Here is a 72089-nt window from a genome sequence, read left to right on the forward strand (position 1 = left end):
AGTGATCTTGCTTATGAGGAAGAGAACCAAATAGAACTTCTAGAATTGCAAAATGTGATAACCAAAATTAAGAACTCAGTAGATAAGCTAACAACACATCAGGCACATTTATGAATAGCGATTAAAATTAAAAAAAAAAAAAAAAAGAAAGAAAAAACGAGTTATACAGGATGTAGCCCAGAGAGAACAACAGAAAATACAGAAGAGCTGGTTAAGAAGAAGGAGGTACAGACAAAAAGTCAAAAGTATTCAGATAGGGTCCCCGAAGAAGACAGTGGGACACAAACCACACTTGGAGAGATAATGGCTGAGAATTTTCCTCAACCAATCCAGATTCAAGAAGCTCAATGAATTCCAGAATTCAGAATAAATAAAACAGAAGTCCGTACCTAGACACATCATAGTAAAATGGCTGAAAACCAAAGACAAGAAAGATACTCCTAAATGAAGTCTTTAAAGAAAATCTGTTGGCTTTTCTCAGAAGTGTCGGACTGACAGCAAGACAGAAACAGTAGAGTGATCTTGTCTTTTCGTGGGTTAAAGATCTTTGTCCACCTAGAATTCCATTACCAATGAAAGTATTTCTAGAACCAAGGTGAAATACATTTTCAGAAAACAAAAAGGAGTTTGCCACCCAAATACAGGAAAATCTAACAGATGTCCTTCAGGTAGAAGCAAATATGATAAAAAGTTGAAGATCAGAGAAGTGAGAAGGACTTGTGAGTTCATCTAAGTAAACACTGAACACATAAGTCTTGTAGGTTTAAATATAGAAAGGTCATTGTATTTTCCAGAAGGAGGGTAAAGTTAACTTTAGACTGTGATAAATGTTGTAATTTTTAGGATAACATCTAAAAAGGAACAGAAAAAGAATGTATGATGTCTAAACTCGTAGAGGAAAAAAATGGAGTTAAAAAAATTTTTTGAAGATGCAAAAAAGGCAAGAGTGAAACAAAACAGGATAAATACAAAACACAAAATAAGATGTTAGATTTAAGCCCAAATAAAAGTGATCACACTTAATGTAATTGAAATGTATAAAAGAATAAAGAAAAATATCCATGAGCTGATACAGGGTAATTTTCAGGGTATATTTTTAAGTGAAAAAGCAAGATACAAAAAATTGTATGTCATCTTTTGAGTAAGAAAAGAAAAATTGGAATGCATACATTTATATTTGTAAAATTAAAAAGGATAAATGAGAAATAAAATCAGTGGCCTATGGGGGTAGAGGGGATTGGTATCTATGGAGTGGAAGGGATAAAGAAGGGAATGAGATTACTAAATGCATCTTTTTATACTGTTTTCACTTTTGAACCATGTTAATGTTTTATGCATACAAAAAATAAATTGAAACAAGAATGGGGAAAACTCTAAACTGAATGCAAATAGGAACAAAAGAATCCAACCATAGCTTCATTCACATTGATACATAATTACACAAAAGGAAACATTAATCTAAATTTCTGAACACAGTTCTCTGACACTGCACCCTCAATGGAATACAGTCTAGTCTAAGGACAAAAAGAAAAATGCAAAGAAACCTTAAACTTGACTTAGTAAGTTTATTGTTGATGAAGAAATTATGAAATATTCTGAATTTATCGTAGGACTGAGCAAATATATTGTTGGGAACCCAGGTTCTCATTATGGGAGAAGAGAGGTACAAATACCGAATGTGGGCAGGAGAGAAAAAACCCTGTGTTGTTAGAATAGATTTAGAGACACCATCAGCATAAACTCAAGATTTCTTAGCTCTTTTGAAAAAAAAAAAAAGGGCCTAGAAGCAATTACATTTCTGTGCCAAGGTGTTCAGCTAGCATTCAGGTCTTAGTTTTGAATACTATTATTCTCCACTATACAGGAACATTATAATGTCTTGGAGAAATGACTTATTTCATGGCTGAGAGGGGGAAAGTAAAAAGGAAGCCTGGGAGGTTTTTTTTTGTACCAGAGAGTAAAAATATACTCAAAAACTGACTGGTACTATCAAAGGACACAGGATCCCTTGACATGGAAGCATGAAAGAGCTTGCAATGGCCAAATCTGAGATAATTTAAACTTCAAAATAAATAACAACAGGAATAGATTATAACACTGAATAAACAAAATAATCCATGAATCCACCCTGATCCTAAAACTTTATTTTAAAAGGGATGGGGCAAGAGAGAAGGAAAAGCTTTTCCTTAGAGTAAGAATGCCTAGCGATTAGTGTAGAAGGAATGAGAGAAATTGAAAAATCATTATTTTTACAACAGGAAAGATCACCAATGGATGGTAAAATATTGGGTAAGAGATTGTTGGGGTGCATGTAAAGAAATCTGACAGACACTCACTTTAACTAAGTGATCAAACTTATCAGTAATAATGGGACAAACTGTATCATGCACCCCTAATACACCACCCTAACGAGAACACAACATTGTCCATCATATTTCAGAGAGAATGTTTACCTGGACCGAATCATGAACAAGGAAAGAGTCAGACAAATACAAATAGGAGGAGGTCCTGCAAAACAACTGAGTTGGATTCCGAAAAAGAGAAAAAGAAGAAGAGAAAAAAAAAGAGGCCAGGCACCTGTCCTATATTACACTGAGAACTAAATGCAGTTCATGACCCTTGGGTGGATCTGGCATAGGGGAAACAAATGTAAAGACCTTATTGGAACAATTGGGACTATCTGAAAGTGGCCTACTTATTAGATGGTAATATTGTATCAGTGCCAAAATTCCAGAGAGCATAATTATATTATATATTATATATATTATATATTATTATATATTATAAATATATATATTATATATTATATATTTTTATTATATATATTATATATTATATATTATATATTTTTATATATAATATATTTTTATATTATACATATTTTATATATATAATATGTTTTTATATTTTATATATATAATATTTTATATATATTATATATTTTTATTATATATATATTATATATTATATGTTTTTATAATATATAATATATGTACATATATATGCATTTGTATATACACATATTCATAGAGAGAAGGTAGCAGAGTGTTAACGGTTGGTGAGTCTAACTGGTGTTTATTATTCTTGCAAATTTTCTGGAGATTTGAAAGTTTTCAAAACAAAAAGGAGGGGAAAATTTAACTGAAATGCTGATTCATTTAAAAGATAAACATTATTATAATGGATTAAAAAAAAGGAAGTCCAACTATATGCAGTACATTAGAGAGCCACATTTAAACCTAAGGATAATGAAAGATTGAAAATAAAGATTAAAAAGAAGAAAGCTCAGGTGGCTCTATGAGTATTAGACAGTACAAATCTTAAATAAAAGCTTTATCAGAAAGAGTTATCTCAATAATTTTTCAGAAAATTCAATTCACAAAGAAGATACTTTAAAATTCCAAAATGGGGTATGTCTATTAAAATAGCTTCAATATATAAACCAAAACTGACACAACTACTAGGAGAAATAGAAAAATCCGCGCATAGTGAGAGATTTTAACCTAAATCTCAGTTATCAATAGACCAAGGAGCTAAAGTAGCTTTCAGATGAGAGGAGGAAAAATCACGCGCAGGACCTGAAATTTAGCACCATGAACACCTTCCAAAACACTATAGGATGTTCTCTTGCCAAAGAAAAAAATGAATCCAAAAGGAAGACATAAAATACGAAAAACAATGGGAACCAAGAAAACAAAACTAAACAAAAAGCATCTGTAATCATTATTTATGACAGAAAAAAATAATAACGCTAGAACTAATAATATCTGAGATTATCTTAATGTGAGAGGTGGATGGAACAGAGGAAGAAGGAACTGCAAACATGATTATTTTGTACAAGAAGAAGCTATAGATTCTGATTAACTCTAAAGGATAGAAAAATATTAACTCTAGAGGATAGACACAAGTCAAAAATTTAAGGTTAACTACTAAAAGAATACAGTGTACTGTTTCTTAACCACTAGGGTAAAAAAAAAACAGGAAGAACAAAAGCAAACAAAAAATTGATCAAAGACAGGAAGGGAACAAAACAAGCAAGAAAACAAGAAGCATGGTAAAATATGGCATGTCAACCCAAACGTGTCAGTGATAATAACAGATGGTTTGTGTGAGAGAAAGCAAAGCTCTGGGCTATTTACAAGAGATACCCCTAAAATAAAATGAGACCAAAAATTGAAAATAAAGGGATGAAATCAATATACACCAGAAAAATGTTAACTAAAAGGAGATGACTAGAATAATATTTTAAGATTTTTATTAAAATATAGCTAAGATGCAATATTTTCAGGTGCCCACCATAGTTATTTAACATTTATAGACGTAAAGAAGTGATCGTGATAAATCCAGCAACTGTCTGACTCCATACGATACCCTCACAATATTACTGACACAAAACCATCACAAAATTATTGGCACATTATTTCCTATGCTGTACATTACTTCCCCATGACTTATTTGTTTTATACCTGGAAATTCGAACTTCTTACTCTACTTCTTCACCTCCCCCCACTTGTTGAATTTTTCAATTACAGTTGACATTCAATATTTATATTAGTTTTAGGTGTACAGTAGAGTGGTTAGACATTTATATAATTTAAGAAGTGATCCCCCTGAGTAGTCTAGTACCCACCTAACACTATACATAGTTATTACCACATTATTGGCTGTATTCGCTATGCTTTTCTTTACACCCCATGACTATTTCATAAGAATAGAACAATATTAACCTCAGACAAAACAGAGCTCAAGGTAACAATCACTAAGAGGAAACAAAGAGGGCTATTATTACTTTTGAAAAATTACAGTCCACAAAAATCATTATCATCACAGAGAGTTGTGCATTATCCCCAGAATTTCAAAGAGCATAAAGGGAAAGCCCTTGTAAAAATGTAAGAGAAAAATTCATAATTCCAATAGGTCTAATACCTTTGGAATTTACTCCCATACATATTCTTCAGGTTTCTCCTGATATATTAGCAAAGTCTTACAATGAGTTTAGTGTGTAAGTTATTTCTTCCCAGGTCATAGTAGATTCCTGACCCTAAGGCCTGCTGAAAATTGACCCTACTTAAAGGGCTAATTACTGGTTGTGGGTCTTAAGAATGAACCCCTTTTAAGGAATGTACTCCCACATGAGGTTATCGTGGGGTTTTCAAGCAAAGGAAGGTGTGTCTCTTCCAATATCAGAAGGCACGATACTTCCACTGTCCAGAGAAGCTCGGAGTGAGTTGGGGGTCTCAAGATTGTTAGTTTCATCAAAATCTAAGCAGACGTTCCCATTCCAAGTTTCAGAATATCATTTTTTCCCAGTCAATGCCCTCAACTTTAACCTAATAAACTTGGCAACACTGTGAATTTAGCAGTCATAATTCAACAACCAACACAAGTAAATTTTGTATATGATTTTAGCAATATCAGTCCTGTAACTACAGTCATTCTATAGTCAGACCATGACTTGAACTGCATTAAAGGGCCTGAGCTTGTCATTTTCTTCTGTAAATACTCTAGTATATGCAGGAGAACCCACTCCACGTCTGCCTTTGTAGTTTTCATTATCACCATAGTCAAGTCCAACAGTTGCTTGGGATTCCGAGGCATTTGTTTCCATTGACATTGCACCACAGGTGATAGCCTGATTAATTGTGATGCTACTGCATGTCATAGATTACTGGCATCCTGTTTCCCATTGGCAAGAAGTTGATCCCTGCACATAAGCCCAGACAATTCCCAAAACATCATTTGCGGGTGTGTGTTTTGTGTGTGTTTGGGGGTAGGGGGAGGAATCCATCTTCTGGGGCCGCTTCTGGTACCAATTCTATATCAGTCAGAGTCCAGATGGGAGACAGTAACTACATAAGAATTTCAAGATAGAAGGTTAATATGAAAAACTATTTACAGCGGATCTATACGAATAGATAAAGAATACCCTGGGGCTGAGAAAGAGTAGCCAAAGAAGGAACCACCTTAGAAGGGGGTCCTTTTCCTCAGGCTGAGATTCACATCTCCTTCCAGAAGATGAGACTGCGGCCTGCTGGATGGTGGAGAAACACTCTAGGTGCCCAGGGCCAGTGGATGAGCGGAGGCTGATGGTGAGCAAGCCTCCTGCTGGGTGCCACAAGCAGAGCGCATGGGCTGGGACTGGCAATAAAACTTGCATGAGAGTAAGGCCACTCAAGTGTCCTATCCATATCTGCAGGTGACGGTAGGGTAAGCAGAATAGAAGCACACTGCACACAGGAAGGCTCCCCTTTCCTCCTGCAATGTCCCTCCAGCAACCTCTACTGACAAAGCATAGTGTGTGCCAGCTGGCAAAGGAGGAATGTTTACAGTGTCTACCTCTGTTATCATGGCAATGGAGAGCAGAGTTGGAGCTGAGAGGCACTACATTATTAATTGTCTAACTTGTTTGGTCTCTATTGCAACCCCTTTTCCTTCAGCCAGCTCCACAGAGGCTCTTTATCTGGAACAGTACCCTAAACTCTCATTCTCAACAGAGATGAACACTGGGCAGCGCTGCATGGGGAGTGCTGCTAGAGCTGCCCTGTTGTGTTTATTCCGGGCACAGTAGTCCAAGGACACCAAGGACAGACTCCAGGGGAAGCCCTGATATTCTCTATCCATCTTTCTCTGAATCCTCCTTGGGCAGCATTGACACAAACTCTCCCTTGCCAGTTTCAGCAATGACTCCAGTCTGCACTGGGCTGTATTGTTGTCATTCATTTTTGCCCATCTACTCGGTAGTGACTCCTGAAGCCACAAAAGACCAGGCAACTCTCTCAACACAGTGCCTCTCGGAGGAAGCATCTGTCCCATGGGCCCTAAAACCTCTAAGCTAGCAGAGCCCAGATCCAAGCAGACAAGAAATGCTGTGTAAGTAGATTAATCATTAGAAGGAGTGGAGGCAAGGTTACAGAGGAGGAAACTGAGGCACAGATAGCTTACAGAGGTTACACAGTTAGAAACAACTGAACTGAAATTCAAAACCAGGCCTGACTCCAAAGTCCACGTTATTTCCAGTATACCATGTCACCTCCTTCCCACCTGCGAGAGACTATGAAGCATTGGTCATGAATAGTGTCATACCCCAAGCAACCAGTGCTTTGTCAGCATCTCAGAGAACCACCTCCATCTCACAGACACACAACATCCAGAGCCGTTCTTAGCTGCTCGAAACATGTCCTGCCTGTTTGTGTTGTTTATCAGCCCCAAAAGCAGCACCATTTACCCAAGAGCATCCAAACAAAGTGTCTCACCTGTGTAGCAGGAGTTCCCTGCCGTTATCTCAGAGTTGCACCTTTTCCAAGCTTGAAAATACTACAGCAAGACCTAGCTCATGGGTCCAGACCTTCAGCAGGGTACGACCACACTTTCTCCCCTGTGGGCAGGGGACATAATCTGGCTCAAGTGTGGAGAGAGTTGTCTTGCAGGAAAAAGACCTAACTGGTGATGAGTGTGGGGAGGAGTGTAAGCTTCTGGAGGAGGAACAGCTGGTCTTTAAGGACACCTCCAAGCCCGACCTTGGCTGTTTAGAAAAAGGAGCCACAGCGGGAAGGGGCTCAGCCCTTACAGGTGGTTAAGTGTCACTCAGGCCTCTCCTTCAAAGATGGTGGGGCGCGGTTAACACAGCCTTGAAACGTCTCTATTTTATGATGATCTCTTCCTCCATGGCACACTAATGGGAGCAGGAGAAACCCATGGCTGGGACTTGGGGAAAATGATAACTAGTACCTACAGTAAAGGCAGAGTACTTTTTTCCTATGAAGCAGCTGGTTATAATCTAATAGGGAAAGAAATGGCCATGATGTAATTATTCTCCTTGAAGATGAAACTTCATAATAATATTACTTTGATTTGTATAGGTCACTCCCAAACCCACGCTCTGATAGGGGTTTTAGAGACATTATCTAATTTGTACAGCTCAGAGTGCTCAGTCCAGTCAGGCATTATTCATTGCATTTTACCAATGAGTCAAGTGAGGTACCAGGCCCACCTGGGGAAATATGCAGAAATGAGAAAAAGTGCCTTCAGCTGTTGCCACCCAGCAGGGTGCCACCCCTCCATCCCTCTCTCTAAGCTCCCTAAGGAGCTCTGCTTTCTCCTGATTGAAACTTACTTCCTGCATCTCATGTTCTCAGAACCAGGATGTCACACAGTGAATCTGATTCACAAATCAGTGCACATGTGAAGAAGCAAATGCGCAGCCTACCACTATTTAAGTATAGTATTTTTTTAGTAAAACCTAGCTTTCATCTCTTGTTTAAGTGAGATGAATTGCAATTATTTCACTTCTGCTTTTAACAGAGACCAAAAGAGTGAATGTGACCCTGTGTGACTTGGAGGGGCCTGCCCTGCCCACACCCCCTTCTGAGAGAAACAGCCCTAAACAGCCCTATAGGGAACTATGACGCTCCCCCTCCCCGCCATCTACAACAGTGGTGAACACCTGACCACAGGGCTGTCAGCCCAGACCTCTGGTCTACACCAGAAGGATAAACTTTGCAAATCATATTCTAAGGAATTGGACAGCTAAAAGCAGCTGGCATGTCACATAACTGGAAAGTCACAGGAAACTCTTCAACTGAGAGAAGGAGCAGGGCAGGAGAGAGAGGTGGATGGCTGTCCTGAGGGTTTCCTCAGTCCCGGATGCTCTCTCGGCTTCCATGGCTAGTCCAGTGAAGCATCCACAGCCTTTTGACTGTTCTTGGAAGTCCATGCCATTTCCTCTTGAATCCGGACACCATGAGAGCGCTACCGAGTTAGCAGCAGAACTTGGTACAAAATCTTGTCCTCCAAACCAAAAGTGATGTGTCTGTCCTCAAAAGCAGCGATGAAAATACTTGACAATTGTATGGCAGAGGTCCCACTCATCAGAATGGAGGTCTGCCCTGTCAGATGCCAGCAGGTGTGTCCTGGCTGCCAGCTTAAGTCAAGAAAGTCATGGCAGTTGGATGAAGGCCATCAAGAAGGTCTTTACGCCCTTCCCTAAATAAGATAATGCCCCAAAAGCTCACTAGACATTATCAAGTGAGATACAGTCTTCAAATAGCTCTGACCCAGACTTGGCTCCTCAAGCCTCACTCTCTGGTCAGCGGTGCCTATGGGGGCGTGGGGTGGGGGTGGAGCCCTTCTGAAAGACAAGGGAAACCCCTCTGGTCTGGCACACCAACCAAATCCTTGGGTGGAACTAAAGTAGTCATTTCAAAAGTTTGGTTGCTCTGCATCCACAGGAGTTAGAATGGGTCAGGGTGTAGCCATCAGAGCAGGGAGAAAATCTCTCTGCAGCTCCTGGGTGAGATTTGGTAGCTCCTTGTAGACAAAGGAACACGGTGCTGGTGGCCATGACAAACAACACAGGCATACCACCGTGCCAGTAGAGTAGGAGGCCCACTCACTCACTCCTTCAAACAACCCCTGTTGAGCACTTAGGCTCTACATGTGATGTCCAAACATTTTTGCACACCCCAAACGAAATTTGTAAAAATAGGTCCCCCTTGCATATCTTTTCAGCTGACATCTAGATTTTTCATCTTAAGCTTAAACATTTGCAAAGAACACAACTTCCAGTTATAGATCAACATTTTAAAATAAAACTTTTCCATTACTCTCTTAAATACAAAAACAAAACTGGATAGTGAGATAGAATATGAGTGGAGGGTGAGATGGGAGGAACCTTAGAAGTAGAAATCCCCTTGAAGGAGCTGAGATCTAAATGACCCATTATGATCCATGCAAAGCAGTAGGGGAAAAATATTTAGGCAGAGGGAGTAAGTACAATGGCCCTGGGCAGAAACAAGCCTGCCTTGTTTGCAGAACAGAAAAATGCTAGTGTATTGGGAACATAGCAAACAAGGGAGAGAGCAGTAAGAGATAAGCCGTGAGGAGTAGGTGAGGCTGAATCATGTACAACTGGGGAGGCCATTTGTATTGATTCTTTTTTTTTGTGTGTGTGTGTTTTTTGCCCCTCCACACTCTCCACTCCACCCTTAAGCCCCTGCTCTGAGCCATGGGAACCTGATCTGTCTGCCTGTGGACTCAGTTGACTGGTGACTTCTAGATGTGCTTAGCCAAGAGTACACTCCGGCAGGTCTGAAGACGGAAAAGCAGGAAGGCGGGGTATTTATTCCCTGGCTCCCTTCTTGTTGGGTCCCATAGGCCAGCTGGGTTCCTCCAGCAAAGGTCCCACCTCCTGTCACAGAGCCTCTCCATCCAGCCTCTGTTTCTGTTTACACTTCTTTTCCCTCCGTTCCTGTACCCCGTCATGCCTGGGTTGGTACCACCAGCTGCTATGGCCTTGGGTACTGCACAATCTCTTATGGTTTCTGTTACAGGAGTCTCGATTCTTCTTGCCAACACAGTGAAGAATCAAAGATCAGCAAGTTGATTAATACGCAAGCAGCATTTATTAGTGATACGTTCTCAGGGAAGGGAAGAGAATGGGCACAGCAGAGGTTGGGGAGAGGGGGAGAGAGAGAAACCTAGGTCCCCAGTATTAGTGATACGTTCTCAGGGAAGAGAACAGGCCTAGCCAAGGTTGGAGAGAGAGGCCTAAGCCTCTGGTATTAGTGATACATTTAGAATGGGCCTAGCTGAGGTGGGGGAGAGAGAGAGGGAGGGGAAGAGGGAGGGAGAAGAGGAGGAGGAGGGAGAGAGCGTGTGGGCAAGAGAGCTGGTGCAAAAAAGGGCGAGAGAGCTCTTGTCTTGAGGACTTATAGTTTGCTGGGTGGGGAGATGGAGTTACATATTGATTAGGTGGGAAAAGTGGTGCATGCTTTTCCACAGGAGGGCCGGACCTCCTCAGATGGGTGGAGGTCTGTTGACTCAGATCCTTATCTTGCTCCAGACCACCTCTCATCTTCTGTTGTTGCAGAAACCAATATAAGGCTGGAAGCAGTTAATCAAAGCTATTTATGAGCATTTTCTATAGGCACTATGGCACCTCCCACCCCTCCTCCTTCGCCTACATTTTCTAACTTCTCCCTAACAGTTTCCCTTTTCCCTCCGACTGGTAAAAAGACCCTTTATTTAACTCTCCTCTACTTATCCTGATTTGTATGTGTCATCTACTTCTTCCTGGGACCCTGGCTGGTACATGATAAAGTGCTTACATTTAATAGTATTCTTAGACTCTTTGCTGCTAGGCTTCCCTCCTGTGAAGCTACATCATGGATCTTTTTGTTTTTTAGCTTTTGTTTCCAAGCGCCTGTTACAGTGTTATAGGAAATGCACAGTGACTATATACGTGACACATGACAGTGAAGTGATACTTGAGAGACAACTGGTCCACTGAGAACAAAATGCAGTTGGAGGCCATGAAGTTCAAGTCTCAAACACATTCTCATGTACAACCCTCTCTGGGGAATGCAGCCAGTCCCTGCAAACTCCATTCCCCTCTCAGGTTAAAAACTTTCTCTTCAGCCTAGTGTTAGTTGGAAAACTTGCAGCCATAGCCATATTTAATCATATTTGGGGAGGGGGGAGTGACAGAGCAAAGGTTAAAAAGAAAAAAAAAAAGAATGTATATGGACTTCCATAGCTGCGATCAGTTTTCTCTTAACATACTTGTCTGGGAAACAGTCGTTGCTCACATGACAAACAAAGCCAAACAAAGCCCTTTTCCTTCACTTGGGTGGACACTGGCTGCTTTCATTAATCTCAATCCAAGAATCACCCTGTCAAGTCATAGCTTTGTCACAGGGTGGGAGCCCTAAGTGGCTGCAAGGCCACCGGAGATGGTAGACTCAGTCCATGCTAATCACTGCAAGCCACAGTTGTCTTGTGTGTTTTTTTGTTTTGTTGGTTTTTTTGTTTTGTTTTTTTAAGTGTGTTTCCTTCATCGACATAAGATAAATTTACTGGCAGAAGGAAATTTACAGACAGCCCAGAGGGGAAGGAGAAGAGCAAATAGCCCAATTTAACGCTGGAAGGAACCTGGGCAGAGGAGAAAGTTTCCCTGACCTCAAAAGCTGAGCCAGGTTCCCAGCACCCTGAGCTGCTGCTCTGGGACCAAAAAACCCTGGTGTGATATGTTGTAACCAGACATTCTCCTCACACCTTCTGAGGAAGCCAGAGACAGAAAGGTAAAAAGGCAGAGAAGGTTCGTGAAAATAAGAAGCAGGGACGAAAGGATATAGAGGCTGGTTAAAAGTAAAATGTATCAGATGAGAACTAAGTCCTGAGAATGTTATCTCTCCCCACAGGAGGGTGGAAAAAAATAGGCATGTCAAGGAGAACACAGGCCACAGGATGAATAAGCATAAAAACAGAAGGAAATGACCAAGCAAATGTGCCAACCACGCAGGGGTAAGGTCGCTCTAGAGGTGCTGACTTTCCAGGATAAGCAGATAACCCTGGAGGGATACAGAAGAAAATGCCCAAAGGGCTATTTCCCGTGGAGACATCTTTCCCTCTGTATGTTTTTCAAACTGTTTGCTTTTTGTTTTCCATGCGCATTTACTACTTTTCAGAACAATAAAGGTCTTTGGAAAAGGTTCTTGGGGAATTCCTACCTCCCAGCATTTTTATAGCAGGTCACCTGGTCTCCAATGAATTTTCCAAAATCCAGATGGTTGACAAATATGAATACTTAAGCCCTTCTTGGCTGCCATCTCCTGCTTCCTTCATCCTCGCCCAGCCCTCTGCCCCTAGAAACAGCTACACCCACCGCCCCAAAGCTTTTGAGATCTGACCTGAGTTTGGGCTGCTCCCAAAACTCTCTTCCACACAGACCCACCACCCCCAGACCCAGTTCTTTTAACTCCCATTTCTCACTACTGATAAATGAAATGTTCCTTCCATTCTTCAGTCCCAGGTTACCTTCTACGTCTACCTCTGCTGTGCATCCATCATAAGGGATATGCTGTTTTCCCCCAAAGAAATAGGCACAAAACAAAGACTACTGTTAAATTAATTTTGAATAACCCAGTGGTTATCTGCTCCTAAAATAATGAATTTCTCTCCAGAACGGCTCTTAAATCAGTATGCACAATTGGGACAATAAAACACAACAACCCTTCTGTGAGATGTGCCTCTAACCTTAAAAAGTGAATCACAAAAAGTTTATAATTTTTCTAAAAAAATCTCAGCACTCGGGAGCGTGAGCACCAATGATTTCAACAAGAACAAAAAAGGCTAAAAAGCTAACTTTTCTAAGTGCCAGATTTATCAAAGGTCAAACAAACAGGATTCAAGAAAGCACTCTGGTGCTTTTTTTACCCCTCATAGTCTTTCACAGCATTTAAGAAAGCAAACGCACTGTGTGTTTTAAAGTGATTAAAATGACATCCTACAAGCCGTCTTAAAAATATTAGGTAGAGATCACCCAAGTGCCTCTGAGAATTACAAATGTTTGTAAATCTCCACTCAATGTCATTCAGAGGTGATAAAAGTATTCCAAGGTGACAGGGCCTTGCTCGGTATCTTCCCTTAGTTTCCATTTATCAGATGTAAGTAACAGAACTCCACTAACACCTCAGTTCTACCTCAAGCCTAAACTGGGAAGTTGACTATATCAAGAAGAAAAAGAACTGTTTCCTTTCCTCCCCTCAGATTGCACTGACAGAGGGACGTGAGGGTGGCAGCTTGCACACTGTCTGAATGTCCCAATGCACTGTGGCCTGCTGGGAGGCCTCCAAATTGCACCTAGGAAATCCAAATGTTTTCACTTCCAGCTGTCCCACGCTGCTTAACTCTGCCACAGGGGTGACAGCACACCCCACACAACTCATGCCCAGCTAGGGTTTCCAGGTGGGAATTCCCTCCCATTCTCAGGAATTTTTTTCGCTGTCTCATTCCCGAATCCCAAGATATAAACTGTTTTCTGTTCTCCATGATGAATTGTTTCCACAAAGTGACAGCCGATACCACCAACCATCTGGGTTCAAGAAGCCGATTTTCCCGATTTCCCAGACATCTTTTCTCGGAATTCGGGAATGAGAAAGCGAAAAAAATTCCCATTCCCAAGATTGGGTGGAAATTCCCGCCTGGAAACCCTATGTCCAGCATTAGCCCCAGAGGCCAACTTTGGACATGGGAGAATTCAACTATGAAGTTGGTGTTTTCTGTTTATGTGGTTTATATTGAAAAACTGACATTCCTTTAGGGTGCTGGGCATGAGAACCTTGTTGATAACCAAAACATATAAAAATACCAAGCAGCAAGCAGTTAAAGTTCCCTTCTCCCAACTCCACTCCCACTCGTTTGGCATCTCCTCTGCAGGAAGGAGATACCCAAGAACAAATGCGAAGGAGCTAGAAGTCTTGATTCTGTTACCCCATCACCATGCAACCTTTGCCAAGCCAACGAACTACTCACTCTGAGTACAGTTCCTCATCTGTAAAGAGGAAGAGCTATCTCAGAGGCTGCAAAGAATAAACACGTGAGAGTGCATAGCACAGACATGGCATATAGATATTCTCTGAGTATTTAAGACTCATCAATTGTTTTATATCATGATTCTTTAACCACTGAACTTGGTCTTGCAAACACAAAGGAGATGGGCCACAGTAAATCCAGCCTCTTCAAGGGCCTAACCTATCAGCATGGTGAGACAGCAGCATATTAAAAATCACATTTGGATAGTAGATCGGGTCTGAAAGTAGATTGGGTCTTTAATATAAACCAGCATATATTATCCAATGCAGTTCAACTAGAGCCAGCTTCATTTTGAAAAGAATTATTTCTACTCTGTTTTGACAAGTCTAACCATCTCGCTAATCAGTATTCTTGTCATGCCATTCAAGAGTCAAGACTGGAGCTAAGTAATTTTGTGTTACTTTCATTTGAAATAACTTTACCAAGAACATCCCTTGTGCTTGTCCTCATGGTTATCAAATATAAAAGTATCTGACATGTCCAAACTCCTATTTTATACAAACTGCTGACCCAGCATGGCACTTCCCATCATTGCTTTCTAAAACACAGGAAATTTCAAGACTGAACGGCCAAAGAAATTAGGATGACCCAGCCTCTAAAAAACCTGAGTTATTTAACGAAGGAAAAACAAAATCATATCTGAATGGATAATTCGTGATTCAGACAGCCTAGCATTTAATTGGTATTAACTACTCTACCAAAGATCTATTTAATGCACTTAGGTAAGACTTTTTATTTCCATGAAATTGGATCTTTGGTTCAAAACTTAATCTCCTGCCAAGGACTCTGTACTATATAGGTGACGTAACACTGAGTTAGGCTCTTATTATTTCATTGCCAGGAATATAAAGAAAATTGATCAGATTATTTGCCAAATAATATTGCTTCAGCCAGGCTAAGTCCTTCCTTAAGTGGGCTGTCAAAGAGAGAAGCGAAATAGCAGACACTATTAGGGTTGTATTTTCCAGGTTAATCTTCCAGGACTTAAATTCAGCCCTGAAAAAATCCGTGCATTAAGCTGATTTGAGGGGCGGCTGGATGGCTCAGTGGTTGGAGCACAGTGCTCATAATACCAAGGTCGCCGGTTCTATTCCCACATGGGCCAGTGAGCTGCGCCATCGGATTGAAAAACGACTTGATTTGGAGCTGAGCTATGTCCCCCACAACTAGACTGAAAACAACTTGACATGGAGTTGATGGGTCCTAGAAAAACACACTGTCCCCCAATAAAAATTATTTTTAAAAAAAGTTGATTTGATATAGAGTTTATTATTTTATAGGACCTTTGTCTGCAAGAAATAAGCAAGGTCTACGAGGTCTGACCTTTGGCAAATCAAAATATTGACTGAAATGAAAGATACAAAACACTCTTGGAACGACATGATATTCCTTGAGAATATTGTTAGTCATTCTCATGACACTAGTAATCATGGAAAAAAACTTAGTTACAATTTTATAGAATATAAAATTCCTAATAAACAACCTTCTTTCTTTTTCTCTTAATGAAGTTTTTCAAAATTGTTCCAAAGGTGGAATGTACTCTATCTATCCCATTTGAAGCTGTTCATATGAGTTACTCCTGTAGTCCCAGTATACCAAAGGGCAGCATTCTTCTTTGTTCAGTTTTCATATTTATAGTGGTCAATGACCTATTCAAACAGGTAAACAAATATGAAATGACACAATGATCAAAGCTTTCAAAAACTATTGGCCTAAATTTATAAATCAACAACACAAGATGTGTGTGCAAAACTTCTAGTGAACCCTTCTGGCCTGAGATGAAGGAAATTAATCAAACCATTGAAATGCTACGGTAGGAGAGTGAGTTTATTCAATAAGTATTTACTGAGCCGTTACTGTGTGCCAGGCACTATTTTAGGTGCTGGGAATACATTCTATTGATTACAAACATACAAAAATCCCTGTCTTCTTTGTGCTTACACTCTAGAGGAAGGATACAAGATAATAAACATAATAAATAATTACATAGTAAGTTAGAAGTTGATAAGTACTATGGGAAAAAGAGAGCAGTTATGAGAATGAAGACACATCTTATTTCAAAATTTTCTAAAACCAGGAGAAGAAAAAATAAGCTTCTTTCTTAGAAAGTCTATGTATCAGTAAATGACAAAATATTTCTGGCTCTCTGATGTTCAAGCAGGAAATTAAAAGGATTTTAAAACTATGAAAATGGAACTGAAAACCAGGAAGAGTAACATTCATAAAATAGGCACTCGATAGAGTTTTTGAGGCAGCGGATTCTGTGCTCTGCAGTGACAGGACCCTCCAGAGTTACAGCAAACTCCATGATTCTGGCCACACTGGATCTCGACAGGCAAGTCTGTTGAAAAAGGCAACTAAGGGGAGAAAATGGGAAAGAACTCAAACAGCTTTTCAGGATTTTTTGTTTTATTTCCACTTCCTTCTTAAAATACAGCACCCTATTTTTTGTTATTTTCTTATTTTGCTGAAGAAGAAGGGTGAGCTCATTAAAAAGGGAAACTGAAAAATGAGAATGCCCAGATTTCCAACTCCACCTCCACTCTCAGACTGTTCAAGATGCGCACATTTGTCATATGTCGGAAGACCCAGGTCTTTCGACACCATTATCAGAGGTTGCTGACTAAACTACCAGGTAGATTTTTTTTCCCCTTTGATATAAACTCAAAGTCCATTTCAACAAAGCAGCTAAAACAATTAATGTTTAGTTTTTGCCTCTGAGGAATTAGTTTCTCCAAGTAAGAAGTGAAAATAGAAAATAAATGGTGTTGTCATCTTTGATCAGAAGGTCATATTTTCAGCAAAATGGGGCGGAGGCAGAAGGTCCAGGTTGCAGGACCAGGAAAAAGGAGTGTCTACTCTCAGGACACTTATAAATTGATGATAATGACAGCAGCCCTTTCTAGAGGTAATAATGTCATTAGGTTGTGATAACTCTCCAGAAACCCCAACAGCCCTGGATTAAGAACATCTGGAAATTGTTCAGATGACACAAATTTCTGTTTCTTACTGTTAAGGCTTCAATGACACTTCTCTGTGGCATCTATCATCCTTTTTTTTTTTTTTTTGGTCTTTGCAAACCTCCTCCTTTCAAATCAGGAAGTGTACATAAAGTGCAAGTAAGATTCATTCCCTCACCCATGTTTCTGGACTCTCATTTTGCTAGACAGTGTTACTAAATCTATCAGCTAAACCGCTGGCCAGCGAGGTCGTCTGCAGGTATTTTTGGAGTTAGCAAATGAGTTCATCTGGCAAAGAGAGTGTCTGAAGGTGGACGCAGTCTTGGCAAGAAAACAAAAAGTACCACTCGCAAGACAGGGATGTGAAAAATGTAAGCCATATGGGGGTTTTCTCATCACAGAATCACTGAAGAGGCCTTCTTTTTCTTTGGGTATCAACTCTTAGGATTCAGGAACCATTACTAAACTGAATGAGGCCAGCAGATTTCAGAGCACACTCGGTCAGTCTTCAGTGAGGGCAGATTCTGTTTTCCCTGGATTGGGGACAGAAAATAAAATGAAATGGGTAAGGAGCCAGATCTGATGAATTTAATGTCACAACTATCATCCCAAAAGCCTCCAGTAAATATTTCCCGTCTTACAGAGCAAAGCTGAGCAGCGTGCCTCCCACTAGGGCTTAGCAATATGTGTTTTTGTAGGTGTTTGATAGGTATAGAGTCCAAATGAGTCATGCATGAATTAGGCAATGTTACGTATGTCTTTACTGCAGGATTTCTTGAACTGATATTTCTTGATTGATATGCCAATGAGCACTGTGGCCCTTCGGGAGAGAGACATAGTATGTAACCTTTCCCCCATTTTAGGGGCCAAGAATTTTCACAAACCACCTTGGCAGGAAGAGCAGGACTTGTGCTTCAGTGCAACATTATTTTGGGAAATACTGCCTTACAATACTGGTTGGAGGAAACAGTAATAATGTTAAGTCACATTCACTTTCTATGACATGAGCCCAGTTTTTATATTGAGAGTAACAGTCCCACACCAATATAATAAATTAACTGTTATAGCTGGGTTCTACTGTATTTCCTTTGCAATGTGCCAAAATCATGGGCAAAATTTAATGTTATGTTTGATGGGTGAACATTAATGATCAAAAGTTACCAATTTCCCATCTATTATAGACTGTCATGCAATTTGTGGGCATTCACAAAGGATGTCCTTTGCCTTTTTCCTGATTTTTCCAGCACAGCTAAGGCCAGGGTTTCAGGATTAAGCCCATCAAGATGTCATTATATGTGAAGCTAAGCCACAACTAAGAATGAACAGAATAGGTTAGAATACATATAAAAATCTTGAATGGAAGTCATGGATTGACTTGATCAAAAGTAACAGAAAATTATCAAACACATACTAGTTAAATTCCTGAATTTCTTTTTGGCTTCTGCCCTTTCATCAGCATCAAAGTACCAAACAGTCATAGCATATCTGTAAAAGATAAGCAGATATAAGAAAAGAGGTTTAAAAATACTACCAAAAAATAAGAAATACTTAACTACAAATCTCACTTCAGAGTCCTTTGTAAAGCCAACATTTAAAGTTTTCCCTATTATTAGAAGTCCATCCCAATTTTAATTTAAATTAAACTTCTCTGGTTTCAACTCTATTTAAATGTAATAAAATATGCAAGGAATTCCAACTATGCACCAGGCATCACAGTGGGCAGTGGGAATTCAAGTGGTCATGTGACTACCTCTGCCTCTTCCTCAAGGAGCTCCTGCTCTAGCTGGGGAGACAGGCGATTTAACAAATAATATAACAGGCCAAGATGATCGACACGGAAAGGACTGGAAGAGAATTATTCTACTAAGACTGGCCAGACCCAAGTTGGTGGGGAGAACACAGTCAGAGGAGGTGACATCTGAGTGAAGCTTCGAAGAAAAACGTAAATGACAAGACACTTAAAAAACTCTTGGTTTTCTTTCTTTAGTTTTGGACACGGAGGCAAAGATGCAAGGGAATAATGATGCCCTCAAGCTTTCTACTGAATTCTCATTAATTTGCTTTATCCCATCTACAGGCTAGACTGAACAGAAATCCTTTCATGCCTGAGTTTCTAAAAAGTTTCATTTTATAATTATTATTAGCTACTGGAATTTCTATAGCACTTAATTTTTTTTCAAGGGCTTCCCATCAACGTTTGTTTTATTTCCCGTGACACGGGTCATCATGGGACTAGGGAATAACAAGGGAATTCTGGCACAAATGACAGTGTCCAATCATTGAACCCCATTAAACAAGCCACAAGCAGGCTTTGGTGGTAGAATTAGTTACCTGGTCACCTAGGGCACATTCCAGTGTGACATTTAATATGCAACTCTGTGTGGGGTTCAGATCTGTGATATCTGGAGGGGGACACTTACAAATCTTAAGCACTTCACACACGTGATTTTAATTTAATTAGGCTTGTTAAGGTTTAGTCATTATCCTCCTACCCAAGTTCTTACCCCCCGCCCCCAACTGCTATTCCCCATTCAAGCTGCACGCACTCCACAGCACTCTAGTACTGCCTGGTTTACAGCTTTGGCCATAAAACAGAGGCTAATGAGAGGCAGAATCTGAAATTAAGATTATACGAAGAGTTTCTAGATTAATACTAAACAACACTAAGTTGTTCAGTTGCTCTGAGAATCTCCCCATGCATGATCTAAAGAAAGGATTTTTAAAAATCCGATTGTTGGAATATGACCAGTACAGGGAACCCAGACCAATTTGATGCTAAGGAAAAGGTAAAAAGGACTAGAAGTCAGAACAAATTCCCCTCTCTTTTCTCAAGGTTCTTTCTCTGCTTGCAACTGGCCACTCATAAACTCATCCAGAATTAACCAGATAGAATTCCTGATATGTGGTAGCCAACATTCTCTAGGATTAGTTCCACGTTAGGTTTTTTTAAAGGAGGGATGCGGACAAACGGAGAGAAGAGACAATCACTCTGGCAAATTGGGGATCCACTATGCTCCCCTAATGGAAAACAATGTGTGAATAGTTCAAAACGACATTAGGTTTTACATACTAAAGAATGCAAAGCTTCCCCTTTAATTTTTGACTCCAAACAGGTCTGCTATCAGCTTTGGGGTGTGGTGGCTCCCTCATATGCACCGGACACAAGTTTAGAGAATTCTCTGGGAACGGGGGTTTGTACAAGAAGCTTCTCAAGAGGAATTGTGGCCTTGGCTATTACCTGGTCGCATAGGAAGGCTGGACTTCATGTGGGTTCCTGCGATCTGACCAGAAGAACAAGAGTCTGTCAAAAATGGGCTCCACATCTGCTACAAATGATTTCCCTTCTGGAAATATCCGCAGGACCCCGCCGTGTAGCTAAGGGCCACAAAGAAGGGAGATTATTTCCTGGCCTCACACATAGTTAATTCACAATGATATTTCAGACTTGTCTAAAAACAAAGCCATCTTCCAACCTCCACTCCAAGGATATATTGCTCCCAATTGTTTACTTCAGCCTCATCCTTTATATTAATTTTTATTTCAGACTGGGCTAGAAATATCTCCTTATTCACTTCATCCAAACGAAGCCTTCCCACCCCATAATCATGAAACCCATAGATACAAAATGGAGTCCTATTAGGTGGAATCATACAGAATTGCCCATATTTAACTGATTTTGACCTACACAAAAACCCCAGCAATTTCACATGGCTCAATCTAATATGAACAGCTTCCTAAGATAACTATCCCACCTAACTTCCCCTTTGATTAGAATGTACAGCTTTCTTCTGAACTCTCCTAGCTCCCAGGTGACCTTGTTAGTTGGAAGTGACATACTCTGTTTTCCTGAACTCTCAGACTGCCTTATCTGTATCTTTTATTACATATACCTCTCCCTTCCTTGAATGACTTTTTCATTTTACATGTACGCCCAATCTGTCCTGCTAGAAAACCCATAGCAGGGTAGAAGTCAGGCTTCACACATTAATGCTTCCCCACAGCACTCAAATACTTGGTGAATGATTTTCCATTTTAAAGTTTATTATCACTGACCTGACGTTACTCTCTTACCTAAAACACCACCTTTCAAGATTTTGAAGGACAACTAAGGGATATATCCTAGTCATGTTTCCAAATAGAGAGAAGAGACAGCCTTGTCACTGATTCACTGGTTTCCCAGGTTTAGTTTTTCTGACCCCAGATAAAATATTCAAGTCTTATGACAGCCAGCATCCACCCTAACGAACAGGAAATGGACATGGAGAAGGTTCAGAAGCCAAATAAGCTTGAAAAGTTCTCTGACTTCTCAGACTCCTAAATCATCCTTAACTTTCGGAAAGCACACAAATTCCAGACTAATGTTTGTAAGCGTGGAACCAGACTTCATATCTCTATCTATATATATGTTCAGAAATATAAAAATAAGCCAGAAAGCCTTTGACATTCACAAACCATAGTAAGCCGTGGCAAGCAGCCACCAATGAAATGTATCACCCCGAGAGAGGACTGTGTGGGAAACCTCGCTTGGGGACGGTTTTATATCCTCCAGTTCTATTTTTGTGGGATTCTCTCAATGTTGCTGCTAGAAGGGAAAAGTATATTTCTTATTCTGCATGGAGAGTCCTATCGGCACTGGATTAGACTAAAAAAAGTTGATCCCTAGTCCTAAAATAACAAATTACCTTCTCTTCATCAACCACTCCTCCCATATCCTAATAACGACCCTACCTTGCCCCCATCAAATTAATTTCATATCTATTATTTTCATCTCATCAACTTTGGTACTAATACCCTGGGGAATAGGAGGAAAATAGGAACTCCAACTCTCCTCGAAGTCATCTGAACTCTTTTCCTCTCATTTCCCACCCCACACTCTATACCCATTATTCCAAAGTACCTTGGAATCCCAATTTTTGTTCAGATAGTAGATACAGGTGATACAGCGGCCGTCACCGTTGGGGTTGTCTACATGTCGAACGTAACCTGTTCCATTTCCTGGGTAGCAAGCCACCATTGCCTGTGGAGAAATCCCAAGAAAGTTGGTTACCAAAGCTGAGACAATCTTCTCCCACTGGGGAACAGCTGAGTAACACAGTATCTTTGGGAACTATGTGACATTGAGAGGTGGCTGCTGGCTTCTTCCCTGCAGGTACAGTACATAAATTTGGACTCGTCAGCATATAAGATTTAACAGCCAAGTCACACCTATGACTCAATCTAGGAAACAGCGGTTCAACAATATCCCCACAGTTGTAGAACATTTTAGACAGAAGCCCATCTACATTGTTTCTTCAATCCTCCGTTTTGAAAAAGCAAGCTCTGGGTTCCCATCCTAGACCCACAAAATCAGAACACTAGGTATAAAGTTTAGGGATATTGCCTATTTAACAAGTATTCCTGAATCACCAAATCACCTGCTGTCTTTGAATAAAGATCAAGAGACTTGCATTTACAAAGAGGCAAGAACCAATTACCGAGGAAGAAAAGGTCAGGCTTGCTCAATAAAATGCTTAGGAAAAAAGGAAGAGGGAAGGGTCAATGGGAAGCTTGTTCATATAGATGACAGTCAGGTCTGGTTCATAGAAAAAGCTGCAGACATATCTTAATACCGTGTTTCCCCCAAAATAAGACCTAGCTGGACAATCAGCTCTAATGCGTCTTTTGGAGCCAAAATTAATATAAGACCCGATTTTATATTATAGTAAAATAAGACCCAGTCTTATATTGTATTATATTGTATTATATAAGACCCGGTCTTATAGTAAAATAAGACCGGGTCTTATATTAATTTTTGCTCCAAAAGACACATTGGAAGCGGATTGTCTGGCTCTTATTTTCGGGGAAACACAGTATGTAACTCAATGCTTATCTTCTTCTTATCCATAATAGTCACATCAGATGGTAACCTGAAGTTCTCTTCGTTTGTCCAAGTACTACCTGTGTCAACCAGGTGGAGAAAGAAAGCAGAAAACCATACTAAAAATCCTACTGAAAATTACTATTAGAGAGCGATTATTATTATAAGAGGGTAACAAACCCCTAACTGTTCCATAGAGAAATTATAGCAAGGAGTAGAAAAACACAGGCCAAGTGCAAAAAGCTAGTTCTTTTCACTGCCATAATTTGAAAATATTTTTATAGGGATGAGATATATGCAGGGAAGATACTGAATAGAACAGGCAACATAAGATGAGGAAAGGGATATTTTTCCTGTTTTGGTCACTGATGCATTTTCAGTGCCCAGAACAGTACCTAACACACAGAAGGTGTCTGTTTAAACTCAGATATAAATAAATGAATTAGTGAATGACTCGTTCCTCTAAAGAGTAAGTTTACATTCTACCTAGATCAATAAAGATTTCTGTCATTTTAAAAACCTATTTTCAAGTATACGTGTAGCAATAATCCAAGAAGTATTTTCCCTTAAGAACGGCAGGGTTGTTTCATTGGTAAAGTGATCAGGCTGGCAGAGGCCCAAACTAACGCACTAGTATAGCTCAATGAATGAGTTTCAGTGCCATGGGTGCCGAGTCACTCCCAGTGGTAGCATGAAGGCATGAACTAGGCATGTAACTTTAAAGGCTTCACACAGATTGTATATTGACTTCATTAAAAAAAAAAAAAAAAAAAAAAAAAAGGTACCTCTAGAACAATAATAAGGCTGAATGGTAACTTGGATTTACAATGATCCTAAAGCTTACATCACCATATCCATCAAACTTTATGTCCCCACACAGCTAGAAGTCCCCACACCCTGCCTTTGAACATCTAAAATGTCAATGCAATGTCATCTTAGAGCTAAATTTAGGCTGTCAGCTTGAACATCTTTCAGAAGGTAGAATTTTGAGGCTATTGCAATCAAGATTTAATAAATGATGGTACCACCAAGCAAAAAAATGGCTTGGGGAAAGGTGATTGGTAACAGACAGAAATGATGGGCCTAGCTGGGGAAGAAGAGATAAATGAAGTCACCTATGAGACTAGGGAATTACCCATGCCTGGAAGCAGCTGTTAGGACTGTAAGAGCCAGCACTGAGCCATTAATGAGTCCTTTAAGCCACAAATAATTATAGGCTAGATTCCCTAACATCTCAGCCTCTCCCCACTGTGAAGCCCTGAAAAGAAAAAGCTACATAATGCTACATAAACTTTTATTCTCAAACAGCTCAACTCTGAAGCAAAGGTCAGTGGTCTGGATACCTGCCATCTAGTTCAGGCTGCAACTAATCAGGGGATCCCAGGCTCACTCTCTTTCCTATAAAGAGGGGCTTGCATTACATGGCCTCTGACAGCCCGAGAAGATATGAGACTCGATATAAGCATCAACCCCAGAAAAAGTAACAAAGAGAGTTCTTCAGGGTATTATGAAGTATGTATCTGCCTCAGGACTCAGCTTAGACCAAAACATTTTGAAAAAATAGATACAAACTCACCAAAGTACATCCTTTACGAATTGCTGCATCTATAAAACATCCACAGAGAGAGCTAGCACATTCCAGGGGATTTACTATTTGGATAAAACCTCTTAAGTGTCAGCAAAGTATCTGACTGCTTAAGGGAAAGGAACAGAGAGAATTTCTCCAGCCAGAGTGAATCTTCACCCTCTCTCCTGGTTCCTGAAGCCAGAGCATCAGGTTTCAAACAATGGAAGGACATCATCGCCAGCCTCAGTGGGCCTTTTAAAACTATATACAGTCAATTTTATCAGTGTTCTCTGTACAAAAGCCATAGGAGATGGGTCTTGGCTTGGGCACAATCCCAACTATTTGCTGGTCTTTGGCACAGTCTAAAACCAGGTTGCCAAGCATGCACTCAGAAACAAGGATCACCGTCAATAACTAGTCACTCATTTTTGTGCCAGTTTGTGCATGGGGCAGAAACAAACCCCAGAAACTCATCGGGTCAATGACTATATAAAGAAGGAGACTGCTTCAGAAAAAGAAAGGGTCAGAGTACTTTAATTATCATGTGACAAATATGCCAAGCAATGACACTGACACAGATCAGGAAGATGTCTCATTTACGTAGACTTTTTGTTTGCCAAAACGTCCTGACTGGATTAATATTGGAAATGTTAGTGTGATCTACAAAAGCCCATACAATATAGTCTTCCAGTTCTATTGTTGAATGTGCAGATAAATCCACATGTCCCCTTATACATTCACCATTCCTTCCTCTGACCCCACCACGGATCCCCTCCTACCATCCCAGAGTCCTCTCCATAGCTCTGTAGTTGAAGGAAAATGAACAGAGGGATGAACCCCTCCCAGATTCCCAGGCTGGCTCTAGACCAAAGAGATGTGCTCTAGACACCGAGGCAGCCACATTCAGGCAGGAAATGTGTATGTATTCTTTGAAGATGTACACAGATATGTCGAACTTTAACAGGCAAATCCAAGTAACACAATCTGCTCCCCAAATGCTACAAGTGGAAAAGAAAACAGTGGTTCTATTGGAGTTATTGGTAAACTGACTTCATTAAAAAAAACGTATCTCATCAATCCCAAAGGTAAAGTTGAAAAGTGAAAATCTGGGATTTCCATTCCAATACCTAAACAGAGTGTTCTTGGCTGAAACCAACTACAGCTTGATTGTACATATAAACCACTTCAAAAAATGGGCATCGGCAACCTCCACTGCCCATTCAGAAATGATGATTTTAGACCCATAGGTGGCAAGGGGTACACTGGCCCCACTCCAGCCTCCAGATATACTCACCACTTCTCTAATAACAGTCAACGACACAGATTTTTATAGAAATACATTTCACATCACTCACGACTTTGGAGTCAGATTCACTAGTATGACTTGATCTTGAACAAGTTATAGTAAAGTGGGATTTTACGAAAAGTTTAACTCAGCAAATTGAAATATTAATCAATCTGACTTTGTTTTGAATTACAAATGGTTTTGAGCAGAGTGTACATTGAATAAAATGCAACCTAAGAACGAAATAATCTGTACTTCACCTCTTTGCACCTCAGTTTTCTCATCCGTAAAATGGGTTTATGAGGATAAAAGGAGATGTTCCATGTAAAAGATTTAGCGCAAGGCCCCTGGCACACGCTATGCTGCTTAATGTTAGCTATTTTTAAAGCTGATGATATGCATGTTTGTGTTCCCCTCAGCTGAGCCTTCAGAATGTCTCCCCTTCAGGGATCCGATTCTACTGAAATACTCTGTAGCTTCAAATCCAGGGCTGGAAAACTCAAATAGCTTTTGGCGCTTGTAACAAATGACTAAAGCCAACCAGGTATACATGTGTCAAAACTCTGGAGTCTGTACTATGCTACCTACACCAGAGAACTTGCCGTCCTTCGCAGTGAGGGCCCAGTATTACAAAATCTTCAGATTTTAGGAGAATAGCAGACAACCAAACTGGACTTGTATGTAAACTCTCCTGAAAGGTTTTATCCCCATTTTTAAATAACGGCCACAAAAAATACATCACGCTGTACTTTGAGAGCACAGTCTGAGGTCTCCTACGAAGTCGAGCTGCCCTGCATGAGCTCCTGAGCTGTACATGGGCACCTTCCCCAGCTCTCTTCACCAGGCTCAGATGTATCCCATCCACAGGCACAGACTCACCCTTCAGTGCCATCCACATTCCACAGGCCTCTACCACACCTCTCTCCTGCCAAGTCCTTCCACTCTGGACAGAGCAACAGGGACCTAGGACCCTTCCCCTCGCCACCATAAGGCACTAACTACATAGAGAACTAGATGTGGAAAGAGTTGAGAAGAAATACACAAGACCACACACCTTCTTTAGCTTGGAAAAACAGCCAAGCAGCTCATCATAGGACAGACTGCAATAGCTGAAGTTTTCAGGCCAGAAATGGGTCTAATTTATATTCTGGTGACAACAGCCTAGGTGACAAAGTTGCCAATGTTTCTAGTCAGCTGCGGGTGGAGGTGCTAAAGGCTACACTCCTGGGGTCATTTTGCTGGGTGGTTTGTGTTCGGCACATATTTTAACACATTTAATGTGGACCGTGAGCAGGACAGCGTGGGGTTGTATACTTTTTGTCCTATATTCATAAAGGCACCTGCTGAGGAAGGGGCCCCATTTGGTAGTTCATCTGGGGGAGGCTGTTAATAAGTGGAACAAAGGCACTACATGTGCTTAGCAGCAGCTCTGAGATTGAAGTTTTCCTATCTTAAAAGAAAACCAAAAATTAAAAAATATATATTTAAGTATTCAAACTGCTGTATGCAGGCTCACCATAGGAAAGTCTGGAGTGAGAAAAATTGGAAGAGGCATGATCTTTCCAAGTTTTGCTCTTTAAAATAACAACAACAACAAAAAAAATCTGAAGATGAATTAAGCCAAAATGTCATTTTCCATTATTTTCCATTTGGCTGTGACAAGGAGTGAGAGAACTCCAAAAACCTTCTGCAAGGGCAAGTAACTTAAACACAGAGCACAAGGAAAGCAAACTAGAATTACTGCTTTAGCCTTTCCTCATCTGCCTTGTTCAGAAGTATGTAATCTTCAAGGGCATCTTGTGAGAACCACTGTTGTCACTTAAATTAAATTCCTACAGTACAGTATTCACAAGGCATCTTTGCAAGATGATGGTTAACTGTGCAAAGCTTTCTCCAAGAAGCCTCTGAAACTCTCAGAGGCCAGGAATTTAAGAGACTATTGTCATTCCTTCTGAATTGTGGTTAATTCCCCTCCTTGGAGGGGATTCAGCCAGAGCCCAGAAAGTAAACACAGTAAACAGGCTGGGGAACATCGACATATCAATACAGACTGCTTGGGTCTGGGAAGGCAGCCCTTGCGCGAAGCCTGGCTCTTGGCCAGCGGGGTGACGGCTGAGTGACAGGGCTACGTGCTCTGCGTGAGGGTGGCAGTTGGCCCACACCCAAGCACACCGCCAGGCAGACCGCGGAGGGAACCCGCACAGTGGAGCCCTCCCTCGTCACTGCCTCAGTCACCAGAGAAGTGTTTGAGTAAGGGCTTCCTTGCAATTATGAAATGGGGAAAAGTCAGCCAGCCTCAGGGTTAAGGACATCAAGAGAGGTATTTATTTAACCACCTCCATTCTGATACCTTTCCCCAAAGCGTAATAGTAGCTACCACTTCCTGAGGACTCGCGCTGCCAGGTGGCACTGTAGGGTGGTACTCTAACACGTATCTCATTTAAGTTCCTGGTTATGGGGGGAAGGTGAGCAGCAGTCATCGGCCATGAGTCACACCGCTCACGTTCTCAGAAGTCATTAACCCTGGAAGTTATCACAGGGACCTAGAAGTTATCTTACGCATATAGAAAAACAAACGCATGAGTAATTCTTAAAGCTACATGGGAGTAGAGAGTCGCAATATTTAACTTCCTTTGATGTGAGAAACAGCCTTATCAGGAAAATAAAACATTACCTGTAGCTCTCTAAAGGCTCCAAGCTTAACAGGGGGGGAAAAATGCTTGGGGTTGTAGGATTGATTGTCAGAGTATGGCTGTCTTTAAATTCTCATCTGTAATGAATCCCAAAATACTTTAGGGAATCCACGATAACTTAAATACAATTAGTAAGACAAGATTTTATTAATGGGTAATGTACAAAAAAATACATAGTTACCCATCAAACCATGTCATGAAAAATGCCTGGAAGCAATATTTTTAAGAGAAACCAGGAAAACACTTTACCTGCAATTCCCAATGAATTTTAAGAGTATTAACTTGGGACAGTGCAACTGCTGCAAAAAATAAAGAGCTTTCTAGGAAACCAGATCTTATATTTACACTTGCCTTTTGGCACTTGGAAAAATATATCTGCTGAATGAAAGAAATGACACACAGCCAATCAGTTAGAATGAAAATTAATGAAATTCAGGAGGCACATTTATTTACTGAACATGCGTGTATAGTGCTTACTACATGCCTGATACTGGTGCATGTGCTTCACAAATATTACCTCATTCAATGTTCACTATAATCAATGAGGCAGGAACCATTACTACCTCCATTTTACAGATGAGAAAGCTGAGGCACAAGTTGGTGAGTTAACTTGCCTTTTCAAACCCTGTTAGTCTGGCTTTAATCATCAAGTCAGGCTCTACCAGGACCGCTTATCTAATTCATTCCATTTTTGAGGGAACTAAGACCTTCAGTTCTACTTGAAGTATTTGACTCCCTCTCACCCTGGCCTGTCACCCTTTCCATAATGACAGAAAATAACAAAATGCAAAAAACCAAAATTACAAAAATATGAAAAATGAATACGCTTGGAATTGAGTCTGTGAACTAAAAACTCAATCCACTATTTACTCTCTGTATCCCCTGCAGGGCCCATATGCAGCTGGTCAACAGTCAGCCCAAGTCTTACCCCTCGACTGCTCTTCCTCCATGGGGTTCTATGGAAGAAAAGCAGCCTCTCCAGGACTTTATCTGCTCAGGTCAACATCAGCCAAGGTTTTCAGACTTATTTCAAAGTCAGACGATAAATGACCAGTTAAGAAAAAAATTTTAAGGACATACAAAATGTATTTCCCTTTGGAAAACAAGGGATGAGATAAATTTTCCTCTCAGGTACAAAGTTTGTTAGGGAGACATCTTAACTCTCTACGACCACATACCAAACTTTCTAGAATTACATTAATTAGAATACAATGGATACAGACCCACTGTGGCTTACAGGAGGGGTGAGTTCCAGAAGACCTCTTAGAGGGGTAGAAAGTAAAAAGCTCTTCTGAGAGAAATGTATAAACTATTTTGGAGAGCAACAAGGGGACTAGAAATAAAGGCGTGTTTGGCACTGAGTCTAGGGGGCAGAAATGGTTAATTTAATTGCTCCCATGTTCCTCCAAGATAGATATAAGCCCCATTTTACAAACATAGAAACAGAGTCAGACATAAAAAGTAACTTCCGGGACATTACAGACCTCAGCATGGTGTTTCCACCACTAAAAGCTGCTTCTAAAATACATATCAGGGAAAAAAATTGGTAACTCAAAACAGGTGCTATTATTTCCCAAGTGACCACGACTGAAATTGTCTTTCTTCAACTTCATGATAATACAACAAAGGATTCTCAGGTGATTCTCCTGGCTTACCAAATACAGGCTCAAACCCGTGGCTGGGAAATCAAAGCCCTCCATGCAGAAGTAGGAAAAGGTAAGTGGTGGCTACTCTCCCACCTCTGCCTAGTCAGACCTTAGAGTCCCATCAAGGTGGATTCGTCTGTCAGCTTTTCCAGGGAAAGAGCCCCCACACCTCAGTCTTTTTCGGGCCTCCCTAAGGCTGCCATCTTACCCCAGAGGACCAGGAAGCACCTTAGGCTTCTGTGTGATGTTCGGAGTTAGCACATAATAGATGCTCAATACAGAGAATCTTCTGCTCACAAGGCACTATCTTCCAGTTTGTGCTCATCCAAAATCACTGATTTGTTCTTGTTCTGATGCCTTCAGCTCACACTCCTGGCAGGACTGTTAGAGACACACAGGGGAGCAATATTCTACATTCATTAACAAAGATTGCTCCCCTCCATCAATGCAATAGGAGAGAATCAGTTCCAAATCCCACTCCCATTCTGGGTCTGGAAAATTAATTTTATTGGTACCAATAATATAAAAATTGTGTGTGTGTATATATGTGTATGCGTGTGTGTGTGTGTGTGTGTGTGTGTGTGTACTTAACATATTAATGTGTGGTAGGTTTTTCTCAGAAATATCCCAAAGGAATTAAAAACACATGAATTTTTTAGCTTTAGCAATGAATAAGCTGATCAATTGACTAAAGTCTGATTTTTCTCTGTAATAGATAGAGAAACTGTAAGTAGATGTAGCACCATCCCTATTTGGCCTCCTCTTATTAATTTTACTCAGTGGTTCTCAAATGTTAGCATGGATGAGAATCCTCTGGAGGGCTTCTGAGTTTCTGATTCACTTTGGGTTTGGGGAGAAGCCCAAGCATACGCATTTACAGCAAGTTTCCAGGTGATGCTGACAACCACACTTTGAGAACCACGGCTATTCTGTGGCACAACCAAGAGATTGGGGGCAATGCTTTACCCTAACTGATAAAATGTAAAAGGGAATGAGTCAGGTGCACTATTAATTTGGGGAACAGCAGGCGGTGGGTAGAACAGGACGCGAGAGGAATTCCTGGGGCAGCTTCTGGCACAGGCTTGGCAGTGTGATTCCTAAAGCTGCAGGAAAACATTCCAACTGTAACTCTAGCATTGCTAAGGATTACTGTCATTTCAGGGCTGGGGTGTGACTGTTGGGAGAGCCAGCTCTCTTCCGGAATCCAATGAGAAGCATGAAAGCACCTATTTGCCCTCTCAGAGGAAAAATTCAGTGGCAATTTTCATTTAATTCCTTATAATCCTGGAGATAGGTATTTAGTATTGTATCCATGTTGTGAGAAAAATCAGGCTCAGAGAACTGACTTGCCCAAGATCACAGTAAGACGAAAGAAAACATAAAATGCCCATCCTAGTGCCTAGTAGTAAGTAGGTGCTGACTAAATTCAGTTAAAAAAAAAATTGAACTCGTTCCTACAGAAGTGGAAATGGAGGTCGTGAGAAGCCACTCGCCAGGGGCTGACCTAAACCAGAAGCCGGGGCTCCAGCCTCATATTCCAGGGGCTTCTCTTGCTTCTCTGAGCCGGACCTATACTTGTATGAGCTGCCAGAATCCAGGTGTGACTTTCTAGGGTGAAGCACAGAATTTCAAAACTGAGGGAGAAAAACCTTACAAAGTCAAAGTCTCTCCTTTGAGAAGGTGCCTCATAGCATGTTAATATAATAAAATATTTAAACATGTTGAGATTGAATTAGGGACCACACTGCAAAATCTTTTTTTTTTTTTTAATACCCTGACATCCTTTGAAATCAAAGTTCCTTTTGAAGATGAAATTAAGTCGACAAGCACCTATGAATTGTAAAGGACTGTTCGAGGCACTAAAAGTATATATTAAGCTTAATAATCTCTGCCTTCAAGGAACTTAGAAGTAAATGCGGGGCAGGGTAAGCAGCCAAAGAAATAAATGTACTGGGGTGGGCAGCACTGAGCCACCCACAGAGTTGTAGGGAGCAGAAGAGGAAACTTCACACAGAAGGCACTAAGATGGATTCTGAAGAGTGGGAGACAACGGGGGAGCTTAGTATGCTTGGCAAATCAGTTTCTACCATTTCAGGGATTGGGAGGGAAAGAAGGCAATGAGCAGGAGATTAAGTGTAGAAAGGTCACTGGGGTCAGATGGGGTCAGAAGTGGAGGGTCTTAAATGGCACACTAAGAAAGTGCACACAGCATGTACAGTAGACAATAGGGAGAGAGCACAGTTGTTTGTTTTTGTTTTTGTTTTTTAAGCATGGAGACTGCACAATTCGAGTTGGGTTTTGGATGACTTACACTCTGGCAAAGTACATTAAAATGGATTACAGGGTGAACAAGAACAAAAGGCAGGTGGTTTGTGGTTAAACTAAGTCTCTTTGAAATACTTTCCTTAAAAAAAAAAAAAAGAAAGAAATACTTTCTTTCTGAAGGGTTTCTGCTATGAAAACAAAATTTAGTTTACACACACACATACACAAAGACAAAACTAGAGGTTCCACAGTGAACCTAAAAAAAACAAAAACAAACAAAACAAAAAAAGGCAAAACACAAAATCAGCCAAATTTCGACCAACAATATTGCATGTTCCTGCTTGGAATCTTCACTATGTTGTGTTTTAAAAAGTTTTTGTTTACCTGCTCCAATCACTCAAATTAACCTACAAAACAATATGAATAGGAAAGAAGCTCTCCCAAAAAAAAGACTCACTGTCAATTTTGTGTGGGGTATTGAGATTTCTGAATAATAGTGCCTCAGGTTTGACTAGCTAGATGAGTTGAAATAGGAGGGGAAACGCAGGGAGGGGCACAAACAGATTCTTTGTTCTATGTGTCTGGAGAACACAGAGCAAGGTCCAAAGATGTTCAGACTGTTTTAAACAGTATATCTTTACTACTTCCAACCAATACTCAAATAGAAGAGTAGTATTATCCTGAATATTTCAAGTTCCCCGAGAGAACCAAAAATAGATGTCACTGACACCTGGAACTGAGTTTTTCATTTTGTCTTCTTCCCACTGGCAAATAATTAAGATTTCTATCATATTCTTTGATTCTTAGTATTTTAGAATTATTTTTACATAATAATATTTTTGCCCCATTTTGGAAGGAAAAACAATATTTAATGAGATAGGTACATTCACTCCAGAAATTGAGAAACGCTGATCATTGTATCTCCTAAAGAATCAAAAATTGGCTTGACTTAATAAAGAGGTATTAACATTGTACTGAACATGGAGGATATTCAGTAAGTAGGTATGACACGAGATCTGCAAGCCTGCATTATACAACTGCAACCCCGTGTGTCTGTAAGGCTAGGAGTGGGTTGGCACATGGGGTGGATAATATAACAGTCACTACCAGTTCACTAAAAAACAAAAACAGGAACTCATCCACAAATCCCAGTATCAAAAGAAGATACAAAATTCAGGTAAGTGCCATACTGGTTTAAGATTTAAATCATCAAGGGGAACAGGGTACAAATTCTATGTATAATGAACCAAGCTAACTAATCTCGCTTGGCAAACAGACACATAGCTCTGAATCTGAGCCAAATCAACGGCTCCTGGCAAGCTGCCAAAGCCAAATTCCTTAGTCTGGCATCACAAAATGATTTGTCTGTCGCATTTACAATTCCAGTGCCTCTGGATTCAGCTACCCATTGGGCACCCCTGGCAGTTGCCCAGCAGAATACATCTGAACTGTCATTACTGTCAGAACAACATGTGCATTTGACAAACACTAGAGAAAAATGACACCCATTTCTTGGTGCAATATTGCTTAACAGCGACCAGGTGCTCCTACAAAGGAATGATCAAGTCTGTTGCTGTAATAATTAACAAAGAATTAATAACCTTCTCCATACTGCTAACCTGCACGCTGCTCCTTAGTAGTCAATACGCACAGGTCAGAATGTCACTTAATTTACCTGAGGCCACAAAGGTGAGTCAAAAGCAGAGGTCTTGCCAAACTGAGCAACCGCAGCCCATAGGCGAGGTGCCCTCGGAGCTTTATAATGAAATGCAAGATGCAGGGGTGCTTGGAGCTGCTTCTCAGAGGTGCTCTGCTCATGATGCGGTCAACTCCACCCCTACCTTTAAGCTTCACCTGAGAAGTCTTCCATATGTGGTATTTCAGAAAGGAGTTGAAACATGCATGGCTGCTTGTTCTTTACAGAATTTGAAATTTTTCTAGCCAGAATCAGGAATCAGGAAAGAATGTACCAATGTGCACTGGGCTGAGAGAGGCCAGAAAGGGAAATAATTCATGACACCCAAAAGTGGAATGCACAGGTAGGCTGCATAATTCCACTGAAGGGTGTTTTAAGTTAGAATTATATTTGAAATTCCCAAATAAAATGCTGATGCAGCTGAATTAACCTACCAACCCTGTCTCCCAGTCTACCTGACTTATGGGGTAACCCCAGCTAGGCTAGCCCCTCTCTATTGAAGCACCTGTGCTTAGGCCCAAGACTCACCCCAATCCTTTCTCAAGGGCCTGTGCAAGACCTCATCTCTCCAAACATAAAAACTGCTGAATGATTAAGGAATTGGGTAGATGTGATTTCTGATACCTCTTTAGCTGTAAAAACTTGCATCATTAAAGTCCTGTATAGTTTGGTCACTCATTTTGGTCACTTAATTTTAAGTAAATAGAGAAATTGGAGAAAGCCCAAAGAAGAGAAACAAATGACTAATCAATGTAAAAGTAGACTGTTTAACCAGAAAAAGAGAAAGCAAAGTTGGTGGCAACTATTTCATACCACTCAACTTTCAGCTTCTTTAGGTGGTTTTATAATCACATTCTACCTCCTTTCCCCAGTCACAACATTTAATGATTTGTCAATGAATAAATTAAATTAATACCCCCCTGATTTCCCACTTCACTGCAAGCAGATAAAGTTGTGGTGGAGTGGCCAGTGGCCCAAAATTGAACAAAAGAAATGATAAAGTATACACACTCACATACACACACTCACACACACACATACACACACACACCAACCTTCTTTTCTTTGTTCCCAAGTATCATTCAACAAAATAGATAAGGAACACTATGAAAGCCACCCAGTGGAGAAACTTGCTTCATTGTCACAGAGGCTGTATTCTGTATATTATTTCCTTGGATTAATTTCCTTCCTCCAAGAGCTAAGTTATTTTTAACACAAAACCTTTTATAGGAATCCCTCACATCCTTACAGAGAGATGTTCCAGGGCCTCCTCCCCCTAAAATACCTCATTGACAGATAAGATTTTTAAGATTTTAATTGCAGGGACACCACTGATGATGTCTAGTCCCCAAACCCCATGCTCTGAGAACTGCACTTCTCATGGGCTCTGGCAACCGTATTTGCGACACATGATTCTACTTGCTCCACTCCCACCTCCAACCAAAGCGGATGGGTCCCCTGAGGCAAGGCAAGACCATCATACTTTCTCCTAGGGAATGAAACCAGGGATTCTAGAATGTTGGTCAAGTGCCTATTTATCTCAAACTGAGGCTGTGGGGCAGCCGCTTTGAGTCATGTGCACGGAAAAGCAGCAAAAACTGGATGGAAAGTAGAGAGGGGAAGAAATTCAGGGCACCAGCAGAAAAGCAAAGATGGAGGCCATAAAGCGCCAGAGGAAAAAAACTAACACACCAGCTGCCCTGGATGCTAAGGACTTCCTGATTCCTAGTTCACAGCTCCTGTCTTCTGTGAACCATGACTGCATTCCCTGCACCTGGGTCCTGAGAGAGACCCTGATTTTCGAAAACTATTATCTCATTTTTGCTTAAAGTAGTTCACAACCGTGAAATACTCCACTGTGTAATGGCTATTTCTAACATCACATGAGAAGGCGGCACCAAAACTGTTATTGCTAAACAGCAAAGGAACAAGCCCACCACTTTGCAACATATTTTCTTTTATCCATAACTTATTGCTGTTTCATCATGTCTCTGCATTGTTTTAAAGGGAAGACTGATCTGTCTGTTCACAATACAACCCCCATAACCCCATCTTCCAGAACTACTCCAGTCAGGGATCCTAACAACCAACCTTTTTAATAAATACTTTTCCTGCCAATAACAGTAGGAAAACATTAGCACAGCACGCCATTTTCTTCTTCAAATGTACTTAATTGACCCACTTCATTGTCTGGATTTTGTCTTTTTTCTTTTTTAGGCTTGAGAATTAATCAACTGTGAACTAGACGATCCTACAATTCAAAAGTGAATGTCAGCCCCATGAGGCAGGGATTATGCCTGTTCACCTTTGTATTCCCAACCCCTGCACAGTACCCCACACTGAGTAGCATTTGCTGAAAAATGAAAGGATGAAAAGGAAGAGCATCATAGTCAAGAACACAAACTCTGGAGTCGGTCAGAACTGGGTTAGAATCCCAAACTTTTTACAGTCTTGTAACATATATGAAAGCTCAGAATTCTGCTAAGAATTTTAAGTACATCATTTTATTTAATGCTCTTTCCCTTGAAAAGCTTTATGGTATATTATCCCTCATTTTAACCCTTGGTGAAAATTGAGCAACTTACCTAAGACCACAGGTTAATAACCCCCAACCTAAGCCCCTAAACTTTATGACAAACTGTCTCTTACCACTGACTTTGTGACTTTGGGCAAACAATTTCATCACTCAGTTTGCTAAAGATTGTAGTTCTGAAGACTAAGTCAGACAGATTGTGTTTGTAAAGTGCTCATTAGCACAGTGCCAGACACCGCAAACTGCTCATTAAAAGGTAGTTATTATTATTAGAGTTACTAACTAGTGAGCCTACCAGTAAGATGCTTCAAGCAGAAGGACTTCTGGTTCTATAAATTACGCGTTCTCTGGAAAACAGCCATTTTCAAGATCTTGGCAGCCAAAGCAAAAGGAGCAAATTATAACCAATATTTATCTTGGAGATGGTCTAAATTCTCCAAAAGAGAGTAACAGATAAGAAATCTTTTGATAGTCCGAAAGCAGTGATCATGCTTGAGGTTAGGGGGCGCCATACTGCCGTACTACGTTATAAGAAGCCACTTCCCCAGAGAGTCTTCAGCACCCTAGGACTTTTCTCCAACAGTGAAGGCAGATACATTCTGACCAGCAATAAGTTTGGGGGCAAGAAGGGGGAAACCTTTATTATTTCCTTCCATACTCTTCCACAGTTTCAATTTCAATTCTAGTATATATTTGTATTTTATTCCCAATGCCCTTGCTATTGCTTCATTGATAAAGGGCTTTATTACATTATTCAATGGCCTTTTAAAATCCAGGGGAAAAGTATTGAATTAGGATCAATACATTAATAAGCACAACCCCAAGAAATTTAAGGTACCTTTAAAACAGTTGGTCTAAAATAAATAACTGTATCGGCAATTGTTGAAATAGGTGATGGGAGCTCATTATACTGGCCTCTCTACATTTACATATGTTTGAAAATTTTCAAAATAAAATGTTACAAATAGATTTTTTTAAAATAAATGTACATATTTTGCCTTTTAAAAATTCAGTTTTTGCTGGAAATCCACTTGAAGGATGCAGCAGGACACTGGGTCTATATCACTATTCTGGGAAGCAGCACAGAATAAAGCACTCAGCCGAAGGAAGAGAAGCAAATAAGAAGGTTAAATTAAGGTGAAACTAACATAAATCATGTAGAAATGGAATGTGTGTCTGCAATGCTTTCATAATAAACTTCAAACAAGAGATCCAAGGTCACAAGGCATTACTAAAGAGACTTCTTGTTACGAGCAAATCAAACTTTTTAAATTTTTTTACTATAATTGTTTGCTCAAGCCTGGTTTGCAAGCCTGGTTCTAATTGACCAGGGAATATCCCAATCTAGAGGTGATTTTTCTAAACAGCAGGAACGAAGAGTTTTGTGCCAAAAGAGCCAAAGGAGAGCTGGAAATCTTGGTATGGACAGATGTCTCTTCAGTGGACAAAAGATGAATTTTCTGTTTTCCATTCACAGTCACCTTCTGTTAACTGAAAGGATTAGCTGAAAAGTTATTTGTTCTACCTAGAAGATAATCCATAACTGAAAAACCATATCTATAGATCTTTTTTCCTTATCCAGACATACACAGTGCTTTTCATTCAATTTGTGGAGTTAAATTCTAGCCTAAAACCTTACTACTGTTCATAGTCAACGCTAAATAAAAATACTTAACGTTCAAATATGTTAGTGACCTCTTTCTACCAATTAATTCTGGTCTTCCTCAGAGCAAATTCTGTTCCCAGAATGCTGGTGGAGAAATTCCTAACACCTAAGTTTAAAAGAAAGTTTTAAAAACTGTTAAGCCATCTGCTTTTTCAGGTTGAAGCTACCACAGTACATCTGCAATACTGAGGAGAGCCATTCCCCTCCCCCATCCCACCCCAGACACAGGCAAGATGCAAAAAATGAGACCAATGAAGACAAACAGCTTTCTAATCCACCACCAAAATGATGGAGGAAGAGAAAACAAACACTGTAATGTCCATCTTCGACTGAGTCCGGCTAGCGCTGAATTTTCCCCAAATCAAAGTAAAAGTTAGAAAGCGTGCTCTTCTAAGACTTTTTGTGTCTATTTAATAATGATACTTTCATATATTCTATTCATGTCCTCCTAGCTTGAAAGAGGTACAACAATCTATTTTTCCTTTATTCCATTTGCCCACTCCAACCCCTTCATTTCTACACATTTCCAGTCTTCACCACTTGCCCTATATGAAGAGTGTTCCTCTCAGCTTATGGGACAAATGGGACAACAATGGTATGTTGTATTACAGGATCAATCTTAACTTCAGAAATGTTACATATATGGTACACAGGGGAATGTTCACCCTCCTTCTCACACTAGTACCTTTTGCCTCACTGTGTTAAAGTTTTCTACAGTTCTGAATACCCCTTGACCAGTCCACAGTAAAAGAAATGCAAATTATTCTCAGAACTGCCACTGGAAAACTGGCTGGATTATCATTTGTAGAAGAAACTGAGGATCTAGACTACCCCAAAGAAATCTACGTGCACCAATATCATGCTCCTACACTTTCCCATATTTCTGCCAATCTACCTGTAAATGTTTGCAAGCTAAATTACACCCAGCAAGTCACAATGTGTCTATGTGAACAAAAATATGGTTTCTTTCCAGAGGTAATTGACTACTCTCTTTTGATTACTTAACTGGTTGTTTTAAGTGGATTCCCCCATCAACTGCATTAAGAAAGGGAAGTTGGTGGTGTAGGCTCAGCACCAGGAGAGAATTTTCACAATCAAGTAGATGATGGAAGTGTCCCGGGTTCAACAAGCCAAGGGCAGCACTCAAAAGTGAAGAGGAGCTTTATACCCTTTCACAGGGCAAACTCTTCCCACACCTGCCAAACTCCACAAACCAAACGCCACACTGCAAAATCACAACTGTCTCCAGCTTCTTTGAGTGCTTTGGTAGAAAGCCCCTCTGAAATCAGTAAAGGGCATGCTGCGACCTTAATGCAGACATTTAAGATGAGTTCACGTGTGTCTCAGATCAAACACAACGTTTCTAATAACCTGTCCCTCGTTTGGACCTTTGAGAACCCCAATTCCTAAAATCAGACCAAAAAGCCATCGCTTTTCCGACTTGTACCACCCACCAGAGATTTATTTCAAAGTTAACAGAAGGCTACTATAATTATACACCTGAGTCCCTCAGCATGGATTTTTACGGGGGGTGGGGAGGACAAACTGACTTCTTTCTTGCTTCTTGGTTAAAAACTAAAGTTGGCTTGTAGCCCTGCGAAGGCGACAGACAACGGACTCCGAATGCCCCCAGTCCCAGGTCCCCGCGGTCTGCAGTAGCGGCGGGGCGCCCGCACGCGTCCTACCTTGGACCTCTCCTTGACGTAGTATTTGCCCAGACGGCTGCCGCAGTACAGGACCAGCCTGTCGATAAGAGACAGGAGGAAGCTTATGGCCTCGCAACCCTCCTCGTTGCCCCCGATCCACGTGATCTGGTCGCCCCGCAGGTGCCGCTTGGAAACGCCAGCGCGCGGCCCCGCCAGCTGGCCGTCCCGCAGCACTCCGTTGCTGTGCAGCTGCTTGACGCGCTCCAGGACGCAGTCGCCCACCACCTCGCCCAAGAAGTTGTCCAGGTAACAGAAGCCGACCTCGTGCAGACAGGGCACGATGTATTCCAGGGCAATTTTCTCCAGATCTAGCCTCATGATGTGTCCCAAGGGCATCTCGCCCGCAGAGCCCAGCTCGGGGACCCCCAGCGTGCACCCAGAGAGAAAGCGTCCTACGCGCGCGCGCAGCCGAGGCGCGGGGAGCGTGGTCCGGGTTCAGCTACCTGCGGCGGCCAAGGTCCGCGAGCCACTGCAGCGCCAGGAAGAGGGTAAAGTTGCTCGCAACTTTGGGGAGGAGGGATCCCGGTCAGCGACCAGCGGGAGTTGTGCGAAGCTCCACGACCCAGCACTGTACTGGCCCAGTGAAGAGTCAGAGGGTCCCTTTTGGAGACGCGGAGCCACCAATGGTGCCGCGGCGGCCCCAGGCGGGGAAAGGCTGAGGTCCAGTCCGGCAGCGGGCCAACTCAGCACGTCACGGGCCCCGCCCAGGCTCCGCCCTGGGACCGCCTCCGGGACAGCCCTTCCCCCCGGCCGGTCACCCCCGCCAGGTCTACCACTCAGCAGAGGAGCCCGATGGGCACCTCGCCAGACGCAGTTGTTTGTGCCTAGGGGCGGGGCTGGAGAACTGACGGGGTTTTTAGAATGCTACGATTTGCATATGTTTTGCATAAAATCCCAGCACAAACTTGAAAACTTGAATCCCAATTCTGAAAATGTAAACGGAATTAACAGTACAATTTGCTGCCACATTCTGGGCTGGTCATTTCACAAGTTTTTGAACAAAATAACCCAGGAACAAATAAAATATATTAAACAATGATCTCGTTCTAGCTTTACCTGGTGCCTTTCCTTCTCCTTTCGTCTGCTGTTTGACCCAGCTCAGGAGATGCAAGCCACTGACAGACTAGACTGGGAGGAATACAGTTTTAACTAAAACTAACAAACATTTCTCTAACCCCTACTATGTTCAAGGCCGTCTGTGCTCAATGAAGGGGGATGTGAACAATGAAGAAATGCTAGATCATATCTGAACCCTGAAAATACTGGATTTTGCTCTGCTGTTTTCATCTACTTATCTTTCAAGCTTACTAAAATATGATGTTCTGAAATTGTGCTTTCAAAATTAATCACGTGCTCATGTAACAGCCAGTATAGGTATGTCCCGAAAAAGACAGACTATATTCTAGGTCTCTTATCTCACTTTTCCCACAAGGAGCTGCAATTACATGGGAGGGACAGGCATTGCCTAGAAGATGTTTTAGTTATCCGAAGGTAAGCTGACTGCTTTATGGATGTTTTCATTCCCTTTCATGATGAGCACCAGAGATCAAAATCAGGGGGAAGAAAAAAAGATTCATGAATTGCATGTAAAGCAATTTCCATATTTTTTAATTTTACATTAGCTTGCACTCAGGTGTTTCATTTAAGTTGATCAAAAGAATATACAGTTTTTACAGGTATCATTTATTTTGTACACAATCCCCTACAGCTTTTTCACTTTTATTCTCCTTCCAATAGTCCTCTTCTCTCTGCATCTAAGGGGAGAAATATGAAAGGAAGAATGCAACACAGTCCAACCAAGAACGAAGAGTAGAATAGGAAAGGGGCACTGCTGCTACATGATGGAAAGAAGCAGACAGAGGCACGTGGTAGAGGAATGTTCAAGAGGAGCAGTCAGTGGGAAACGCTGGTGAAACTTCTAGCTATATTTCGAGGAGGTTCTCTGCCAAGATGGTAATTAGTTGGCACCGTTGGTACGACCTTCCAGCAGGAGGTACACAACTAGGGAAAAGGCTTGCCTCAAGGGTCTGTCTAAATTCCCACAGCAGCTCCATGATGCCAAGAGCTCACATCCTTGGACCTCCAGCACCTAGCAGCTACTAGGTGCCTAATAATGTGTGCCCAGGTAAGCAGGGGCTTTTGGTTTTTGCAGCTTTAGGAACTGTTGGTGACCTCAGAATTAGATATCCCTAAAGAAAGCCAGAATTTTAAAAGGGGGGAAATGACAGATAAACCTTGGTAGCTGGCTGAAATTTTTCTAGCTAAAGGTTCTTTGTAGATGCACCTGACACTCCTAGGAATAATTAGAAGGGAATTTACACAGGACCGGAAAATCTGCAGTAGCAGGTAGAGGAGGTGTGTGTATTACGTGCCATTGAGTCAGCTCTGACTCCTGGTGACCCTACAAATGAGTGATGTCCACAATGTCCCATCCTCAGTCGCCCTGCTCAGCTCTGGTAGTGTCATGCAGTGATGAGTAAAATACAGAAAATTACATACCCACTTCTCTGAATGAATTCTTGTATGTTGACCCAAGGCTTGAAATCCCAGGACGGGGTAAATTTGGCTTACTCTTCAAGTAATATTTCAATAATGGTAGAGTGAAGTTCTAACTAGTCTAGTTGTAACCAGAGTAATAATCTACCAGCAAATTCTAGGGACTGATAGCCTTAAGCTGTTCTAGATTATATACTTTGGTTGCAAAGCGTGGGCAGTTTAGAAGGATATTCAATCTCTTGCTGCCATCTCTGCTTGGCAAGGGCACCAATCAATCAATCAAGGGCCTCCCAATCCACATGGAGCTGCCAGCACTGCACTTGGCTGAGGAGCAGGAGATATCGTGACTGGCAAAAAGCACAGTGTGTGATTACACAGAGGGGTGCAGACAGGCTGGAGCCATGCACGGGCTCTGAGCCTGAACATCAGAGTGGCAAACCCCAAGCTAATTGTTAAAGTGCATTTGTTTTAGTTGTTTGTCCATTAATTTGTGTCATTGTAATAATATTAAGATACTTTTCATATTAATAACTAAAACAAATTAATTTCCCTGTAATTTAATTACAACAACCTTGTTTTCCAGTGTACATCTGCAGTACACATGCAGTCATTTTCAAGCATGTGGAGGAGACAGGGAGAAAAGAAGGATGTTACGCTTCTTTATCTTGGAATTTGAACTGAAAGGGGTCCTAGAAGTCACCAAGTCCAACTTCATTTTCTTACAGATGAGAAAACCAGGGCCCAGAGGGGCATGACGTTAGGTAACTTTCTCAAATAAAGGCTGTGGTGAGTGGAAGAAGAAGGCTGGAATGCTCTGTCTTCTCAGCTGGAACACAGAGGTCACTCACTCTCATCCTATTTCTGTATCTATGCTTTTTCAGTGAGATAACATTTACAAAACATAAAATTAACCCTTTTATACTGAACAATTCAGTGGCATTTAGTACATTCACACTGTGCAACCACTGCCACTCTGTAATTCCAAAATATGGTTACCATTCGAAAAGAAAACCGTGTACCCATTTAGCAGTTATTCCCCAATTCCTCAGCCCTAATAACCACCAATCTGCTTTCAGCCACTATGGATTTACCTATTCTGGATATTCCCTATATGTAGAATCAGAGGATATGTGACCTTTTGTGTCTGGCTTCTTTCAATTAGTAAAATGTTTTCCAGGTTCATCCAGTTGTACATGTATCAGTACTTTGTTCCTTTGTATGGATGAATAATATTCTTGCATGGATAGACCACATTTGTTTATCCATCCATAAACTAATGGACATTTGGATTGTTCCCACCTCTTGGTTATTTAAGATGCTTTCAATTCTTTTGAGTATATATACCTAAGAGTAGAATTGCTGGGTAATGGGGTAATTCTATGTTTAACTTTTTAAGGAACTGCCTGTTTTCCAGAAGGGTGCACCATTTTACAGTTCCACCAATAATGTGGGAGGGTTCCATCACACTGTTTATTCCTCCTGAAAACTGTCTACATTTCTTCTGCCCCTTCAATGTCCTGCCATGCCTGAGGCTCCCTCCCTGAATATTCCTTTTTGGTTTTTTGCCATGCTACACCTCAAGAGATTTATCATTACATTGAATGACTTTAACATGGGCAAGGACTAGCTTATTTATTAATTTATCAAACACTTTTGTAACACCATATTCCAGGCAGTTTGCTAAAAGTGTTACAAAAATTACTTCGATTAATTTTTATAACACCACCAAGAAATAGGTACTATTATTATTCCCCATTGTGAAGATGACAAAAATGAGGCATAGAGAAGCTAAGGAACTTGTCCAAGTGAGAGAGTAGAACAATGATGGACAGAATCTGAGAGATTCCAATGTGGCAAGATCAGGGGAAAAATCATTTTGAGCCACTTGCTTAGCCTGGCAATGTTTTTGCCCTTAAGTACTCTGTTTTGCTGTTGTTGTTATAACTCTTAATTATAACACTCTCACTTGCAATGACAATTTTAGTTAACAGTTTCCTTACTGATAGTCGGTGGAAAAGGGAGAGAACCAAAACTTTCCATAAATTATTTAGCTGACTATATTAATAGAAGTCTTCCAAACTACAAATTAGGACTGGTTCCTTGCTCCAATCCAGTGATGGCCCAGTGTTTCCAGGAATTGCATGTTCCAGTGATGTATTATCTATTAAAACTGGTCTATTGAGAGTAGTTGTGGTAATGAGCCACACCTCAGCCCGCTGTGTTGCATGGCTCACCCCTCAGGACACAAGAAGTGCATTTAATTTAAATGGAGCTGGTGAAACAAGAGGACAGAGATCGAAGGGAGTTTATGCTTGAGCTCACTGCTAGGAATTGGGTTTGGAGAAAGAGGCATTTGATTATGTCCCATTCCCTGTGGTGTCCAGTCATCTCCTTCTTTCCAGGTCTAAGGGGATGGCAAAGAAAGTGACTTTCTGTATTGGTTCTTAATTATTTCTAAGTATATGGACAAGTTTAAGCCTCCCTCGTTAGCTCTTTGATAAGTCTGGCCACGTACAGATTCTGGGAAGTGTGATAGATCAGGAGTATTCATAAATATTTTTCAATTCAACTCTTGTTTAAACTGAAAATGTCTAAAAAGCATTTGCCCTGACTTAAAACGTAGCAAAAAACATGGTTTCAGTCATAAAAAAGACAGCAGTGTTGTTTCTATCAACATGGAGTATTTTAAGGAAACTTTGATGCTTAATTTTATAAAACCTTTTACAAAGGTGTTTCATTCATTAGAATTTCACATCTCAATGTATCTTATTTAAAATAACCATTTTAGAATAGTTTTAGATTTACAGTTGATAAGATTTATGTAGAGTTCCCATATTCCCTACACCCAGTTTCCCCGATAGATATCTGACATTAGCCTGGTACTTGTCATAAATTTATGAACCAATATTGATACATTATTAACTAAAATCCTTATTGTATTCAGATTTCCTTTGACTCATAGTCTTTTCCTTTCCCAGGATCCTGGTGAAATTGTATAGTGGTTGAAATTAGTTCACAATGTTTTCAGGAAAGCGTGTGCCAAGTCAGTCTTTTCAGCCCTTTACCTCCTGCAGAAACTTGTAGAGATTCCCCAGGTTACCAACAGAACATGCCTTCTCCCTTTCCTTACAGCCCATTGCAGTGTCAGAGGACCTCCACTGGGATGTCCTCTCCATACAGTCTGGGGTCTCCAGCGTTCAGGTCCTGATCGTCTCCTCCGCTCTCTGGCCTGGTTTTGGGAGGAGGGAGTGCTAAAGGCTCCGGTGCCTTGGGTTCACTGTGCTAACACACTTCAGCTTTTGTCCACTTATGTGTCTCCTCCCTAGCTCCCGAGAAGTAGCTTGATTAGTCTAAGGCAGTGGGTCTCAAACTGTAGTGTCTATCAGAATCACCTGGCAGCCTTGTTAAAACACAGATTGCTGACCCCACCCCCAGAGTTTCTAACTCAGTAGGTCTGGGTGGAGCCAGATAATTTGCCGGTCTCTAACAGGTTCTCAGGAGTTGCTCCTGCTGGTAGGGGAAGAGGAACACACTGTGAGCTCCACTTTTCTCAGCCAATAAGATCATGGCATTAGACTGGTGCTTGTTCTCTAGGTAGGGATGGCCAGATGACCTAAAGCAGCCTAATCCAGCGGTTCTCTGCCCTGGCTGTACATTAGAATTGCTTGGGAGCTCCTCAAAACTACCTCCAGCTAAGCCCCACTCCAGACTAATAACTATTTCTAGAGATAAAGCCTAGGTCTCAGCAGTTAAAAAATAAAATAGCAGATAAACAAACAAAAATGAAACAATAGCAATAAATAAATAATTTTTAAAGCACTCCTGCTGATTTTAATACAGCAGTACCGGGAACCACTGGTCTGCTTGAACTAAAAAGAAAAAAGAATTTATATTGAATTTATATTCTTTCCTGCCAAACATGTAGAAGGGAAACAGGCAGTTCTGTGGCCCCGGCAGCCAGCTACTGACCGTGAAGGGAGCCAGACTCAGGATAAAGCCAACACCAAGAAAGGTGGGACAGAGTGTTGAAAGGACTTGGGACCTTGGTGACATCACTAAGCGGCTTATCTCACTAATGCTAGATGCTGTCCTACCTCTGGACTTCCGGTCATGTGAGATAATACATTTCTTTTTTTTTTAAAGCCAATTTCAGTCATAGCTTTCAGCTACTAGCAGTTAAAACCATCCTAACATAACATCAGAGAAACAGTTGCATTGTGGCCATAATAAAGATACCTTGTCTTGGTATCACACCTTGTCTTGGTATCACCGCTTCTGCACATATCAGAGGACCAGCTTTCTTATCAGAAGTCTGACTCCATGGAGACCGACAGGGCAGAACAGTTGCAGTGCAGTCTGTGGCTACAGCTCCTCTCCATCTCCAGACTGCATTTCCAGCTCTGAAATTCTACAAAGAGTGTTTTCTTCTCAACAAAGGAAATAAACAGGCTAGGGAAAGCCCTGACATTTTACCTTATGTTTAAAATAACTTTATCTTTCTACCTAAGCAAATAATCTCACAATAGTCAAAACTGGAAGTTACCATTGATTCTTGATAAACTGTTTTCTTGAATTGCAAATTTGTTTTCAAGCAATAATTCCTTTTTTATGTTTATAATAGGAAAATGTTGAGTAGAACATAAATATTCAACACTGGCAGCTAGCTGAAACAAAATAAATGTCCAGCAAATGTTTTATTGCAGAAATTTAGTACAGTAGGTTACAAAACCGAAAGTAGAGTAAGGATCCCTTTTTGAGAGAGAGAGAGAGAGAAAGAAAGGGTGGGAGTGGGAGAGAGAGAGAGAGCGCGCGTGAGCCCAGGATGTTATTAATGATTGTTTCTGGGTAAGTAGGAATATGGCAGTTTTCAGTGTTCTGTTTATATGTATTTTTAAATTTTTCTCTAGTGGGCACATATTGCTTCTGTGGAAAGAAAGAAATATATACTTTTAAACACTATGGGATTCATTGGCTTGTTGGCACTAAGTACCATTCCTGCCATTCTCCGCTCTGCTCTGGGGAAGGGGGCTGGAATCCGATGACTTGCCTTTTCCAGACTCCCTCACCAGCTGGCCCAGTTTGATGCTGCCAGTGGGAAGCACTGGTGGGAAACTGGATGAAATGAGGGAGAGAACCCTCCTTAAAAAAAAAAAAAAAAAAAAAAAAAAAAAAGCTCCTGGCAGTGTCTGTGGCAGGAACAGCAGCCGAGAGCCCCAGTAGCCTCGGCAGTTCCAGCACCAGCATCAGTGACCTGGGTTAGTGGCCCAGGTGCAACAGCATCAGCAGCTTTACACAGTGTCAGATGCCAGATACATCTGGGTTCTGAAAACATCACCACCGCTTATTTTTTTTCCTCCAGCCTTAGGAGTGGTCCTAGCTTCCTGCAGATGTTCACCTGTAGATTACTACACCTTCCCCTTTCTGTTTCTCCAACCTTTCCAACACTTTTGTAACTATTAGTAGTCAAAACCATTCTAACAGATACCCTAATTTCCTTAGGTTAAATTCCCTCTGTTTAAAATACCTAGAATGGTTTCCGTTTTCCTAACTGGACACTGACTGATATACCTACGTACTCTCAGTTCCTGCATCGAATCACCAACAACTGTCAATTCTACCGCCAATTTAACTCCAGCCACTCTTCTTCTCCCCATCTCCATGGTCACCATCAGTCCAAACCCATCTCCCATGTGGATTACTGCAACAGCCTCTGTCAAGTTTCCCTACTGTTAGACTTGCCCACATAATAAGTCCATTCTCTACACAGAAGTTAGAGCAATCTTCCTTAGACATAAATAAGATGGTGTCACTCTCCTTTGTGAAACCCCTGCACTTAAAATAAAATCCAGGGGAGCCGGCCCGGTGGCCCAGGAGGTTGGAGCTCTGTGCTCCTAACTCCGAAGGCTGCCGGTTCGATTCCCACATGGGCCAGTGGGCTCTCAACCACAAGGTTGCCAGTTCAACTCCTTGAGTCCCACAAGGGATGGTGGGCTCTGCCCCCTGCAACTAAGATTGAACACAGCCCCTTGAGCTGAGCTGCCACTGAGCTCACAGAAGGCTCAGTTGGTTGGAGCGCATCCTCTCAACCACAAGGTTGCTGGTTCGACTCCCACAAGGGATGGTGGGGTGCGCCCCCTGCAACTAGCAACGGCAACTGGACCTGGAGCTGCGTTGCGCCCTCCACAACTAAGATTGAAAGGACAACAACTTGGAAAAAAGTCCTGGAAGTACACACTGTTCCCCAATAAAGTTCTGTTCACCTTTCCCAATAAAAATCTAAAAAAAGAAAACAACAAAAAAACAGTTCAATTCCTTGACTCCTGCAAGGGATGGTGGGCAGCGCCCCCTGCAACTAGCAACAGCAACTGGACCTGGAGCTGAGCTGCGCCCTCCACAACTAGATTGAAGGACAATGACTTGACTTGCACTGATGGGTCCTGGGAAAATACACACTGTTCCCCAATACTCTCCAATAAAAATTTTTTTTTAAAAATCCAAACTTACCAACATGGCCCGTGAAGCCCTGGGGAACAGCTCATCCTTGTGCCCCCATATCCTTCATTCACCGGGATCCCGTCGGGCTACTTTTCTTCCAGTTCTTGAAACAAGCCAAGCTCTTTCCTACCTCACCAACGTTGCATATGGTATCTTCACCTTGGAATACCCTTTTCCCTACCCTTCATAAAGTAGCTTCTTCTCATCATTTCCTACATGTTATTTCTTCAAAAAAAACCCTCCTTACTACCCAATCAAAAGTGGGCATTGCCCATCTCAGTTCCTTGTTTATTTCCTTCATGGTGCCTATCTAAACTCAGCTTTTTTGTTTGTTTGTTTAAATGCATCTGCTTTATGTCTATTTCTCCCAGAAGTCTGAGCACAGGGATGTGCTCATTATAGTGTTTCCAGTGTCCAGCACATTGCCTGACACAAATCAGATGTTCACTATACACTGAACAAATGTGCTGCATATTAACTGTGTTTCTATGTTCATGCACAGAAGTCAAGGAAGTCAGATTTATTTCGATAAATTCTTGATTGTTGGATGTTTAAATTATGGTTCCCTAGAGAATAAGCCAAAAGTTAATGAAAACCTAAAAAGTAGAAAGAAAAAAAAATAAACAGACCAAATTGATAAAAGATAAACAGCTGAAAATTCTTCCCATGACATACTAGCAAAATTGTTCGACCAAATCTGAGTTGGTCCAAATTCTTCTGTTGACAAATTTGCTTTTGTCTAAATTGATTTAACTCCATTTGCTAAAACTGATATAGTTATCCAAGCTGGGTTCTGAGTCACTTTTAAGGCTATGTGTGGGGTAAGCAGAGAATTTCGCTTAAGATCCAATCTCATCCCTGAAGCACTCTTAGCTCTGAGTTCTTATATCCTTCAGTTAAGCATTCATTCAGTGAGTCGGTCAGTCAACAAGTATTTCCCTGCATGCTTTCCATGTGCCAGACACTGTACTAGGTAGAGGATATAGAGGTAAACAAACAAGACAGTCAGAATTCCTGGGCTTCTGAGGCCTACATGCAAAAGGGAGACAGTCAACAAGGAGGCACATAAATAAGCAAAATAATGTCAGGCGGTGAGTGCTGTGAGAACATACAAGAGTGGAATGTGATAAGTGGTGGATGGAGACCATCAGGTTACTGGTGGAAGAAACCTTGCCTGAGAAGGCAACCCTTGACCTGAGGCCCTGGTTACTAAATATGGGGCCAGCAGGGCCACATTGAGACTTTACAGCCCTTAAATAGGACAGGATCATGATGTCCTCCCTCCTTCCCACGCCGTTCCCGCCCCCAGGTGATTCAAAATAGAAAAAAGAAAAAACACCAAAAAAACCCAAGGCTTAAAATAAGTACAAAGAATGTCAACAAAGTTCTGATCCTCCCACCTGCCAACCCCCCATTACAACTACTTGAATACTTTAGGGGGAAATATCTAAAATTAAATTTCTTCCAAAATATTTTCTCATTTTTAGGGCTCTTTCCTAGCTGGTTCTCCAAATGTACGTTTAATCTTTTTACTGAATTATCTAGTACTTGGAGCCATCTGTGCAAAAGTTTGAGGCAAGAACATTCCAGGAAGAAGCAAGAGCAAATGCAAAAACTAGGACATGACACGTAACTTGGTACGTACAGCCTGTAGGCCAAATACAGTTTTAGTGACGCACGGCCATGCTCATTCTTTGCATATTGTCTGTGGCTTCTTCCACACTTTCATAGAACTGAGAGTGACCGTCTCCTTTAACTTTGTTTTAGCGCAGTCCATTATTGCAGTACAACAGCACAGTAGGCCCAGGTCAGACAAAGCCTAAAATACGTACTATGTGGCCCATTACAGAAAAAGTTTGCCAACCCTGGGTTTTTCTTATTTATTTATTTTTATTTATGAAGATCAAGAGATGTTGGGGACTTTTCGGCTGTGGAAGGAGCGTAACGTCATTTTCCTTTTTTAAAAGATGACTTTGGCGGCTGTATGGAGAATGGTTGGGGGGAGGATGGCAATGCAGGGACCAGGTAGAAGCTCTGAGGGGAGCTGGGGTGAGAAGCTGGGGCTTCGACTTGCATGGGAGCAGGAAGAATCACGTCTCCTGAAGAGCCAACGCTCTGTAGTTCCAACCAAACAGGCTTACTTTTCTCCTAAAATGACTCTAGGTGTCCTTCTGCACAGTGTCCAGCTCTATTCTGTAGGAAAAGATGCCTTTTGAACCTTCCCATCTGATTAGTCACCTTACTTGAAAGGCCTCTGATGGGCTTCTGCCCAACTGCAGACCTTAGCAGGAACTTCTGGAACTTTTGCGAATAGAAAAGGGCTACGTAATAAATCTGACAAGCTCAGTGACAGAAAGTAACCTCACAGGGTGATTGGATCATAAATTCCTAACAGGGCAGATCATGGTGGGCAGTCACGTCCCAGGCCTACAACTTCCCTAGTAGGTTTATCTTTGCCATAAGCCAGCCCTGTCTGTTGTTCTTGTGCATCTGGGTTAACACACCTTTGAAATGCACACCTTTGACATGCCAGGCCCCTTGGAGGTGTAACCACCCTCTAGGGAGCACCTGATCTTGTTGCCCGTATGCCTTCCCTATTTACTGTAAATGGTAAATGGTAACTATCCTGTAATCCAATCATAGAGATTTCCCCTCCTTGCTTTCTTGATGCCTCCTTAATTTATCTTCAACGGATTTCAGGTAATCTTTTTTTTTACCCCTTTCTTCCACCTCCCTCCCCCCACCACTCCAGTTCAAGCCATTGATTCTCAGTCTAGTTGTGTAGGACACAGCTCCCTGGCCCATGCTGGTATTATGAGCTTTGCACTCCCCCTAGCTGAGGCAGTTGGTCACCAGTCCATCAGCCACTCACAGCAGCTCACGGCAGCTATCCCAGCTGCCAGCAGCTCAAGATGTCTGCTGGCCACCAGCCACTCATGGCAGCACACTGTAGCCCACGCAGCCCAGCTCCAGGAAGCGCTGTTGTTCACAATCTTAGCTGTAGAGGGCGCAGCTCATTGGCCCATATGGGAATCGAACCGAGGACCTCGGCCTTAGGAGCATGGCGCTCCAACCACCTCAGCCACCGGGCGGCCCAGATAAGCTTTGTTACATTCCCTCCAGGAGCATCTTCTCAGTTGAGATCTTGCCTTCCAGGCATGTCCTCAGTTTGGCTCACATAAACTCTTACAAAATTTTCTGTCAGTTTGGAGATTCTTACTGACAGTTTGGTATCCCATTTAGTTCCCAGATGTGTAGAAAGTCCCCCAGGTCCTCTGTCAGCCATCAGAGCAGTAAGTTATACCCAGTGGATGCTGATGTCATTCTCCAGCTTCTGCAGTTCCAAGCTGGCGAGAACCTCAGGGCGCTAAAGGCAGAGTTGTGGGGTTGGTCCCCCTCTGCTCCTTATCACGAGGCAGAGTCTTCTGGGGTTTTGCTCACATGCCTACCTGTGTGGACTTTTCTGCTCAAGAGTGGAGACTATCCAAAGCAGGCCTGCATCACCTGAGTGTGGCCCACAGCAGTGGCCTCTTTCCCTAACTGCAATGAATGGAGTTAAATCATTTTAGGCAAAAGCAAATTTGTCAACCAAAAAGAATTTGGACCAAATCAGATTTGGTCAAAAAATTTTGCTACTATGTCATGGGAAGATTTTTCAGCTGTTTATCTTTTATCAAGCGGCTTGTCGGGAGGCTGCCTTGTTCCACTCTGCACCCGCTTTCTTCTCCAGCATTGGCTCCTACTGGGAGGGGATGTGGGGTGGGGCTGGTGACCGCCATTGGAGTTTCTGACAAAATTTCCTTGATTGCTTGAGAGTGGCAGGTTTCTGCCATATCTCTTATGCTCACTCTCGATATATAACTGTATTCAAGGTTCAGTTCAACTTTTAAAAAAATAAATCGCTTTCCTCAAGCCATTGTGGATTTGAATTGGAATCTTCGGTGTGGGGACTGCTCAAAGGTGCCTTTGTTTTATAAGTCTGAAGGCAAATCAGATGAAGACAGAACCCGAGTCATCACAACATAATATTAATAATAAAAAGAAAGCTTTATAGAGTGTTTTTAGCTACTTTTATTAAAAAGATAGAAGGAAGGAGGGAGGGAGGGAGGGAGGGAGGGAGGGAGGGAGGGAGGGAGGGAGGGAGGGAGGGAGGGAGGGAGGGAGGAGATTTAGGAGAGTAAATGGAATACAGTGGAATTCAGTTTGCCCCCTATTTTTCCAAGTTCTCTGCTTCCTTCACTTTTTTTTTTTTAATGTGGTTACAAAACCCCCACATAAACCATATAACTTCACGTCTTGATTTATGTGCCAGTAATCTTTCCTGCCAGCCTGGTTTACTCCCCACCCTCCTCAAGATTGCTCCAAACCTCCCCAGCAGCAGCTTGTGTTTGTCTGACAACTGGCAAAAGGGAGAGAAACAGAAAGTGAATATCCAGGTGATTTTTCAAAGATAAGAACTGTTTAGAGGCTGTTTGCCTCCAAGGAGACTGATCAGTTTGGAGAATGATCTGGGAAATTCTGTATATCACCATCTTCTTATTACACCGAAGGTGAATAGTAGCTGCATTTCAAAGTAGAGGTTGGAAAAGCCGGGGAGATGAAACAACTCTGGAGTTAGTATGCAGGTCCGAGCTCCTTTGGGCTCCTCAAGGACTGAGAGAACTAGGCTGACAAAGGCAGGCGGGTGCCATGAAACGGGGGAAGGCCACCTAGACTAGTTTCAGAGGTTAGTCTTCATCTGAGAGGAAGAGTGGTTTGGGATTTTTAAGGAGAAGGTGTGTGTTGGTGGGGGGTGGGGAGGGGGCTGTGCAGGATTGGGGATTTGAACACAGAGTAGTGGTGAATCTCAAAGGGGTGGAGCATATCAGAATCACCTATGGAACTTGTCCAAACTCTCAAATTTGATCCATCCTTGTCCTCCGTTCCAGTCACCCTTCCTATCCCTCCACATCCTCTCACTGTAGAATGAACCTCTGTCACTGACAGTGTATCCAGGTTTTGTGAAGCCCTGAAGCTGATACAAGTTTAGGAGCCTTCTTTAAAGAAAAATGACAAAATAACAAATGCCTGCAACCTAATACAAAATGCACTCAAAGCACTCCTGGGCCACAAAGAGATCTGCCTCATTCTTTTTAATAAGTGATACTATTTCATTGTATGAATGCACTATAATTTATTTATCCATTCCCCTATTGATAGACTTGTACATTGTTTCTAGCCTCTTGCTATTACATAAAACACTGCCAGGAGTGTCTTTGTCCATATATCGATTCCCATGCTTGGGAGCATATCTGTAGGGCAAGTTTCTGCAAGTAAAAATCACTGGATGAAAGGGTTTGTGCATTTGTAATTTTGATAAATATTATCAAATTACTCCCTATAGAAATTATTCCAGTTTACACTTTCACCAGCAGGATATGAGGGTACCTGGTTCCCATGCCCTTGCTGAAACAATGTTCTTATTGTTTTATCTTTGCTAATCTGATCAATGAAACATTCTCTCTTTCTCTCTGTCTCTCTCTCTGTCTCTGTCTCTGTCTCTCTCTCTCTCTCTCTCTCTCTCTCTCTCTCTCTCTCTCTCTCCTCTTTCACCATAGGTGAGCTTGAGTACTTTTTCATGTTTCAGCAGTATATGTGGGTTGCTTGTTTAGTGAATTGTTCATATCCTTTGCCCATTTTTTTTACATTAGACCAATAACCCAATTGGTCTTTTTCTTCTTGAATTGTAAAAAGCCTTTATATTTTAGGGAAATTAGCCTTGCAATATGTAATCTCCCAGTTTCTTTCTTTCTTTTTTTTTTTTTTTTTAATGCGTCTTTGACTTGGCTTATAAGGGCTTTGCCATCAGTTTGGGTGTTTTTTTGTTATCAAATTTAGCCTTCCAAGAGAAGGTTATTTGCTATGGTGGTCAGGGAAGCCTCCTCTAGAAAGGCAGCACTTGAGTTGAAACCTGAAAGATCTAACGTGCATCTATTTGTGCTTGTGTCTTGTACAAAGAGCAGAAGACAAGAGCTGTAGTCAGCAGGCTCTCAGGCGGGAATGTGCTGGGTGTGTTACAGGAACACAGCGCAAAAGAAGTGCCAGAGCTAGACAGGGCCCAGAGCAGAAAGGGTCTGAAGACCAGGGAAAGAAGTGTGGGTTAGCTTTAGGGCTCCAGAGGGGAACCAAAATAAATGGGGCGAAAACGATAGGGAGGCATCTTTTGGTTCTACATATTATTAGAACATGCCAATAATTATCGCTCTGTAGCGTGGAATGGGCTCCAGGAGTCTTCATCAGCATTTCTGTCCCTGGGATTTTTCAGGCGGAAATGTACCACAGCTGGGCTGACACACTAGTGGAAACTCAAGCATTAGATAGGAGTTCGACTAGGTAACATTTACAGTATATACTCCTGCTTTTCTCCTTCCTCACGGTTTCTCTCCTTTTCTGTTCTTAAATTTTGCTTCCTTTCTTCCTTCCTTCCTTCCTCCTTTCCTTCCTTTCTTCCTTCCTTCCCTTTCCTTTCCTTTCCTTTCTCCTCCTCCACCTCTCCCCACCTCTCTTTCTTTCTTTTATCCTTCTCCATGTAATAGTACTGCCAATGGTTTATTCTTAGCTCCACTGATAACATTAAAGGCCAAAGCGATACAGTGTTTCCATGGAAATAACTTTCTGTTTCCAGTGACACCTCTTTATAGCTATGCCACGCACATACCCAGCACTGGGACCCTCTTTGACTCAGGAGTCCCCGAGGGCAGCAACAATGTCTTTTCCCGTCTGTGTTGTGCAGAGACATGGATTCACTAGGTGCTCAATGAACAGGGGACGCTAATATGCATTCACAGGCTGTTTCTGCAAAACGGCTGACTGCAGATAGTATGGTCTCCTCTTAACAGTTGAGATCTAGGAATAGTGAAGGCCAAGACTGGTCCAAGGAGTCAGGACAGGAAATGGATTTGAGAGCCTCCCCTGCAGATGAGGTAAAGCCACAATAATGGACGGGATGGCTAAGTCAGAATGCAGTGAGAGGGTGCTGAGGGGCAAGAGAAGAAAGAAAACATCCATGAGATGTCTAGCATAGAAATATCTTCAAAACTTCAGGCTGACATTGTCATACGATACTAGATTTGGAGAGAGGCCAGAGTAGGATCTGAAACTGAGATGAGAAGAAAACAAGACAAAGAAGACAGAGGAGGCTGCTCCCAGAACCTAGCCAGAGCAGAAGCATCCCAGGAGGGGAGTTGGAGAGGAGGGATAGAGAGGAGTTCACAGCAGTGAGGGCCTTCACTAGGCCGGAAACTGCTAAGTGCTTTAGCTCTTTTGCCTCGTTTAATTTCACAGCAGCTCTGCAAGTTACAAACATTATCCTGGTTTTGCAATTGTGGAAACTGAGTCTAAGAAAAGTCAAGTAATTTCCCTAAAGTCACATAGCTGGTAAGTGATGGTGCTGGGATTTATACCCAGTCTGATTCCAAGGCCTCCCTTCTTTTGCTCCATCCAGGTAAAAAAAAAAGGTGAAGTTCCCCTGTGATCATAAAGACTTGGCTGAGTAGCCCAACGAGAGACTGGGAGTTCCCCAGGTGAGTGTAGGAGGTGCCTTCAGCCAGGTGAACTGGGCCAGTAGATATGCTCTGCTCTTGGCAGACGCAAGGAAAAGCAAACTGCAGTTACAAGTTTTCTCATCTTCTCTCCCCAGCCCAGTCAACATCATGTTTGTTCTAGGGTCATCTTTTATCCAAACAATATTTTAGGGTTTGCTTTCCTCAAAGAAAGACATCAGTGTGTTTAGCTTGAATGCACCGATTTCTTTCCAATGTCTTATTTTCCCGGGGCCACATTCTCTTGACACATCTCTCTTCTACATGTAGCAACTACACTCATTTAATTGAAATCCTACACAAAAAGGGAAAACATCCAGTAGGAAAATAAATCCTTTTTTAAATGCTTTTTTTTTAACCCATCATGGATATTGTTGGACATAGCAGTGGTCCTGCTTCAGACACATTGCCGTGCAATTAGATACACAAGCATAAAGAATCCTAAATTTTATGATTTGCTTAGTGGACATTACAAAATGTATTGAAAACAAGAACAAAGGCAAACATTTGCAAATGGGGAAGAGGAGTAAGCAGCCAAAAGTAGACCAGAAAATAGGAGCTGGTTTTCTGCTTTTTAAGAAATTGATTAATCCATTCTGCATGACTGTTTGTCTGCCATATATTTTTTCTTATCAGTGGGTACATAAAGTATATTTGTGAAGTTGTTATTATGGAACAAGATCAAATGAAAAAGAAAAAAATTATGGAACACAGACACTATTCCTTATGTAAACCCTGAATTAGAGAATGCCAAAAACCAATAGAAGATGAGTGTGCTGGCTGACTTGTGACTTACGTATGATTAGGCCCTCAAAGAAGTTTCCACTTTCTAAGGCTTCCCATTTCAGCCTTTGTTTTACTCACTATTAGCCATCGTAGTCCCAGCTGTGTCACTCGCTTGGTAAGTGTGTGAGACTTGGGGTAAGTCACTTCCCCTCAGTGGGCCTCAGGATTCTCACCTGTCAAGAGAAGGGCACAAAATTGCACAGATTCTCCATATATCACCTCCCATGGTGCATTGCAAATTGTATATCCCGTGCCTTCCCAATTCATTTTATGGTCTAAGCCAGAGCTGCTGGATTTGTGAGGAATGCTAACATTGTAGAAGGAGGTGCGTCTGGTCTTCTGAGCTTTTCTTGAAGTAATACACATGCACTCTGCACAAAACACCCCACTATCACCCAGGAAGGGGTCCTTCTGTACCTTCTCCTTAAGGGCCAGGTAGGACTATTGGCAGGAATGTGATCACATGACTCAGGTATCATAAAGGTTATCTGGGGAACCAAAATACCATGGCTCGATTTTATTCAAAATCTAGTCTAGCCTAGTTGTAAGCAAATCATCTCATATATAAAATCACCTAGAATTTGGATACTTTTTTGAGTTGGCCCAATTTTTGTAGTTCAAAGTTATTTTTATTTGTCCTTTGACACTAATGATAATAGGACACTGTTCACCGAACCTACATTTGCGTAACTTTTGCCGTGCGTGTCCATTTGATGAAACTTGATACTTGGTTAGAAAGAAAATGTAATCTCATAAGAGCAGGTTTCCTCAAGACAAACCACTCTTGAAAACCAGCTAGAAGTTTTTGTCTTTAACTCTTGTTTTAGACTTGTTATAAACATGCAGATTTATTTCCCAGTTGATTCAATCTGCCATCTCTAAATCTCTAGGGAGAATTACAGAAATGGAGATAAAATCTTGGTAATTTATGCAATTTTATCACTTCTACTGATCCCATAAAAAGACTCCATCTGTCAAATTATCTTCCTAAAAAAAAAACAAAAAACCTTTTATAATTTTCTTTATATGGGAATGTTGAAAACGAGTAGTTTAAGTATCTGTGTCATGAAAACTATTGACGTTCCAATAAAATCTGTTCTTCCTAAATTATCTGTTTTTTAGCTTCTTTTGAGAGGAAACTTCAGCTTCTATCATTTGTTTATAATTTGCTTGTGAAGCTTGGGATTTATTGCTTTGGGTGAATATATTACGGCATGTTTGGGAAGTGTGGAATGAAATATTCTTATGTTAACATATTCTGTGATTTGGATTCCAATCCATAATCAGTACATCTTTCTGTTTAAAATTTCTGCTTCCTTGGTTTTATGGAAAGCACAAATAGTAAGCATAAAAAGAAGAGAAACCTGGTTGAATCCCATCTTTGGCCATATATTTTAAACCTCATTTCTGTAATCATAAGCTGTACGCATGGCAATGCAACTGAGCACCTGAGTTCCATTAGAGAAACACACCACCACCACCACCACCACCACCACCACCACCACCACCACGAGTTTTCTGATTTCTAACCTTAATTGGGCTCTCATTATACTAATCTTTGGTTAGCTCTCTCATTCTCTCAATGACTATGCCAGAGCTTCACTTTTCTTTTTAAAGCCCCACCCAGGATTGTGAAACAAAATACAGAATGCCCAGCAAAATTGGAATTTCAGTTAAACACCGAATCATTTTTACTGTAAGCATGTCCCATGCAATATTTAACATGTCCTATATTTGTATTTGCTAAATCTGGCAACCCTACTCCTAGCCTCCCTTCCTCTCATAGCCAACTTTGTCTCATGAGGACGCCTTAGCAAGAACTCCCTCAACTTCCTGCCAGCTCCTCTTCAGATATACCTACCTTAGGATACCCTCTTGCCTGTCTTTCTCCCACCTCAGTGACTAGCCTGTTCAAGACCAGCTTCCATGTTGAGCTCTTGACCACTGCTTCCCTGGACATCTCTGGTGCGAGAAGTCCCAACACAAAAGTGCAGAGCCGGAGGCTGTATTGCAGTATGAATGCCTCCTACAGAACTGAGCGCTGGATGCATGTGTTTAGTGGAGGAGAAGCAGGTTTGAAATGTATGGAGCCAGAAGCTAATCTATGGAAAACTCTTCCGAATTTTACAGCTCATATAGGAAAGAAACCTGATAGTTTCCCCAGATTTGACAACAATCTTAGACATTTACATGGCATCATCCATAATTATTCTGATGCTAAAAGAACCCCTTCTAAACTGGGAGTTTTTAAAAGTGTAAACAATTATGCTAGAGGAAAGATTGAATTACCTTTCTATTTATTCTATGGAAAGTAATAATATCCTGCAGGGTATCATGCGGGGTCTCAGCTCCCTCTCCCCGCATAAGAACGCAGGACATGGTGAGGACAAAAAGGAACACCCACGGAGCCATAGAGAGGGGGGTTCATACCACTATATTCTTGCTGGCGGCTGGGTTGGAGACACAGGAAGCAGGAGCCACGTGATCTGCAACCTGCCATCCACTTCTCTGCCAACCAACCAACCCCACTTGCTAGCTGCAATCCACAGTGCTAACTGTAATCCGCGCTTGCTAGCTCAGCCACCATCCGCTGCTAGTGTAGCCACAGCAGTTATATTAGTGACCAATGGCTCACTGGTTACAGCTGACAGCCAACTAGCCACAGCTGATGGCCATCCAATCACAGTTGATGGCCATTTACTACCCAAGCCAGCACCTTTCCACGTGAGGCCGAGAGCCTGGAAACTGCACTCCTGGCTCTGTCCCCACAGATAATTACAAAATCGTTGTCATATGAAGAGCTGATTGAAAACTAGAAAGTCAAAATTTTAGGGGAAAATTATGTTAGAAGTATTTAAAAGTTAATTTTTTTCTTTAAATTACATGACTGTCTAGATTTTGTGATGTTTGGGATATCTGTCAACTTTTTAAAATTTCTAATTATTGTCTTTTCTCATTCTAAATAAATATTTGTATTCATAATTGTACGCTTTTCTTTAAAATGGTCCCCACTAGTTGTGAACGTCGAGGTCCCAATCAAACCTGGATTTATCCCTGTGTGGAGAAATGCCAGAACGGGAAACGCAACTGAGTCACCATCAGTCAAGATGGAAAATTCACAGAGCCCACACCAGGTGGGAAGGGGAGTGGACAACGGATCTAGATAATCCATTGAGGGAAACCAGCAGTGAACTTCATAAATTGCAGAGATGATAAGCAACTGCCTTTTTGGCAATTCTTTACACATTCCTGGAGTTCTCTTCACTGACGAGTCAGGTTCACTTTGGGAGAAATGGCTCCTCTTCCTTTCCTCACTCCTTAAGTCATATTCCCCAGGATTCTGTCCTTGTCCTTCCCTCTCCACACAACTGAAAATCAACTAACAACCTCATCTATTCCCATGTTTATAATCAGCACCTGTAGTCTCATGGTGTTCAACTCTCCATCACTAGGACTGACGTCTCTCTCAGGCTCCATGCTCATGGGGAACTCTTCTGAGCATTTCCCCGGTTCACAGAGACGACTCTGGCTGCCTCCCTCCCAGGCAGCCACCTTGCGTCATGTGCTCTTGCCTCCTAACCACAGTTGGTTGGGTCAAGGGCAGTCATCTAATCCAGGCTGGATCAATCAGAGTCACTTTTGCTATCAATTTGGAACTGGGAGACAGAGGGCAAAGATCAATAGACTTTCGTTCTTCAGAGACATAGACGTGTAAGAGTAAGGTTGAGCTGTGGGGCGAGCCTCTCCCCTGGCAGAGAATGAAGAGACTCCAGTGTGCAGGGAAAGAGAAGAAGGAGCCAATGTGCAAGGAGGAGCAGGGAAGATCCATGACGAGAACACTCACCCAGCTTTCCAAGTCTTTGTGTCAGAATGTCCCCAAGACCCTACCACTTAACAAACTTATCATTTTAGCTTAAGTTAGCATGAATTGACTTCTATACTTGTAATTAGAAAAGTACTTCTAGCTAACTGTTGGATATAACCACTAGGTCATATTGCAAACTCTAATTAATCAACCCAAAAGCAATACCAAAAAGGATTCTCTTTTCCAAACAGAGGAAATCTGCTATGGGAACTCATTTGAGGACATTTGAGAATTTTTTTCCAGGTAGAATTTTTGGAGCTCACTTCAATTTGATTACAGAAAACTTTATTGTTAAATACCATATCGGCTTCATTACAGTTATTTGGATCACAGTCCAACTGCTTTTTTATGGATACATAACTTCATGTAAATTGGATTTCCTTATAGGAGTCTGAGATAATTCCAACTTTTCCTGGAGTGATGAAATGAGCTGCAAATTGATAAAAAATTATCTTTAGGAGGTTTACCAATAATAATTATAGGAAATATTTTCTAACATGGCATACCATATTGGAATATATGCAAATAAGCCCTTATTTAAATTTTTAAAGAGCTGCCTTTACCTAATGATGCAACAATATAGCATTGCTTTGATAACCATCATTTTCTAAAGTGACTGTACAATTTCATCTTAAAGAGCTTAAAACTGTAAAGAAAAATAAATTCCCATAAATGAAAGACATGTATGGTAAAACTTCAAAAGTTTTTTGGAGAGGGAAACTTTCAAAACTGTCTTTGCAAGATATATGTGTTAGAATACTTATTGCAGCATTATCTAAAAATTAGAAACAACCTGAATATCTAACAATCGGATGTTGGTTAAATAAGTAACAGGATTCTGTGTAGCTATTTAAAATAATGATGTAGGTTTATAATTGTATGGAAATATATTCAGTGTGGGGAAAAAATAGGTTATAAAGTAGCAGGTTTCAATCCCATTTTTGTAAAGTAAGGAAGTAAATATATACATACATACATACATACTGTATGAATCAGAAATTTCAAATGATGTATGCCAGCATGTAAATGTCAGTGCTTTTCTCTGGATGAAGGAAATATGAGTGAACTATTTTAATTTCTATAGTTTTATATTATCTTTTTTTTACAATGCACACATATTATCTTATAATTTGTACTAACAGTAATATTATTTTCATTTTTTTAAAATCTCTACCTCTGAAGGGTAAAATTAAAGAGTTTTGATATTGAAGGGACAGTAGAGGCTTCCCTAATCCAACTCCCTCCACTACCATCCTCTTCCCATCAGTGCTGGAATCCCTTCTAGAAGTTTCTGACAGATAGTCACCCAGACCTAATTCATGGGGAACTCATTACTTTCCAATTATAACAAGTTACTTCTGATAATGACTGAATTCCATTTAAGACAGGAATCGAATTTGGAAAAATATAGACTACAATGGGGATCTGGGGTATGGTGAGACCCCAAGATCATGGTGTATACCCATGCTCGGGTGCTCTGTATAAGACAAGAAGAATAATTTATGTTCTTCCTGGAAGGAGTGGAGGAGAGGTCTGCGGGTGAAAGATGAGGAGAGAGTGCATTTAGCAAGAAGGAGAGAAGCTGGAACCACTGCAGCCATCTCTGAGAGGGGTTGGCAGGAGGTCTTTCTGCCTAGTGCACCATAGGCTTCTTGGTTATTTTTCCTGTTATGTTAATAGCGCCTTGCCTCTTCCGCTTTGCCTTCTCCCACTCTCAAGTATTTTTGTGAAAATCAAAGCTGAGGTGAGTTCACTATCTGGACTGACGTGCTGCAAAACAGACATAGCACAACTGAAAGCAGGTACCCAGAGCCAGCATTAGCACAAGGGAAAGAACTCTCCAAACTCTTGGGAACAGCTCAGGACTCTCACCTGGTGAAAATGGAGGGGTAAGGGTAAGTCCATTCGACTTAGATTTCCACAGGCAGAGGCCCCAGGTGACATCTGGGTCACACAGGATATCCTCCCATTGTTTCACAGCTCACCTTCTGCCTCATGGCCACTCAGAATTTGCTTCCATGTATCTCCATTCCTTTGGTCCTACTCTGTAACAACACAGAGTCGGTTTAATCCCCATTCCAAATGAAAGATGATACCCTTGAAATATTAAACCAAAGTAATTTTCATTCCCTGTAAGTGGTCTTGTCCTCTGACCCCTCAGTCATTGAATCAATGGGTTTCACTACTTCAGGGGAAGGCTGAATACCTAACTAGAACAAAGTCATCACTCAGCTTAGAGTGTCAAAGCAAATCTCTTAAATTCACAGCAAGATAATTCCAGGCTTTGTTAAAAGAAAAAAAGGTTTTGCTTAGATTCTACAAGTTTTCTTTTTTCAACATGTAAAGAGCAAAGCTCAGGGACTGAGCACAGAAGGCACTGGTTTTCTTTCACGTAGGCAGGCATGCGTGTACCCCTGGGAGTACATGAAGGCTTTCTAAGGGCTGCTTGGTCACTGGGGATTTTAAGGGAACAAATTTTGAGATTGTCAACTTCCATGTATATTCTTTCCTAAAATCAATCTGCCTTTAGAATTTGCAGATTAAACTGCCTTTTCAAATTGTTCCTTCACCTTTATATGAGAAAATCATACCTCTCACCATCCAAGATCCTAAATTGGTGCATTGCCTCAAGGTACAAAACCTCTGGGTCAGCAAATGACTGGACAGTTGGAGAATGCACACCCCTGAGGGAGGGTTCTGAGAGCAGCTCCAGATGAGCTCACAGGAAAATACTGAGGGCCACAGAGCCTTATTTCATTCAGGCTGCAGAGTTATGCACGACTTTGTGCCTCATCTATGTACCTTTGTTTCTATGCATTGGAATTCAGAAGTGGTTCTGAATTCCAATGCATAGAATATATGGTTGTCATGAGGATTTATATTGAAACATCGACTTAAATTGAGAAATAAATTACAGACTTATCCTGACAAAGTTTGGCTGATTTGGCTAATTGGTTAGACAATAAAAACTAACTTTGCCAATTAGATTCTGTGCAAATATTTTCCAGACATTGCATGAGCAAAATCTAACACTGTGAGGTTTTAACAAAAATATATTTAGAGCATATATACAATACAAAATACACCAGAGATTATACCTTGTGCAAGTAACTTACGATAAAAAAAATTTAGATGTCAATCTAAAAATGTTCAAGTTTTTCAGAATTCTTTAAAGGGTCCAAAAAGAAAATGTTTGCTTTTTAGAGGCAAGGTAGGATGAACAGGCATTTTTTGTTAGATGTGAAGGTAAAGGAAGAAGAGAAGAGGTTAAGGGACAATGGTCAGATGTGAAAGTGGGAGCTGTCCCCCACCCACACCCGGTGGCAAGCGTAAAGATCCGAGAGCCAGTGGGGAGAAGGGAGTACTAGAAACAAACAGATAAATTTGGGAGAATCCAGCACACAGGGACTTGTTTCTTGCCCTCCAGGAAATAGTAACTCAGGAAACTTTCAAGCATCTTAGTTCCACAGCAACATGAAGTAACCGCAGGGAATGAAAATGGTGGCAAAATATTGTTAGGTAGAGAAAGCACTGAGAGATCAGCAGGACTGACTCCCTATGTCAGTCATGTGATATGGAATAAATTCCCAAACCCACATGACCCAATAAGGGATATACACGGTGACTAGGAAGTAGGAATGGCCTCATCTTTAGGAGAAGGTAGCTGAACTCCCTGGGCGCAGTCCTGTTTCCTTCCTCATTTCCTTCCTGTGCCCTGATGGCATCCAGGGAGAAGAAAGGAGACTGGACACTGGAAGAATCGCTGAAGGGGATAGTTTTAAATCAACCAAAGGACTCCTACCCTGTGAGTCATCAAATAATTCAGACATGCAACAGCTTTCTCATCAGAATGATATATAGAGTCATTGAGTTTTAGAGCTTGAAGGAACTTGAAAGATTGGCCCTCTGCTCTCATTTGACAAATATGGAAATGGAGCCCAGGGTAATAGCGTGAGAGGCCGATGTTTGGGAGCTGGTATCAGAAGTGGTGATTCTCATTGGATCACCTTAAGACTGGGTCTTTGTTGGTGCTTTATGGTACTAACCTTCTAATGCTTTTCAGAACATAAATTCTCCCCTCACAGTTTGGATGCTCTGCAATGTGCTCAGAATACCTTAAGGCTGACTAAGCTGCTGCCACCTCCAGGAACACCTCACGTTTTATACTGGTTAACTGTACATGAAGAGAATAACAGTGAAACAACTTCAAAAATATTGATATTAGGAATAAATGAAAACATTTTATAGCAGAGCTGCCCAAAAGCACCTTCTGCGATTTTGGAAAATTGTTCTATGTTGGCACTGTTCGATCCTGTGGCCACTCGTGATTGAGGACGTTGAGCACTAGAAGTGTAGCTAGTAGACTGAGGAACTGAAATTTTTATTTTACTTAATTTTAATTAATTTTAACATATATAAGTAATCACGTGTGGCTAATGGATACCATACTGGACAGTGTATGTACACTGTATAGACACTATAATGTTCATAAAAATAAGGTTTCTCTTCTCTTTTGTCACAACTGTCAGGAAATTTGTTGAAACTAACCGTTTTTGGCCTGCACATCAATATTTTCCTCATAGCTTTTACCTAATTCTTGAGGAGATAATATTTTATATTGTGCTAAAATAGTAGTCATTCTCCAGAAGGAAATGCATGTTCCTTTGAAGGCCAAAGGTTGAGACTTAATCTTAGTCTCTCAACTAAAACTTATTTGTATTGTTTATTTAGTTAATTTTTTATTTACTTTTACTGTGCATGTGATTTTCAAAATTAAATTCAGTTTAGTAACATCTCATGTGTTTTCATACGTCCTAATAAAATCGTCTTTCAAAGAAGTATTTGGGCCAAAAATATATCAAGTAAAATACTACATTGGAGTCCATTATCAAATTTTATAACACACAATATTTTCATATGTGTACATTGAAATAAACTCTAAGAGCTTTTTTCAGTGAATTTCCAGAGATGATGTTTTCTACTAACATAGGAAGCTCCTGGGAGAGCCAGGACTTGAAAATCCTGAGAAGATATTGTTGTCTGTAAAATGTTTTAAAATATTGCCCTGCTAATCCTCCGCCTTCGGCCATGACAACACACAAACTTGCATTTAAACAAGTAAGATGGCACGGTAAAGTCTTCTAGGGATCCATCAATATTCGCCCTTACCTTCTTCCTTTAGTAGTAAATTTTCTGAAGGTTAGCTGGGCACATTGCCTAGTTAAGACTATATTTCCCAGCCTCCCTTACAGGTAGGTGTAGCCATTAAGACTGGTCAATGGGGTATGAGCTAAGTGAGGTAAGTCACTCCTAGTTGTGTCCTTAATGGGAAAGGTATATGCTCCCCTTACTTCTTCTCCCCTTCTGACTGGGTGGTAGGCATATGTGATGACAGGAGCTGGAAGCACTCAGAGATGAAAGCTCCAATCACAGCCTTGGACGATCTACCTTGGTAAATTTCCATCTACCTTGGAAATTTCTATCATAGTGTTAAAGTTCTTTCTTGCATAAGCCACTGAGTTTTGAAGTCTCCATATTAGAGCAGTTTATACTATAACTTAACTACTGTAATATCATATCCACCTTTCTTTTATCTTGGTTCTCTAATAAAAAAAAATCATATACAAATGCCTAGGCAAAAGCAAGAAGGAAAAGGGATGTATTGAGCCAATATTAAATTCTTGTTATCTTCTCCTACTTACCCATGAAGGTAAGATCATAAGGCAACAGAAAACTCCTAATTTTTCTTGCTATTTGGCTTTACTCTCCCTCCTTATTTGTCAATAATTAGAGGAGCAATAGTATCATAATCTCAGACTTGCTAATGGACGGAGGGTGATTTTAAGTTTCTCTCTTAACTTGGACCAGAGTCAGGGACTAGAGATCTACACAGTCTGGGGCTGATAAATGTTTAACCACTGAATCTCTAGGGGAAAACAAGCCCCAGTTGGTAGGGTCTTCCAATTTCCATGGTGTAAATACTCCCATCATAGCCAATTTCAAGCTACCAGTGTGATGTCACTGAACATAAAGTCAGGGGAAAAAAGTCAAAATTGACCTTGCAAGCTAATACTAGTTGGCTCCAGAACACTGGGATCTATCCACCTGTTGCCTCAGTCTGGATCTGCTTCTGAGTTCCTTTCTTGGCTACTCTGTGGAGAAGGATGCTAAATTTACAATGACGTGCAGCAGAAACAGCAAAGACAATGTTGGGGGTGGCTCGGATGGTCTTTGAACTGCAGCTGATCTATGATGCTCCTGTAGTAACATTTCATCCTTTTGGTTCAAGTCAATGATTGGTAAACTTGACTGCACATTGGAAACTCCAGAGAGTTTTAAAAACTAGCAACACCTAGGTTTCAGCCCCTGAAATTCTGACTCAATTGATCTGGGGTGGGAGCGTTAAAAGTAGATGATTTTAACCTACTTTTAGATTAAAATGTGCAGCCAAGGTCAAGAAACACTGGTATAGAATAATAGATCTCTTATTCATGTGACAGAGGGTTGGTATTATTTTTGCTTTTGGCATAAAGAGGAAAAATCAACTTACATGGCTTGGCAAAAAGGGAAGAAGTCAGGACCATTTCCTTAGTGAAAAGGAAGGCTGAGGAGAAGAGCTCTGTGCTCAGTCTCCTCTGTGGGTCCTGAAAAGCTCCTTAAATATTACTTCTACAAACCCTTACAAAACACTGGTGACTCTTCCTTTTGAATTAAGAATTTAAGTAAGCATAGGAAATGCTAAAATCCTAAGAAATTGGTATCAATCATTTTCGCTGCTATGTTTTGAGTCTATATAAACTGGTATTAATCATTGTGAAATCCAGTTCAATTTCTTTCCATTCATATTAGGTTTGCATTTATTCTTAGAAGCAGATGCTAAATTTACTGCTATTTAAAAATCAACAGATATCTAGGTCCTGTAGTTTTTGAACTCTAAGTTAACCGCTGAAGTAAGTTGTGATTAGAATTTTACAGATTGATAAAATTGCTAGTTTACTAATGAATCAATTTCATGCAGTATTATTTCATACAATTATCTATACAGGTCTATATGTAAACACACCAACAATGTAAACAAGACAGTAAAGATCTGTTGAGCCCAGCATATGGTCAGTAGAGAGGAAACATGAAATGAAGAATGGAGCAGGAAGCCTGGGTGCTAAGCTTGACACTGTTTAATACAGTTTCCTGGTCCATAAAAATGAGGGCACAGAACAGGGTGACTTTGGCTTCTTCAAATTTAATAGTGTTTGATAAGGTGTCCCGAGACTGAAACCATCAGTGGTGTCAATGAACAAAATAGGTTCAAAGAACCAAATGAGTTCTTTCCCCTAGGTTTTTCAGACACTGCCAAACTCTGAGAATGAGTATCTTCCGAGGTTACTTTTTCTGAGTTTATATTGCCTCTAGATCAGACACTGCAAATAAATTTCATCTCCCGGTCCAGTCCCATTTGACTCTTAGCAGCCTCCCAAATCACTGTGTTGAGATTTCTGAAGCCAGGTGCAAGCTTGGTGTGAGTTAAGACTGCTATGATTGATAAAGGGTGAATGTCTTGAGTCTACGAGGGGAAAATAGCAATGCACACACCACCCCATGTGCCATCCCTGATCCCAATTTTTTCATTTAGACCAGTGTTTCCTGTATCTCCTATTAGGTACTTCTGAAGTGAAATGAATCTGGGGACTTTACATTCTACCACTTTCCACCAGGAAAATCTAGTCTATTATCAAATTGGGAATGGCTCAGAAGGTAATTTAACCAAAACATTTAGCTATTGAGTCTTTGACAAGAGTTTCAATTTAGGTCATATTTTTATAATGATCAAAAAACCATCAGTTGATTCACTTAAACAACTAAACAATTTTTAAAAACTTGTTATTTAATATTGTGTTGGCTAAAACAAAACAAAAAATGGTTTTTGATCCTTTTGCTTTTAAGTAAGTCCCATTAGACACAGTCTAAAAGATAACAGAAATAGTGACCTCCCTTCTCTTCTACCAACTTAGGTCTGGACGGCTGCAGTTTTCTCTTTAGGCTATGTGACACCACAGCATGATCTGAAAAGTAATTAACTACTTTAGCAGTTAATCCAGCATATACTTTGAAGCAGAAGCAATTCCATCCCTAATAGTTGCTTGGCAGATTGATTCTTCCTTCTGACTCTTGGAACTGTATGTGGTAATTGCCCCAGAATTTAAAAGTCATCTGGGGAACTCCTTGTTCCACACGTAGGGTACAAACAGCTAATGACTTTGACACTTTGGTGTGTGTGTGTGTGTGTGTGTGTGTGTGTGTGTGTGTGTGTTGGGGGAGGGGTAGAAGCAGTGTCCTGAGATTCACTGCATGGGAAAGAAAGGTGTCTTCTTACTGTAAAGACCTGAAAAACCCTTACTCGACTGCATTGTAAAACTGAGTTTCAAAACTAGTATATTGATAATGTGCTTGAATGTATATTTGCAGAAAGAAAGCCTTACAAGGAAAGGCTTCTCAGAGTGGATGTTCTTGTACTTAGGAGCTCTGGTTACGGATTTGCCTACTTCCACGTTGGTTTTGGTGGTGCTTTACTGTTTGTGAAACAGTGCCGTTATGACTATCTTCAGAGCAACAACTTAGTCAGCTGGGAAATGAACCATTCATTTTTGTGATCAAAAGGTTTCACTTTCACACTTTTCTCATACTCCTTTATTTTATCCCTATTACCTTGATTTGATCATTAGACTCTGTTCTACACACCATCCTTCCTGAACTTGCTAAATTCCCTGAGATAGTGTGGGTCAGGCCCTCTTCCAACTTCTTCCTTCTCCAACTTTAGAGTCTCATGCAGCATTTGACACACAAAGAAGCCCTCAGTGAATAGTCTGTAAATTGACCATCGTGATGGTTGGGTTTAGTTTATATTAATTATTTATATTCTGTCCCCCTTCAAAACTGGGGATGGTTCAACTGGGGTTTTCAGCTATCGTCAGTTATCCATCAATCTATATAAATGCTTGAATTGTCAAGCAACCTTCAATATCTTAATGGTTTGAAATAACTAAAAGTAATTGAACTAATAAATGATTCCCAAACCTAACATGAGTCTCCAGTTTGGGGATAAATAAAGGAAGCAGTAAAAAAAGAAAAAAGAGAGAGAGAGTTATTATTTATTTACAGTATGAAGAAAACAGAAAACTTAAGCTTTACTCTCAAGTTGGTTGTAGTTTGGTTGGAGGAAATAAGACTAACGCACATGAGACAACATGCACAGCATGAGGCATTTGGTTACTAAGTCCTAAAGGTGCTCTGTAAGTTAGCGGGGCATGAGCCCAGAGGCTTAGTTCATGAGTGAAGGCTTCGGAGACAAGGTGAATTGAGTCTGGGGTTAAAGGAGAACAGGCTTGGAAAGGCAGAAGGGAGAAGGGCAGGCTTTCCCAGTGAGGTGTCAACAGGACCAAACACACAGAGGGCATAATCTATGTGTATGTGGTCAGTGAGGTGGCCAGCCTGTCTACAACAGGGGGTTGGAAAACCATGGGAATTATGCAAACTAGGTAGGAAGGGGTCCATTTATGGTGGCCATTAAAGCTACATTGAAAGGCTTGTAGTTAATGTAATAGAAAATAAGGAGCCACTAAAGGATTTTGACCGAGCGAGTGACATTATAAAATGGTGTCTTCAGATTCTATTTCTGGCAGTGACATATAGGATGAAGTAAGACTAGGAACGAGGCAGCTGAATTGGCTTAGCAGTAAGGCAAAATAGAACATTCTGGCTATGGCGAGGCTGAGGGGAGCTGTGGGGACAGAGGCAAGAGAAAATTCAACCAATCTTGATGTCTGGCTAGATGTGGTATGGAGTAAGCCAAAGGTAGATTTGGAGGTAGGTGAATGGGGGCTGGTGGTGGTCAGTGACAGAATTGTCTTGAACATGCAGAATTTGAAATGACATTGAGCGCTGTGCATTGTGGGAGGCTGATTTGAGGAAATAATGAAACCATATTTCAAAATCTGAGTGTAAGTCACTTAACTCCACTAACAAAGAGAATAATACCTGACTCACAAGGCTATGGAGCTATTAACTATGGTAAGAATGTGAAAGTGTTTTGTAAAATGCTACCCAAATGTATGCCTTCGGTATTTTATTATATGTACATCTCCTTCCCAGCTACAGATGATGCTGAAGTGGATGTAAAACTTCTCATAAATTTCCCTCTGGTGTGTGTTGAGATATGTCACTTCTGGTGGCAGAGAGATAGGTTGGGAGGCCTTAGTAGTGAAACAGACAATGATAAGGATCTGGCCAAGGGTTGTGACAGCACAAGTAGAACCAAGTAGATTTAGATGCTTTGTAGGAGGAAGAAATGACAGAATCTATTGATTGCTTAGATGTGGCAAATGAGCAAATGGGAGGATTCTAGGATGGCAGCCAAGTTCCTGGTATGGGCAACTGGTAGATAGATTGTGGTTTAAGTCATTGAGATAGAAAAGATGGGGAAGGAGCAAATTTGATCAGGGAGGAATATCACGAATTTAGTGTGGACGTTGTAGTAGACAGGACAATGGCCCTCCAAAATGTTCGCATCCTAATTCCCAGAACTATGAATATGTTACCTTCCATGAAAAGGGGGCTTTGCAGATATGA

At 41.1% G+C, this 72089-nt stretch overlaps 1 protein-coding gene across 1 annotated transcript; it reads right to left on the reverse strand.

Annotated features, from left to right (window-relative positions):
- Nucleotides 1-16179: 16179 nt before the first annotated feature.
- Nucleotides 16180-40901, reverse strand: EGLN3 (egl-9 family hypoxia inducible factor 3). The gene is made up of 5 exons (XM_019754559.2): nucleotides 40224-40901; nucleotides 22228-22347; nucleotides 20569-20705; nucleotides 18742-18815; nucleotides 16180-17863 (listed from the first exon to the last, which is right to left on the reverse strand). Exons 1-5 carry the CDS (start codon nucleotides 40578-40580, stop codon nucleotides 17832-17834), a joined length of 720 nt encoding a protein of 239 aa, XP_019610118.1. The 5' UTR covers nucleotides 40581-40901; the 3' UTR covers nucleotides 16180-17831.
- Between the last annotated feature and the right edge of the window lie 31188 nt (nucleotides 40902-72089).

This window comes from Rhinolophus sinicus, linkage group LG03 (genome assembly GCF_036562045.2).
Source record: "Rhinolophus sinicus isolate RSC01 linkage group LG03, ASM3656204v1, whole genome shotgun sequence".
Classification (NCBI taxonomy): domain Eukaryota; kingdom Metazoa; phylum Chordata; class Mammalia; order Chiroptera; family Rhinolophidae; genus Rhinolophus; species Rhinolophus sinicus.

What these genes read in the sequence shown, in the direction of transcription:
- EGLN3 (XM_019754559.2), bottom strand. Translation starts at nt 40,580, where the DNA reads ATGCCCTTGGGACACATCATGAGGCTAGATCTGGAGAAAATTGCCCTG. An exon ending in CAGCCTTCCTATGCGACCAG is followed by an intron (nt 18,816 to 20,568) that starts GTAATAGCCAAG and finishes TATCTTTTACAG; the next exon opens with ATATGCTATGACTGTTTGGT. An exon ending in GAAATTCAGGAATTTAACTA is followed by an intron (nt 17,864 to 18,741) that starts GTATGTGTTTGA and finishes TCCCCAATCCAG; the next exon opens with GGAAAACAGAATCTGCCCTC.